Raw genomic sequence first — 70,489 nt, 5'->3', positions numbered from 1 at the left:
AGTCTTCAATCATTTATTATTATATAATGAGATTGTGAAAAGATGACGACAAAAGAGATGATAAATAGTATTACTTATATATTAATGGGCTTTAAATCTCTAGACTTAATGTTCCGTAGAGGACCATTTTTATGGATACTAAGTATACTTCTTGTGATTATAGATGGGATGTCAATGCGATCGATCAGCTCCCATATTATATGCAGATCTCTTTCCTTACACTCAATAATTTCGTTAACGAAATGGCTTTTGACATCCTCAAGGAACAAGAACTGAATGTCATTCAGTACCTTCGAAAAGCGGTATGACCTCAAATTCTTTTTTATATATAAGTACATATTATAAATATTGAAACGGTACAAAATGAGGGGATGATCAGAACTCTAATAAACACCTAAAGTCAGTCAACATAGTAAGAAGTAATGCTATATACAGTACGCAAGTATCGTGCAGTCGCTTTGAAAAAGAGTGGAGTCTACAATTAAGATTGTGGGTCTCAAATTTATTTACTTTTTTCAAAGTGATTGTGCCTTACTTGCGCACTTATGACTTGCAACTATCATTTCTTCCTAGTAAATGACAGCCAAAAAATAAAGAAGGCCGGAACAACAAAATCTGCAAGCTCCAAATATAAAGAGTTTGGATTCAGATTTGAAGAGCATGGGTCGTAGAATCTTTCTTGAGGTCTATTGAGTTAGGTAAGTAACAAATTATCTGGACATTGATATGGGTTGGTGTTGGTATCAGTATAAGTAGTAGTCAGCTACAGTGAGGATAGTACAGGACAGAGGTGGTGGGGACAATTAATAGAAATGGCAAAAAAGCAAGAGAGAAAGGATTGTCGGTAAGGAAGATGGAGAGAGAAAAAAGAACTTCACCTAGGTATGCTATGGAGACGACGTTGAAAGGAGGAATAAGATAAGAGTAAGACGAAATGGAAGGGGAGAAACCTCCATGAAGTCGCTTTCTTCTAGAACTTCTTGAGTGAGGGAAGATGGATCACGGAGTATTGGTATGGGCTTAAAGAGGACGGAGAAGTTACAGAGAAGAGTTATTTTGTTTGTTTGTTAAGTATGTGAATGTATACTTCTTCTAGTTCATTAATGTTTTACTCTAAATGTTTCAGTGGATAGATCAATGTAGATCTTACTTGGTGGAGGCAAAGTGGTACTACATGGGATATACACCTTCACTTCAAGAATACTCTCAGAATGCATGGATTTCAATATCGGGACCGGTTATTCTTGCACATGCGTATTGTTTTACCACATTTCCAATGACAAAGGAATCCTTGGCATCTATGGAAGATAACATGACTAATATAATCTATTGGTCCTCAATGATTTTACGACTTGCAAATGATCTTGGCACATCCTCGGTATGTAAATTGCACATTCCTTGGGGTTTCATAAGAAATTATTTCAATTACATCACTCTAATCTGTTTAGAAAATAATATTCTCGTACACATGATGCTTTGAAACTCAGATTGAATTAAAGAGAGGTGATATTCCTAAATCAATTCAATGTTATATGAACGAAACTGGTGCCAGTGAAAAAGACGCTCGTGAGCACATAAGATATTTGATCAGCGAAGCATGGAAGAAGATGAACAAAGAACGAGCTACTAGTTCTTCGTTCTCACAAGCGTTTATGGAATATGCAATGAATTTGGCAAGGACGGCCCAGTGCATATACCAATACGGGGATGGGCATGGTACACAAGACCGCGAGACTAGGGATAATGTATTATCATTGCTTATTAATCCCATTCCTTTACGTAAATGAATTTAGTATGTTTGTATCAGCTAGCTCTAATACTATCTAAACTCCACAAAAATAAATCATGGTGGCTAATACCTCAGTTTGTGAGGAGCATTAATTAATGTATGCATCGCTAATATATAGTACTACCTGTACTTCAGTCATTGGGAAATGTTTTTTTCCATGGATTTACTCAAGCATTTGAATTAAAATAATTGTACTTCTGTGATACTAGTATGTGAGACTGATACTCTCTTACGAGAGTTTCGAAGTTAAGACAATGTCCATCGTAAAGAAATTTGTGTGCGGGGAGGCGTATAACAGATGTGTAGTTTGGCTTGTATTTGAAGTTTTTATCTGTATTGACTAGTCACAGGTGTAACTTCCTTTATGGATGAAATGAAGTCTATTTCCTATAAAAAAAAAAAAAGTATATGATTTATGGGATCTCATAATATTGCTTGAGAATTAGAAGTTTTGGCTCTTTATAAGGTTCCAATGGCGTTTCAATTGTAATATCATTGATCAGTTCTTTTGGAAAATAGGTCATATGATTTAGACTTTTCAGTAGGGCGTTACAACTTCCATATGATAGAATGATAATTCTTTCATGATCACCTCCAAAAATTAAAGAGCGGGCCAGGATTAAGATCATTAGAATTCTGGCTAGACAATATATATGCCATATATAGATGCATATATAGATTGGAGATAATATTTTAATTTATTATAACACTAATAGTCTTAATTTCTAGAACAGATCATTTATATAGCTAGACCATTAATCCTAGAATATATGCGCTTTAATGAATTTTTCAAGATTTATACACAATTTTTCAAACCGTACGCATGCATTCTTTCGAATGGAAGTCACTAAAAGGACTGATTACAATTATTTTAATTCAAATGCTTGATTATCGTATGTATTCTTAAAAACTGAGGCATTGCTCCTCACAAACTGAGGCATGATCATCATCCTCTTATAAAAAGCCTTTTTTCTTTTTAATGCTGCAAATGAAGGAAATCCCCATGTATTATATAATAAATTGCTCTAACGTACTACTTTAAGCTGAAAGAAAGATTGATTTAAATATGGTTAGTACTGCAGCTTCATAGCATGTACTTTGGCACGTGCTCAATAATTCACATATAGATTTGGAGAATATTAAAAGGAAAAAAAAAGTGAAGACTAAGGTCGGTAGGTTTTGATAATGAGTTGAGATAAAATTTGAAAGTTGAATAACACATTGTTAGAATATATATTTTTAATATTATTTTTGGTTTGGGATTTGAAAAAAGATAAAGCGGAATATTTCATCATATCTCTTGACGTAAAATAAAATATTTAAAAATATTGAGTTATTGATACTCAAATAATGATAATAAATTAAGGATTATAAAGAAGAAAGGTAGCAATAATAACACTAGTATTAAAGGACTAAGAGTGAAAAAGTGACTTTACAAAGGGGGATATTTATTTTCATAAACATATTTTTGAATTGGATTAAAGTTGCATGGTGCATGGCAGGTGAACCAACCCTATTTTCCTAATCCCCTACAACATTCCCTATTTGGACATTAGATCGATCTTCCCCTGATCAGCCTATATATATCCTGAAAATATAGAATTAAAGTATTATAGCTTGTCTAAAAAATTAGATCATTAGAGATGGAAAGACGCCTTAAAGATATAAATTTAATTATTTAAATTATACTATAATAATTTTCATCGTCAGAATACTTCTTAATAAGTGTGTTCAAAATTTAATTAAATTAGAGATGAAGTGTATAATAGAATTTAAACTTAATTATTTAAATAATATTCTAAAATCTTATAGCTAACAAAAATTAAAACACGCCCCAAGGTTTGGTTCCAACGTCCTTTGCCACGGGACGATTTGTCCTGCGAGGGTTCATGGAGGTTTCGCGACTCACTTTTTATGTATATATTTTGATACAATTAATTAATTTATATATACCCGGATTCCTAAAAAAAAGTAGATGGAATTTGTACCATATATAGTGGACGGAAAAGGCAATTTGATAACATAGAATATGTGCAATGATCATTAAAGAGGAAACTTGAGACTCGGGTTACTTCTATTTAATTAATTTAAAAGGAAAATGGCGGCCTAAACTATTGTCTAATTAATGGAATAAATTACTTTCCTACTACTAAAGCCACGGCCAATAAATGAGACTCAGGTTACTGCATGCTAGCTATAAAATACAAATGGCGCTTTTGACCATAAAAGAATTTCGCAAAATAAACTCATATATCATGTGGTGGCTTGTGGTCTATATACATATTATATATATATATATATATATATATATATATATATATATATATATATGTATGTCATATTAGTTTATAAATTCATTTTTGTAAAATTTCTTTATGACTATATCGCTTCTCTGAATAAATTAAGTTTATTTAATCCATCAATGTACGTGATTAATTATAAATAGCTTTCTAACATATGCAAATCTTATATTTATTCACAAAAGAATATATATATATATATATATATATATATATATAGCTCTCCAACATATATGTGCAGAATTTGAAATGATTAGTATGGGTTTGGAGCATCTCTTTCTTCGTCTCACGGTTCTTTGATACATATAAATAACTAAAATATAATTATAAGATTAATGCCTAAAAAATTAAAATTCCAAATGAGGTTGGAAGTTTTAGAAGGGAATATTCCACACCCCTTCCAAAATAAGGTTGGGATGGGAATGCTCAAATTTCTATAGACATCTATATATCTAGATTCTCTCCAATATATTTAAGCCTATCCAAACGATCGATCGAATTAATCTTTAATAATTCCTTATCTTTAAGGTTTAAAATTTCTTTACTGAGATTATATATTTCAAATATTGGGTATTGTGACTTAGAAAATTCTGACAGTCTGTGTCATGAATTAGTTTCCTGTTTGATAAATTCTGCTTTTGGTCATGATCATATGACCGAAAGCGTAACAGCACTGCATGCATGCATGCACCAGATGATGAATCCAATCCCTTTTGACAACTAGCTAGCTAGGACCATGCAACTTTTACCAATATTATAGAAACATGCAATTTCCCGTCGCAATAGGCTGCATTCCCATGCATTTAGCCATTTTCCCTTTCCCTTACCTGTTACTTAGGATATATAGAAGAATTTGAACAACTCCCTTGACTTGAAATATTCAAATTGCCTAAAATTGGGATTATATATATGCTGACGTTGCTTGTCACAAGTATTGCACCCGCACTTATAAGGCTTCAGGCCTAGATCATGGTACTATAATATCCCCTTTCTTAACCTCCAAGAAATATTGACCAATATTAGGTAAATCTGTTGTGGATGTAGTTCTTTCATCAGTTCGATCGGGCCAAAATGTTGATCATTTGTTGCTGCTTTTGTCTATTTTTAGGTGATGATATCGTGATATTAAAACTGCCTTTATCTAACATTGGAAGAATATCGTAAATATCTTTACATGTTATTGTATTTTGTTTGGTGGAAATAATTTGTGATGCTGTAATTTTTTAGAACTTTTAAATGAGAAATATAGTTTTCAAGCTACGAAAAAGTACTGCATGATCTACGAAATATAGCTCTACAGTAGAGGGGGGGGGGGGGGAAGAAAGAAAGAAAAAGATGACGCGGAAGGAAGGATACAGAAGGAACAGAATGAGAAGAAATGTAGATCAGAGAGAACATAATTAACGAAAGTGCAGATATATATTTAGCGAAAGTAAGAGAGGAAAAGAATAACTTCTACTTTTTCAAAACATATATATATATATATAATACTAACAAAAGATCATGTGAGACACTGATGTTTGGGGTAGTTGTGTGTTTGCGTGTGCATGATACCAACTCCTTTTAATTTGATATAAAACCCAGAATAGCTGAGGTTTCTCACAGTTTCATTGTCCAGTTGTTTGCTGATCTCTTTGTGCTTCAGAGTAGAAGGTTTAGTCTTTGTGTGTGTTAAGCAGTAAGCAGTGATGAACGACCCTAAGTACCCATATGCTTACCCTGCCCAAGGTATGCCGACTTCCTGATCATCAGTGTCCTACCTACTACTTCGTTCGTCTCTCTCTTTATTTTCTGCTAGTATTTTCGGATTAAAGCCTTCAATTTTTCTTGTCGAATCACGGGTTGAACTACTAACTAAAAACTAGAATTTAAAAAAGGATTAAACTTTCCTTTGTTTGAGTGGGAAAGGTCTAAAATATAAATTTCTGCGATTAGCATGATCAGGAATAGTACTCTTTAATGTCTTTGAAGATATATTCCTTTCGGCACATCATGCTGCTACATGCTTTTCTGCATGAGTTAATATATATGTTTGTCACTTCACTTAATTAGTCTCACATATTTGATTTTTGTTTTGAAGAATTCTGCATTAATATTGCATGGTAGTCTTAAATATTTTCCTGGCCTCTTAGAATATGATGAAATCAATGATTTTTTCTAAATCAATTTGCTTACATTTTTTGTCAACTTGGTCGGGCGTTAATCTTTACAGGTTATTATCAAGGACCCCCAGTGATGGCACCTCCGCAATATGCTGCTGCACCACCAAGGAGATCAGAACCAGGTTTCCTTGAGGGATGGTAAATTAATGTCTCACCATCACCATGCATGTGTCTGCAATATTAGACTTCCATATCTCTGATCTCTTACAAAATAATTTTTTTTTTTTAAAAAAAAAAAAGAAAGAGTGTGATTTCACATATAATCATCTCAATAGTTCCTGAAGGTGCTTTATTTTGTCTTAAATCTTAAAAAAAATGATTTTGTTTTGGGTGTTTTTTTGCAGTTTAGCGGCTCTCTGTTGCTGTTTCCTAATTGACGAGTGTTGCTGCGACCCATCCATAATTTTTATGTGCTGATCATCATCCTGCACGTAATTTCATGCACGTACGAATATTTCCCGCTTATAAATAGTATCATGCTCGAAGAAGTTGTTATTGGCCGTGATCAGTTAAATTCACGCGTGTGTACATGTACGTAGACTTTGTTTTAAATTTGCAGTTTCTATGTCTATTGATCTTTGTATGGTGTAGTTTCTCAGAGACTATATATAATATTCATCAATTTCTCTTTATAATTTGGTATGCTGGTTTGCAGTATTCCTTATATATATATACATATATATATAATATATATTTCGAGAAGTAGTAATATTGTTGTGAAAGAACAAGTGAAATCAAATACAAGCAAATTAATTACACGGCACAAACTTAACACGGTCTATCAACGTGCCTATGTCCACAGAGCTGCAGAGGATTTTATCACAAAATATACTTTGGGACGAAATTTTACTGTTCAGAACACTTAGGGCATACTAAACTATTCATTAGTCACATATTGAGATCTCTGACTAACACTCGCTCGAGCTACCTGTCGAGTAAGACTCGAGTGAACTCTCTACTTGAGTTTCGCTCGAGCCACCTATCGCGCTAACATCGAGCAAATTTTCTGCATGATGCTTTTCCTAATAGCAAATAATGTCAAGAATTTTTCCCAGGGACGTTGCCCCTGGACCCCCTATTGACTCAATGTGACACCCCAACCTTCACTTGAGATGGAACAGAGACTTAGAGCATTGGGACATGTAACACAAGGTTACATACTCACGTTAATGACAGTTAATATGCAATGCATCCTACAAATGCATCTAGCAATATGGAATAACCGCAGTGGAATAAAGTGAATAAAAACTTATGCCAGAATAAACTAAAATATCTCAATATCATTCATAACCTCATAAGTTCATATCATAAGGTAGCATAATCTTAGTATAAATAATTAAGATAACAAGTCTCTATAGCTAAATCAAATGTTTCATGCATTCTAATGCATGAAGGGTTAGAGTTTTAAACAACAAAATGAGATATAATCTTTTGTCGAGGTCCAGCTCCACCTCAATCAATTGGATCCACAGGTCTATCTGGTTCATCATCGTCGAGTCCTGACACAACTTCTATCATTTCGAGTAAATTGATAGTAAATCCACAAGGGGTAAAATTTACTTGAAGTCTTAGTAAGTTAAACAACCAACTTGCACAGAGATAAGATATGCATAATTAATGATAAACATGAGATGCATTTACATGAGATGCAGAAAAAAAAAAAATCCATAACTGTCTCCCACCTATATTCCTCAACTTTTTCAGAAAAACTTTGATGCAAATTTTCTTAAAGAGAACATTTTTCACTTCAAACATCAAAAATATATATTTCATCAAAACGTTTCATCATAATTGGCATGTAATCATAACATTAACATCACAACGTATAGTATCGTCATAGTACTCCATGTACACTATGAGTATCTTAGTACAACTCACGTTGAGACTACGTTGTGTAACGCCTCAATGGAAGGCCCAAGCCACATGACCTATACTCCAAAAGGACTAGTCAATGATACAATTGGAGCCACATTAGAACCTTATAAAGAGCAAGAACTGTTCATTCCCAAGTAATGTAGGATCTCATACACCACCCACCCTTATCCATATCATATGAGGTATCACAAGTTGTCTGCACACTAGCTTTCAATGCATTGGTAACATAACATAACTTCATCGTAACATCATAACATATACACTAACCAGCGTTAGATGTCATAACATTTGACTTCGCTTCGGTGTTCTTTAAAAATAACTCATTCAAAATATGTTGATTATTCTTCGTCAATCCAGAGGTTATCATTCCATTTTTACTCATTCCAGAGTAGACAAAAGAGTTCTACTAGGATAATTCTCCATCCTAGCCTTTGGGGTCATGACAAAAATTATTTTCCTGCTATGCTTGAAAAAATGTAGTTCATAACATGTGCATATGTATCAAGTTTTCATGTAAAAATGACATTTATATGCAATATGCTAAAATGGAGAAAATGTCACATGTCATATAGGCAAGTAGTCATGTACTCAATGTATCATATAACATGATGTTTCATGCTCAAAATGACAATTATAACATAAATGTGGCCATAAATTATATAAGTTAGAGGCCAACTTACAAATTGCCTAAGTTTGGAAAAATCGTAACGGCTGTAATAAAATTCGTACTAAGTTAGAATCTATACTATTAAGAAAGATGTTCATAATAAAATGGTTTCAAATATGGATATTTATAAAAATACCTCTAAATTTTCAAAAATTGTCACTAAGACCCTAACTTTTAATCTTGGGTGAACAAGTTCATCACAATACTTAATCACGGCCAGAAACCTTAATCTCTATTAAACTAGTCCTTAAGCATGTATGATATTTCTTAATCTTATCACCAATAAAAGTTTCAAAAACTAGAATTAAATCATGCATTTATCTCCTTATCCCAAAAAAATGCTCATATTTCAAGCCTAGGTAAAATAAATCAAACTTCACAAGTTAAGCATGATTTAACCAAATTGTGTATGCTTTGATGATCAACACAAGATAGAAATTAAAATCTATTGTGGCGTGCTTTCAACCTCAAATTTAAACCTTAAAAAATCATTCTAAGACATCAATAAATCATATAAAAAAAATTCTAAGACATGCCATAGGTAAAATTCTCACTTAAAAAATAATTTCAACACTTAATATACCCTTAATGACCCGATTTTGAATTAAGCATGGTAACATTTTCTAAATTCATCTAAAAAATTACTCCAACAGTTAAAATCACAAATTGGCATGTAAACTAAGATCTAGGGTAAAAAAAACTTACAAATTTCGTGGCAATCTACAGCTCCCAACACAAGAACTCAAGAACTCAAGGAACTTCCAAAAACATTCACTCGGTTTTTACTCTTTTGTACTTTGAGGGAAGAAGATCTCTTAAGAACTCAAGAGGAGCTTAGAGAAGAGGTGAGGAGGAAATGAGGGGTTGAGGGGCGCCAGTCATGGCTTGGAATGGTGGCTTGTGATTGATGCAGTGGGGCGGTGGTGATCATGATGGCCTTCCTTCAGCTTGTGTCATGCTTTGCAGGGTGAATAGTCTTCTAAACTGCCATGATGTCATCATGGCAAGTGTTGCAAGGTTGCTAGAGGGGTAGAGCTGCCATGGTGCAGCAAGGAAGAAGAGAGGAAAAAAAAAATCAAGGCATGATGTCTGGCCATGATGCTCTAGGTATAGACCTGAAAACTGGGCAAATTTTCATTTTTTTTGTTTGCATCTCTTTGGTTTATCTCCATGGTTGTTTTGTGCAAGAATCAAGTCACTTATTGAAGGCTTTTCTATGTGGTAGAAGGTGGAGGGTTAGCTGTCATGTGATGATGAAGGTGTAGCTCAAAGAAGATAGTGCAATGGAGGGTGGTTGCTGAGTGGGGTTGTGCACAAAAGCCATTTGGTTTTGACTCTTCATAGGGGATGACTTGGGTCAAATTTATCATGATGATGTGAGGGGATTATGGGGATTGGAGGAAAAAGGAAGTGGCCTGTGGTGGTGGTTCAGCCAAGAGCAAAAATGCAACGAAAAAGTAATGCCAATCGGCTATCATCCAACTAGCCTTTAGGTGCAATCGGTTTGGGGTTTTTGGTTTAGTTCTTGGAACCAATTTTGTCCAAAACTTAGTCTAGTTCTAAAGAGGAATTGGCGTGGCTATGGGACTGTTTTAGTGCAATGCACATGAAAGTACATAAGTGAGCCAATTGGGTGGATTTATGCAATGTCATGCTTTTGCTCTTAATGACATGTGTGGGATCAAGACTAAACTTCTAATTTAGTCAAAGAATGATTAAAAATAATAAAAAAAATAATAAAATTCAGATAAAAAAGACTAGAAAGATTAAGAAAGAAAATTAAGCTTAAAGCATGGTTTAAAAATCACTAATCATGTGGAGTTTTGATCAATGGTCTTAACCCAAGTTCAAACTTAATTTTTGGTCCAAAGAAAACTCTTAGGAGCTTGGGGCAAAATATGGGCTTAAGGAAAATCCATGATATGGTGTAAGTAGGCTCAAATTGGGTGAAAATATTGTAAGACAAGGTGCTGGGCCTTGTTAGGCTTAAAAAGGTCATGAATGGGAGTTCCATGGTTTATGGGCTTTGGGTGTTGGTTGATGGGAGGCCTTGGGTCCAGATTTTAAGAGGTCATGAGAGGCCTCAAGATCCACAAGAATGGGACTAAAAATGTTTGCTTTAACATAAATGGTTCATGGGTCAATGTTAACACTAAGTTAGGCCTAAAAGGCCTTAAGCCTTCCTCATACTTGGGCCAAACCTTTCTAAGGCTATCCTACCAAAACTTAAACTCTATAAGGCATGGTTCAAAACTTCTAAGTCTTGGCCTATAACATTCTAAAGTTTAAGGGCCTAAAGAGTAGTACTAATGGGCTTGCTCACTAAACCACCAAGGAGTTGAAGAAAAAATAAATAAATCCCAATAATATAATATGGTAGTATAAGTTCATACTAAGGGTTAATCCTAATGGGTAATTAGGCAGGGTGTTACACCCAAGCCTCCTTGAAAATCTGTCAAAAAATCATAACGCATCATTGTTAGGTCAGATCATCAAATCGGGCCGACACACCAACAAAATCCAGCTCCACAAACCCAACAAATATTGCAGTAGTCATCAGTTTCTTTTCTTATTTCCTTCATTTTATTTTACGTATAAAAAAAGAAAAAGAACAAAATTGGATTGAGATGCTGCTCAATTATCTAATTGATTTAAAAGAGGAACATTAATTTATTAATGGTGGGGTACTTCATGATATTGTTGGACATTCATACGAGCATATGTAATAAAGTTCTATTCCTATTCAGATTAAAACTTTCCATTTCGAGAGAGAATTGAGGAGACTCTCTACCCGAAATTATGAGATAACATATCAGCCTGAACATTTTTGGGATCGATCTTATAATTAGAATTTGATCAAAAAGTTACAAGAGTGGGATCCAATTCATCAAATAGTTGCAGTGTATCGAGCTTTGGCCTAAAAGGGAACTGAAAATTTGCGAGAATAGGACTATTGATATGAGAATAGACTCATCTTGACAAAAAAAATTATTTAGTAGAATATAACTGGTAACAAATAAATAATTTTCTTATAATGAAACTATGTGTTAGTCAAATGGAAACTGATTTTTCAGTTTTTAATTACATAACAGCCTTCATCCAACTATTTCACAAAGTCTCGATCGTATTAATTAAAACCAATCAATATATATATATATATATATATGATATTAATTAACATTTTATAAAAAAAAATAATGTAATTTCAAATTTTATAAAGCCTTTAACATGGAGTAGTGGTGGATCGATCGAGTTGGTACTACCTCAATTTTGATGACGTCTTTACACACTCATAAATATATATATATATATATATATAACATATAATATAAAATAATATTATAATAACAATATATAATAATATTGGTGGTGAAACTATATTGAGAGTTTATCAATAAAGCTCGGAGGTTAAAAAAAAAAGTTATCAATTGCAATGGAAAAAAAAAAAAAAAAACTTAGTAATACGAAACAATTCCAGAAATTGTAAGAAAATAGAAAATATGGCCTATGCGGAAGGTAGAAGAAGACCTGATCGATGAAAGGATAAGGGTGATTATGGCCTTTACTAAAAACGAAAAAGTGTGAAAAATAAAGTCTCAGTAGGCATAATCATGCGGCTTAACTCCCACCTGGTGTATTGTATTATACTTTTTTCATCCACATAGGTGAAAATCGCACCACATATTGATATATAAATGCATGAGTCCAATTCATTTGTGTCTCTACTCTCTTGATTTTTTTACCTCTGTCAAAAACAGCTAGCTAACGTCTATGATGCGAGGTTGTAAGAAGCCTTCAATGGATTCTAGTTTACGAGCAAGATTCAATGGATGCCAGAGAGTACTACTGGAATACAAGAGTATAAAAAATGAGAGATGAAACAGCAATTGTCAATTTCAAAGAGATATAACCGTATAAGAAGAGAGCTTGTGAGAGATTTTTTTCGTTGGAGTTTAGGTTCTGTCAAATGAGAAAATTGATTTATGTTCATAATTTGTAACGATTGATTTTTTCTAAGTGAAGTTACGATTGTGTTAATTGCGTATTAAGATGATTTTAAATGATTTAAATTAATCTGTAAATAATAGTATTTTATAGATTTCATTGAGATATTTTTTAAGTGACGGTTAGTTTTTCTAAACAAAGTTACGACTTTATACTTTTTTTTATTTTGCAATGTTAATGCATTTTTTAGGCTTATTTTTTTATTGAAATTTGAGATAATTTACCTTTTTGGTGAACCATTGTCTGTTATAATTGGGTCTATTTTTACTAATCTCTTTTTTTTATATGTTATATTTTTTGGTTAGATTTTTTAATATTTCTTGGGGACCTTATTTAACTATGGGGTCTCTAAGCAGCCCTATCTTATCTAGTGGAAGAGTCGGCTTGGACTACACAATACAGTATAATCTGACAAATTACATCAAGTAACGTTAATTTGTAAAATTATTTTTACGTAAATTTTTTATAGTTAAGGTATTTCTCCTTAGATAACAAAAACTGTCGTGTTTGTCCCTGAGGTCGCCAACATACAACGAGAATTTCACTTTCACACTTTAAATTTATCTATCTTTTGGAATGGTGTAAAGAATCGTCATGCGTGCTGATCATGATTGTAATGTGCCAAAGCACAGTTGTGACTGATGCGATGACAGCTTTTTTTTTTCCTAATGAATACGTGAATTTCACAATTGTCATGTGAAAAATTAGCCTTTAAATAAATCATGTAATGTCATGGCATTTAATTATGACAAGATAAACGTTATTTATCATCATTTTAACTATATTATTTTATCATCTTACGATATGTCATTCAATGATTAAAAATTTTATTATTATTTTTAACTCATCTTTCAATCATTTGATGTCACGTTAAGAAATTGAAGGATTATATATGATTAAAATAAAAATAAATAACATTTTTCGTGCTCCACTTTCATTACTACTGTAAGCAAAATAAATCTCTCTCTCTCTCTCTCTCTCGATTTGGTTCATTCACAGCATGGTAGATTTTAATTTTTGGGTCTCCTCAATTTCTTTTGTTGTCCATTTGGAATCCGATTCTAAGTTTTTAAGCTTTTCTTGACCATGTAGGGGCAGGGAAATGTTGTTTGGCTTGGCATATACTAGAAAAAGAAATGTGTTTGGAGGATCAAACCAAGGATTTAATGATTATCATGAAGATCAAGCTATTTATTCACCAGATACATTATTCATAAGACAATCTCATAATATTGCTAGCTCCTACCTGTACTTGGTGCAACAGACACTGCATAACAAGTTATAGGCAGATAGGAACTTTATTTAGATTGAACTTGTTGCTGATCTTCCCCTGATACATGATATAAACATCAAACGGCTACTGCCTTGCTAGAGTAGAAGGTTGCTTCCTTTGAATGTTCTTCAGCGCAGGAGTGATCAGATTTAGTGCCACACCCACCACAGCTACCACCACTCTTCAATATGTTTTCAAAGCTACCGCCACACCCACCACAGCCTCCGCTCGTCACCATGTTCCCACACCCGCCGCTCTTAACCATGTTTCTACATCCACTACCACCACAGCCACCACTCTTTAAGGCATTTCCACAGCTACTACCACACTTTCCACCAGACAAATTGCCATTTTCGAATATTTTCAAGACATTTCCACAGCTACTACCACACTTTCCACCGCAACCTCCACCAGACAAATTGACATTCTCAGATATTGCAGCATTGATATCCACATTGACTTCTTCACCTAGACTTTCCATCTCCAAGTTTTTTAAATTCACAGCGAATCCATCATATCCCCCCTTCTTAAAAACATCAGCAAGTATAAATGCAGCTGTAATTCCAGGCACCACCATCCATTCTTCCTTTACCTATTCAATTTAGTAAGTGAAAATCAATAAATAAAAGGCAGCACATCAGACACATTACAACAAACTTGGCACTTGTCACCATCTTACATTGAAAATTCCAGATTTCAAGTCGAGCAGTGCCACTTCCTTGCCATATGGGTCTTCCATAGAGAATTCAACTGCCGTCATAAAGTCCTTCTCACTTCTATGCTTCTCACAATGATTGGGCTCATACCCCAGCTTTCTTCCAGGGAAAAATTTTACCTGTAGCAACAGAGGAAAGAAAAGAAAAACAGATAAAATAAACAAGTCCCTTCGGATAATCATCTTAAACTCAGAAAAGCACTTCAATACCTACCCTTCAGGCAATAGTATCAAACACATGGTAAGCGCTATGCATAATGCTAGAGAAACTCAGCAAAATGTGTATGATACAGCAGCACAAGCCTTTACATCTAGCTAAAAATAAAAGTTGATGGAAAATGCTGATATTCCTGCAACGTATCAGAGTATTGCCTACACCAAAAAGAACAATGCAGATATAGGATCTGCATGCAAACCCAGTGCAGGATCAAGAAAACAAATTGCCCATTTAATACATGACACTAACTTCTATTTAAATGCACAAAGGTTGTGTTTCTGGCCCTGTCCTGTTAGTCTCTTATAGTGAGCACTAGACCAGCATCAAAACTGCTCCATTTAGTAGTTTCGACGAAAAAAAAAAAAAAAAAATGTACAGATTGACAGCACTGTGACTCACTACCTGAAAGTTAATGCAATCTCATTCAAGGTGTTCTGGCAATATGAAAAGCCATTCTACCAAAAAGAAGTAAACTTGGTAAAAGTCCTAAAAGATCAAGAATGATAAGATTATGAGAAATCAGAACTAATGCATACCATTCTATTGCCAGAAAGCTCAAAGAGATGGCCATCATGGCCAGAATTTTTTCTAAAATGAAGGGACCAATGCGAATCCATCAAAAACCACCCAGTCCCAGCGAAGTCAGCAAGAGTGCGTGTTTCGCCAGAAGCCATGATACCAATTACCTCCTTACTAAGGATGCAATTTTCTTTTTCCTTGTCCTTCCTCGAGTCCCTGAAGTAGAATACAAACCAGCAAGATCATAATATTCAGAATATTTTATGGCATCTAAAACTATCGGTGAATCATAGATGAGAAGCATTCTCTGTTGAAAATATATACTAATTATAACTGAGAATTCTACAGAAAAAATATATACTAGTGTGTCAATTCCCTCAACTTCAAAGGGTCACAAAATAGCAATAGCAAGTTACAATGATGTAAATGTAATATATAATTAGTCGAGAATATGTAGAACTCTGTTTCGAGTAAATTAATCCAGATTACTCGTTTCCTTTCAGATAGAATGCCTCCATCTTTATGGGTTTCAAAATGTCTGTGCATGTGTGCTGGCTTAAGGGTTATTGATAGGAAGCCAAAGAATAATAAAATCACCCATTCAAGCTTGCCCGTGCAAATTACAATGTCGCTTGACTAACGCATGCACAACCATGAACTCAATGGCATGAAATATTGTCATAGGACAAGGACCACATCATTCATACTCTGGGAATACCTAATAATTTTTCTTTCATATATCATAAGCATACAGTCTTGCAAACATTCGTGTGTGCTTCACATAAATGATGAGCTATCAGACCACATATGAAGATATGGAAGGTAGTGATAACCCATTTTCAACGAGTAATTGTGGACGGAAATGTACCTCATTTGGAGGCTGAGCAGCTCTTCACCAGTTTCATCAATGATATGCACCATGCTCTTGGCATGTCGAACCTTTCCGGGAAGGGGGAAGAAACAAGAACTTTTTGGAAACAGTTGAGAACAAATCATGCGAAGCATATGTGGTGCTGGAGATGGAACAGTGAAAGAGACAGCAACTCGAAGGCCAATTGGTTTTGAGATCACACTGCTAGAACTTGGCACCAACTCCAACCATTTTTCAACTGAAAGTTCAGAGACGGGGGCCAGAAAGTCTTGCAGAAAGAGTGAAGTAGAACCCAATACTTTTGGAGCCCTTTTTAGCGGTAAGTTGGAAGTTGAATGGGACTTGAGTTCGAAGAGTAGTTCTCCTGTCGGTTCACATTGAAAAGAAGCGACCTGTTTCTCTCCGGACTCAGACAAAATACTCAGGTTCCGATTCGCTTTAAAGATTGTGTCAGGTTGTTTCTTACTAAATGAGACGAAGAGACTTCCTTTGTGCCCTTCTGGTAAGTTTTTAACTCCAACAAACTCCAAAAGCACCTGAAAAAGGATTTAGGAATAAAAAACGAAAAACATGGGAAAAATGAGAACTGTTTCCACGATAGTGGCTCAGATTGCATATGCACCTGCTTAATACACGGATGCCATAGCAGTTAAGTATGCATAATGAATCAATAGTATTGAAAATATAGACAAGCTGCAAAGTACTGTGAACGGAGTTATTTTTAAAAATACAATGATAAGTAACATGCTAAGGTCCAATGGTCAAAGCACAAGGTGGAGTTATGAGTTCATGGCCCTGAGATGGCTTCAGTTATGAGTTCTGTCCAGTAACATGCTAAGGTCCAAGAGAGAGAAGAAACAGAGAGTCAAGGACATGAAAGAGGTGATGGGAGACTACCTCCACAACCTCCAGCTGTGGGAGCTGAATTATTTTCTGAAACTCGTCTGATGCAACAACCTCCTTGCCAGTCATGTCGGATAAGCAAGTAGTGGTTGTGAGAGGAGATGGGGCACTGCCCCTATACATTGCCCCAGCTCTCCAATACCTTCTACCAAATGTCTCTTCCCACTGCTTGGTAGTTCCAGAAAACCCAACATCCAGCTTCTTCCCTTTAGTTCTGTCCGAGTCCATATCATCATGCTCCAGAACCTTTCCAAGCACTTCACTGAGATCTTTACAATAATCAACAGGGTGCAACTGGTGAGTGTGCCAGATGAGGTCAATATCGTATGTAGGAACACAAAAACGTCGTATGAACTTCTCCTTATTTCTTTTAATTAGATGCAAAAAGCCTTTATATCTAGCCACAGATCCTTCAAGAAAGTGATCATTGTTCATATGGGGTCTGGATACCTGCCATGAAAGAGATGATTAAAAACTTTGAAAAACCTCAGAAACATCGTGTAATGCATGTGGGAGTTCCTGCATGCATCGTTGAAGCAGTGGTTAACAATGTGCAAAATATTAATTTGAGTTTTAATAACAACCAAAGATGGCCCAAAAGCAAAATATATCAGTTGACCATTCAACTTGCATTGTGAGGGGTATCAGAAATGAGTGTTCCTTCTAATACCAACATTATGAAACTATTTAATTGAGAGGTCTCTCAAAAGTAAGGCATCAAATTGGCCTGTCATAAACTGATAATGCTTATACACTTGACATGTTAAATCCAAGAATCAGCCACCAGAAATGGAAGATATTTCTCATTTTTTAAGTAATTCGGCCAAATATATTGACTACACTTCCAAAAGTACAGTATAATGTTATTTATAACCATTACCTGGTAAAAGAAAGGACTCTGTCTTTTAGCTGCTGAAACCAGATCATATTGAGTGTATTTTTCAATGCCAGGAAGTGTCTCAGAGATATGTTCTGAGAATCCTCTAGTTAGGTTGAAGTTGTAGGGCTCTTCTGGATACAGTGTATTCCATATTTCTTCAGTTTGCCTCTGACAAGTGCCTTGAACAGAAGACAAAACATTAGAGCTGTCTAGGATTCTTCCATAAAGTTTCTCACAGTCAGATTTGTATTGTACCTGAATAACAAAACCATAAGAACAAAAGGAAAGAAAAGAAAAAGATCTTAGAAACCCAACTTGATTGAGCAAAGAGAAATTGAATATAAATAGGAAATTAATTTTTTTTTTTTTTTCCTTAGTTCAGAAGCCTACTGGATTAAGCCTGTGACAATGCCAAACCCATTCACAATCGAGAGGAACAACCAAAGGGCCCTCAGAAATCTGGGACTCGGAATGTTTGGCAAGCAAGGGAAGCCAACAAGCATTATACCTGCAACATAATCATAATTCAAAACTTCTATTTCTAAATGCATGTGCTAAAAAGTTTAGGGAGTCGGTACTGAGCATAGATTGCATGAATCATAAGAAAATATCATGCAAAAACCATGGGATAGGAGGAATTCATAATCCTTTACATACTAAAGCTCACAAACTAGATCTCCTTTTGTCCTGAGAAAATAGTAACAGCAGAATCTGAGATTCATGCATACTTACACATGATGATATGGTATGGAAACAAGCAACAATATGCAAAAAAAGAAAAAAATGATTGTCAGATGCTTTACCTGTAGATGGCCCTCTCAAGGGCAGGGCCATCATAGAGGTAACGATTCCTATCAACAATGGCAAGGAACTGAAGGTGCCGTTTGGCTGCTGCTACAAGGTCCACACTTATCTCAATGTTTTGCGCTTCATTCCACTCGAATTCTTGCTCCAACTCCATCCTCTCAATTCTAACCTAATAAATACCACCTTTCAGCAACCACATGATGTCATAAAACTTACAATTCACAATAAGATTCAAGTACATAACTCAAAATTAGCTCCCATGATTTGATTTAGAAGTTCATATTCATAATATATATTTCTCTCGTGCATGTATGTATGTATGTATGTATATATATACTTATGTATAATTTTGGAAATATTTATTAAGTAGAAGATTGTTGATGAAATACACAATAATATAATAAAAATTACAATAAAATTAACATTCAAATGAAACCAGTTTGGACTGGGGCATGGAAATCTCGATCGGAGATTCAAGCCATCTGCCATGTACAAAATTTCAAATTAAGTAAAGGCGAGCAACAGTAAGAAATAAATATTATTAAAAAAATACTAACATAGACCATTGACTAATCAGAGAAATGAAAACAAAAAGAAAAAGGTTCCGAATTCATATACTTGCATATTGCATGCAAACTACGTGGAACTCAATTGGACTTGGAAAATTTTCGAAATGAAATCCAATTTATATGTGAAACTGACATATCAGAAACAAAAGAATCAATAGAACAGCTAGGAGCTTTTAACTTCCGACAAAAAAAAAAAAAAAACTCTCTTTACTAACTTGTTGGTAGCTGAGAAAACGGAAGAAAAATGAAAGAAAATCACAAACTTCCTATGAAGACGAAAACTACGAATAAATAAAGCCAACTAGACTTATTATCTCAGCTCAGGAGAGGTTTTTGTTTCCCTTTCAACAGGATTGAAAACAAAGAAATCCCAGCTTGAACCTTATACTCGTATCTTTGGTCACATTTTCTCGGCAGTCAAACGGAGCTAAAATCTCTAACCCCCACCAATTGAATTCACAACAACAACACAAAATACTCAAAAGTAATTGAGAAAAAATGACAATTCGAATCGAACAAAAGAAACAATCTTAAACTCAGTCACGACCACCTCTGCTTTGCTTCGAGCACTTTGTTTCTTGCTCTCTTAATCATAGTTAAAGCTTCCGGTAGTGGTCGGGTATTTATAGTGATCCGGGGTCCCAGTAAAAGCCTTTAAATGACCCAATTACCCTCAGAAAAGCAAATAAATTACCTGTAACGACAAAGGCTTCCATACTTATTTTGGGCCTTTGGCACTTGGCCACCGACTTTTAAATATATATTTTAATAAACAGAAATGTTAAAGGTCTCGAAAGTATGTCCTGAAACTTATTTTTTTATTATTTAGTAATTAAAAAAGTATTTTTTAATAATATTATGAATTTTTTTTTTATAAATATTTATGATGATTAAAAAAATACATAAAAAATAAAAAATAAAAAGATGAAATCCGCATTTCGGGACAAATCTTCGGTAGGTGTAGTATTACTCTTTAATAAAAGAGCCATTATTTTACCCTCAGTTTATAATTAATTAATATAATAGTTTAATTTTTATTAAAAATAACCTTCATCTATTTAAAATAGTATCGTTACATTAATCAGCAACTGTGTAAAATAGATTTTCATGTATCAAAAAGGAACGTCTAACAAATATTATAAGTATATAGAGTGTTTTTAAGGAGCAAAATCAAATCGTGGATTGTATTCTTTAAATATCTAAATATATCTTATATGAAAAATGCTAATTGTATTTAAAAAAATTTATAACAAACTTATTTTTCTACGTATTAATTATTAATATGCTGAAAATTATAAAATTTAAAATTCAAGAGAAAACTTACAAAATGAGTAATGCTACTTATCATTCTAACTTTCATCATTCTTTCATTATCATATAACGTGGCATTAAGTAATTGAAAATTATTTATTAAATTTTACTTGTGAACCTATTATCTAATATCACATCATGGGATCATGGAGTCGACAAAAAAAAAAACGTTGTTCATACGATGGGAAATTTAAAGGCTAGTCCAGAAACAGAGTATAGCTGAAGCATCTCTCAAACCTTTTTCTGATCCAAAATCTGGAAACAGAGGGATGAAGAAGAAGAAGAAGAAGAAGAAGAACGTGAGAGGAGAGCAAAGATGGATATAAAGCCTGACTCAACACGACAAACGCCACTTCGGCCTTTGGCCTTTAGCTTCTGCACCAAACACAACCGTTACAACAACGTTATATATCAGTATTCTTTAACCGCAAGAGCACAACCCTCGTGCCAAATCCATGAATAAAAGAAAATTAAAATCAAAATTAAAATCAATATGCATTAACGAGTTGCTTTCAGATAAATAAGCTTATTGCCTCGGCATTAAGAACATATCCATATAAAAAGTTTTGTCCACGTTTTAGCTTTTTCAAAGAAAGATATTAGAGCACTCTCAATGGATCTCGTATTTCATCCTTCATTTTACATTCTGCTACAGTAACATGTTAGATGTGGAAGGAACTATTCGTCCTTGTAAACATTTTAAATTAGTTTCTCTCTTTTGCTGTTTGATTTTTCTCATTTCTTCAAAAGTCATTTATTTTTATTTCAGATCCTCTCTCTCATTCCCACATTTTCTTTTTTGTTGGGTGGCAAAGACAAAATTTAAAGCTGAATTAATCTCTTCTTTTCATTATATAATATCTTCTTTTAATTTTTTGAATTAATTTATATTTTGGTTTAGTTTATAGATTTAGATTAATTTAAAATAGAACATAATTATATGACATTGTATATGGAGAGATATTGTAAATATCAAAATATTTGAAGATATTATTGACAGTTAGAGAAAATATTTGAAAATGAATAAAAAAAATATTAAAAAGTATAATATTTAAATGATATGAAGAAAAAATAGATAAGTTGATGTATAGTATATTGTAAAAATCAATATGTAAAATAGAAAAAATGAATTTTGGTGATGTATTTTAAATGATAAGATGAAGAATCTATTGAGAGTGCTCTTAGATCTGCACACAAATTTTGTATAAATTTTACACTGCATGATTTAATGTAATACATTAGATCGATTATTGAATAAAAAAAAAACTTTACAATATAATTAATTATATTAAACCACATCAATATATAAAATTTTGGAAAATACTAGTTGAATCTATGAAAGTCACCGATTGAATTTTTTCTTTTTTTTTTAATTTTTTCTTTTTTTAGTTAATGATTAAGAAGGTAAATATTAATGAATTAGTATTTTTTTTCTATTTTTTAAAAATATATAAATATATATAAAAAATGATTAAAGAAAAAAAATTTAAAACAAAAAAGTACATTTACACTTATCGGTTGAATTATCGATTCCTGTAGCAGTACCTTGTATTAATTTCCCCTTGTGCTGTCAATCAACCAAATTTCACCATTGATTCTCTCTATTCCAAAGTTCTCAAATCCATACATGTCAGGCTCAAATCAAGCTACTACTTCAATTTTGGATATTGATTTCGAACTTGAATTACATTTTCACTGTGGTTTACATCGAAATATTCTTTTATTATTATTATTATTATTATTAGTAGTACAAGGATTATGCTTTTTTTCTTTCTTGTTGTTAGTAACATACAAGAGTATAAAGTATTAGATGGATCGTCTTTAGTAATAGCCATCGTTATAAGAATAATTATACTCATCATTCTTACACTATACATCATACATAATTTTTTACTTTATTAATTTTTTTTAATTAGCAAGTATGTGATATATGGATATTGAGTAAAAGAACTCAATTAGTTTAGTAGGAATAAAAAAATTAAAAAAAAACATGTATAGTGTGTGGTATAGGATGATTTGTAACAAAATCCAAGCCGAAAGATCTTTCCTCATTCGAAAAATTCCAGGACAATTACTTTGAGCAAAATCAATACTTAATTCTTTCTATATATCAGTGGCATTTTCCATGAACAAAGTCATTGAAGATATTTGAATTTACAAGCTAAGAAGTTACCATGTCGTTGCATCATATTCAAAGAAATAAGGATCATCTTCAACAGATTTGGGCAAGCTTCCATTCATGAAGGTTGTTTTAATTTTGGCGTTAATACTTAATAGCCATCAACATGGATCTCTCTCATGTATGAAAATTGTCTCTCGTGAAATTTTTCAGAGATATAAACCTTTTGGACTAGAATCGAAAGGAACCTATCTGATACCATGATAAAATCTGATTTCCTACATTAGCAATATGCAGGAAATCAAGAAATAAAGAAAGCAATGATGGTGGTAAGCGATACACGGAGAGAAGTAAGAAGAGATAAAGAAAAAGGAAATATGTATTCTATATATTTCTGTGTACAAGTACATGTATTTATAATCAGTGATATGTTTTTACACGTGTATTAGGAGTATAAAATTTTCGGTCCGGACCGGACCAGAATGGGGCAATCGATCTAGTTCCAAGATGAATTTTTTTCACCTCAGACTAGACCGATTTGAGAGTTGACAATTATATATATATATTATTTCTTATTTCTTATAATAGTTATATAAGTAAATTATATAATTTTCATCTAACACAATATAAAATGTCAGATATTTAATTATTAATATACTATCAATTAACTAATATATTGTATGAATCATGATAAATCATAAATCCATAATATTATATGCAAATATACATACTCTAGTATCTACACCTAATTAAAATAATTAAGTAAATTTTTTGTAAGATACCTAAGTTATTTTAATGAATTAGTTACATAATTCACATTAAAGAACTCACTTAATTTAAATTTTACTCATTTAGGTAATTTTTTTTATTAATTTATCTTCTAAATAAAGAAAAGAGAGAAAAAAAATGTTCCTAACTCATATGAATTGAATTTGGACCGATAGCTAACGTTCATGTCTAGTCTATAAGGATAACTGGTCCGATCTGTTTCAGATATAAGGATGAGAAACCTTATATCTCATCCAAGATTCAAATTAGCAAATAGCCATTTCACAAAAAATTACGAAGCTACTATTTTTTTGTGAATAGAATTAGCAAACGTCTAGAATCTTAGAACAAACCGTTGTGAAACCACAAATTCCAATCATTCTGACAGGAAGGAAATAGAATTCAGAACAAAGCTTACCATATATTAGTCAAACATCAAATGCTAGAGCTTTCTAGCAACCTCTAATAATAACTTTATGCCACAAAACATGATTGTCGCCAATGTTTCATCAAGGAGCTCATGGAAGATTCAATCACCCTTGAATTGGATCAAACCTCGTGAAATAATCATTAATGTAATAGAAGCAGGTCCTGCTAACAGATTGACTACAGATCTCAAGACAAAAAAGGGGCATGGAATAAGCGACTTTTGACTTCAAGCTACACTAATCAGGAAAAAACACGAACAATTTGATATTTTTCATTCTCAAGATAATAACAATGTACCTTTGAGGAGCAGCAAAAATGAAATCAAAATTTATTCGACATTCGTCGGGGCCAATTTAAGATTGCTTTCCCAATCTTCTCAGTCAATTATAAAATAAAGTCTACTCTAAATTAGGCACACGATCACCGAAAGTTTTTAGAAATGTGTATCTAGTATCATTTAATCTGGCAAAAGAAACCATCTATTTCCTGACCTCCTCATATTCTGCTTCTGGGGCTGCTGCTCACCGCCCTCAAACCCTCCCGAGGATGATCCACCGGAGCCTTTAGACATGTGTTCTCCAATCTTTGTAACAGATTTATTTGCAACATCAATCTTCGCCTTAATCTCATCAATGTCATCATTAACCATAGCTTTCCTCAGATCTGCCACGGCAGACTCTATTTCTGTCACAACCTCAGCAGGAATCTTGTCCCGATACTCACCCAAGCTTTTTTCGATGCTGTATATGGTTGTGTCAGCACTATTTTTAATGTCAACCAAAGCTTTTTTCTCCTGATCTCTTTGAGCATGAAGCTCAGCCTCCTTGACCATCTTTTCAATCTCATCCTCTGAGAGGCCTCCAGAAGATCGGATTGTAATGTTCTGTTCTTTACCTGTTGACTTATCCTTAGCAGAAACGGTAACAATTCCATTTGCATCAATGTCAAAGGTCACCTCAATTTGTGGCATGCCTCTAGGTGCAGGCGGAATACCAACAAGTTCAAACTCCCCCAAAAGCTTGTTGTCAGTTGCCATTTCACGCTCACCTTGAAGAACTTTAATGCCTACCTGAGTTTGGTTCTCAGCAGCAGTAGAGAAGACCTGAAACCCAATTGCACAAAAATAATCTCCTTTTAAACCAAATGTTATCTAAGTGCATCACAACATTTATGCATACTACCAGGTTGATACCAATTATAATGGGGCGAGTAACCACTCAATGCAAATAATAACCTAGAAAATAAAATAGGCGATAAGATGACCTCTTTTTCTAACTATTCAGTCTCCTAGAACAGGCGTGCAGCATGCCCAGTCAAGGGTTGTGTAATCTTTGAATTTTGTATACAACAAATAATCTACGTGTTATAATATAAATTAGATAAATAAATTCACCTCTTCCAATCAGCTTAAACTTTTGGAAGTATTGATGATTTAACATGTTATTATAATAGATGTCCTAAGTTGAAACATTGACTCCATTTCAACCCTTCATTTTAGTTAAATGTTTTACTTGTTAGACTTGCTTAAAGGTAGATCTGACCCACATGTGATGAGTGTTAGAATCAAAATTAATTCTTTAAACTCACCTCCTCCCATCAGCTCAAGCTTTAGGGACAGATGGTGATTTAATACCACAACATCTTAAATAATGGCCTACGATAATGCTTATATAGCATGTGGTCCTCTCACGAGGCAATGGTATAAAAATGGGATGGAAGATGAACTTGTAGTAAAAAAAAAACTCAGGTGTGTATAGACTTACCAACTGAAAAAATTTTAGAATTTGAATTTAGTTGATAGACTGACCTGTGACTTCTTAGTAGGAATGGTTGTGTTTCTGTTGATCAGTCTGGTGAAGATGCCTCCAAGAGTTTCAATACCAAGTGATAAAGGAGTCACATCTAACAAAAGCAACTCCTTAACATCTCCACGAAGGATACCACCTTGAATTGCGGCTCCCATGGCAACTGCCTCGTCAGGATTAACTCCTTTGCTTGGGCTCTTCCCAAAGATTTCTGCAACTATCTGTTGTACCTTGGGGACCCGGGTCATACCTCCAACAAGCAGAACTTCGTCCACTTCTTTGACTGATATCCCAGCATCCTTTAAACAATTCTTGCATGGATTTACAGTCCTCGAAATCAATTGATCCACCAAACCCTCAAACTTTGATCTGGTGAGGGTTATATTTAAATGTTTAGCACCAGAAGCATCAGCGGTTATAAATGGAAGGTTGATATCAGTCTGACTTGTAGATGAGAGTTCTATCTTAGCCTTTTCAGCTGCTTCCCGAAGCCTCTGCAGGGCAAGCCTGTCCTTCGAGAGATCAATTGCATCAGTTCTCTTAAACTCACTCACTAAGAATTCCAGGAGTGTATTGTCAAAGTCTTCCCCTCCCAAAAAGGTATCCCCATTTGTGGCTTTGACCTGTTAAAAATACAGTTAGCCAACTACTTTATTACAAAGAAACCTAACAAACACAGAAAGAAATGCATACCTCAAAAACACCATTTGAGATTTCCAGGATAGAAACATCAAAAGTTCCACCTCCAAGATCGAAAACAGCTACAAGACCTTCTTTGTTGTTTAAACCATAAGACAGGGCAGCAGCAGTTGGTTCATTAATGATTCTCTGAACATCTAGACCAGCAATCTTTCCAGCATCCTTTGTTGCTTGTCGTTGTGCATCATTAAAATAAGCAGGAACAGTGACCACAGCTTTAGACACTGTTTTACCAAGGTACGCCTCTGCAGTTTCTTTCATCTTGGTAAGAACAAATGCCCCAATCTGACTTGGAGAATACTTTTGTCCATTGGCTTCAACCCATGCATCACCATTGGGAGCTTTGACAATCTTATAAGGCACCATCTTCATTTCTTTTTGTGTATGACTGTCATCAAAACGTCTCCCAATCAGACGTTTGGTACCAAAAAATGTGTTTGATGGGTTGGTCACAGCCTGACGTTTGGCTGGGGTTCCCACAACCAACTCCCCCTTTTGGTCGAAGGCAACCACTGATGGAGTGGTTCGAGCACCTTCAGCATTCTCAATAACTTTGGGAGTCTGCGGAGAACATCAACAAAACCTTTTTTAAGATTCCCAATGAAAACTTTAAGAACAAAATTGCCAATAAAACAAAGTTAAAAGGAAGAAAATTAGCATTTTAAACATGACCAAAAAAGTTACAAATAGGAATGGACAAACCTTTCCCTCCATCACTGAAACACACGAATTTGTAGTACCCAAATCAATACCGATAACATCATTGCCAATGGGTCTAGAGCTGTATCAAAACAAAAACAAATTCAGCAAACAAAATTAAAACACCTAAAAACCTCAACCGAAAATACTGGCAAAAGAACATATGTACCTAAAAGGTCTTGTCAATGATGCCCATTTGTTAACAAAAGGAGAAGCAGCAAATGGTCTCTTTGCACTGCCACCAATCAACTGCAAGAGTAGCGAGGAACGGCTTTTCAATATACAGTTATGTTTTTCTGATCAAAACAGTTACATAATTAAAGGTACATGCAGTTACATAATTAAAGGTATATGAGACAGACCAAAAAATGGCAAGAGTAGCAAGGAACGGGTAAACAAGAATATAAAACAAAACTACCATTCCATCAATGACTGGATGGTTTTGACTGGTGGCCCTTTACCCGATTACTTACTAAGAGTTTGATTAACAACCTTGTTTTCATGACATTGATATCATCTGACTAAGGCAACAATCAAAGAGAACTACACCAGAAACAATAATTTACTGCATAATTTTTCCCTCCTCGGGTCCGTTACAATACAATTAGGAACGGTAGACTTGGAAAGTACAAAACTTTTAGATATTTAAGCAAAACATCACGCCCATACTAGGCTTTCCCCTCAAGTATTTCTAGTCACAGGTTGTCTTAATAAAAAAAGTCAAACGGAATGGCAAACCAATATGAGTCTATTTCAAAAAGGTCATCCTCAGATTGAGCAATAATGGAATCGACAAATTCTCAGATTGAACTCTACTACGAGCATAAATAAACAAATCCATCAAGCTTATTACTAGACATTGGTTTTCCCAACATACCACCAAAGTAATGAAAGCTAAAATAGAGTTCCACCCAAAACCCAAAAGTACACATACAACACGTCCATCACAGCTTCATTTCAATTTATTGAACTAAGCTACACACAATCATTTATATTCGAAAACAACGGAACGGAAAGATAACTTACGGATCCGCAGGCAGCTAAAGAAGAAGTGTGAAGCTTTTGATGCCTTAGCGTCCGAAGAAGCAGAGAAGTAGCCATTACCGATTTCAACCTTAGCTAGATTGAGGGTATAAGACTAGGGTTCTGGAGCAAGAAAAATAAGAGAGACGCAGAATTTGTACAAGGTGCTTGCTTTAACGAAAGGTATTTAAAGAACAAAAATAGGGTTTTGGATTGGAGGGTTTAACTGAGTCGTAGCTTCTGGACGTAATGACTATTTTAGCCCTAATGGTTTGCAGGAATTAGATGCTTGTTTTACCTTTGTGCAAGCTTTGTTCGTTTAGGGGGTATGAGGGTAGAGTTGCGAAAGTGCAGACACTGGTAACAATTCGTGGGCTGCAAGGCAGTGCTATTTGTCCAATGGCTGACTTCCACGTTTGGACTATATCGACCTCAGATCATCATACTTGACACTTCGTTCCATGACCGGCAATTTTTTCATTTTCCTTTTTTAAATTCTTAAATTATTTTAATTGAAAAGTTAAACGAATAAATTTAAAAATCAAAGAAATAAAAAAATATCTATAATTTTAATTAATAAGTATCAACTATAATTTAAAAAAAAAAAAAAAAAGTATCAACTATAATTATCGGGTGTTCAATCCGAAAGGACGTGTAAGAAGGCTTTTATACGTGTCCTCACAATATTTTATTTGTGAATAGCTTTGTTTTTCGTCATTTCACCCATTTTGATAAAGCTTGGATATAGAGATAATTTTATCTGATTCTATTTTATCATTATAATTTTTTAAAAATTTTATATAAAATATAATAAATAATTTAATTTTTTCAAATCTCAAAACAATAATAATATTAAAATATAATATTCTAATAATATTTTATTTAACTCATCTAAAACCATCTCATCTCATTATCCAAACAAACCATTTATCTCACTTTTTTTTTTAATTCAAGATAAACTAATTAACTTATTCTACTCATCATTCAAACCACACATTTAGTAAGGAAAAAAATTAAAAATTAAAAAATCATATGTAATATGTGGTATAGGAATAATTAGTAGAATTTTTCATCTTCTATATATTGTCATTGTTTACAGTTTCTTTTAAAAAAAAATCATATTTTTTAAAGGAAAAATTATACTAATCATCTATACATCACACACCACTTATGATTTTTTTTTTATTTTTTTTATTTTTTTCTCATAGCAAGCATGTATTGTATTGATGATGAGTCGAAGAACTCCATTAGTTTAGCAAAAATAAAAGTATAAATAAATAAATAAATAAAATAAGTTTGGTGTGTGGTGTGTGAGATGATGAGTAACAAAACTTATTTTTTAAACTTTAGATATTGTAATTAAAATGGTATTCTAATCAAATATACATCAACATTCCCCTCAAACTCTAGTTGGTGGAGTTAAGTTGAGTTTGAAAACAAAATCATGAAGGCAATCAGGTGGATGAGATTTCGTGAAAATGTAAGAAAGAGAGTCTTCAGAGGAGATGGAGCAAAGAAGCAAGTCAGAAGATGTGTCTAATGAAATGACAATCAATCTCAATTTGTTTGATACACTTATTTTAAACATCATTATGAGCAATTTGTATGGCACTTCGATTGTCATAATAAATGGGAGAACAAGTTGTCTGAGGAGCATCCATATATGTCAAAGCTCAGATGTACTGTCAACAAGAACACAATACTCAGATTTTGTACTAGAGGGAGCAACAACAGACATCAGAAAAGTCCATAGTAAAAAGCAATAATCAGTGGTAGATCAATTATCAAGGGATCTCTAGCCTAGTCAGCATCATAGTAAGGCCGAAACTCAAAACAAAAGGATGAGTGTGAGGAAAAATGAAGTCTATGAAACAAAATTCCCTTGATGTGACGCAAGATACAAAGAATGACAATATAGTGAGTATACCAAGCAGCACTCATAAACTGGCTAACTAAATGTAGTGTCGTGTAACGACGATAAAATAAATAAAACTATCGACCAACTATCTATAGAGAGCGGCATCGGAAGGAGGCTCACCCACAGTGGTAAGAAGCTTGACATTGGTCCCAAGAGGATTGTTTCCAGTCTTGATGTCAGTCAAACCAGCCTGGAAAAGCAAATCTAAAGCATATTTAGATTGAGAAAAGTAACAAACCATATGTACCAAAAGTAACCTCAAGTTCAAGAAAGTAGTTGGGTCTATCCAAATCCTTCATCTCGAAATTTTGACTCAAAAATGTTTTAGGACTTCGTATCTCATAAATGTCATTCCCGGTGATAATCATGTCATCAACATATAGAAGGATGATCATAATAATACTCGCATCAGTGGTCCATAGAAACAATGTAAAGTCATAAGATCTGGGAACAAAACCTTGTTAAGTGATGACAAAACCTAAAAACCACGCACGATGAGCTTGCTTGAAACCATAAAAGTTATAAGAACATTAGTATTGGACTCATCAAATGAATTCAATCTTCAAAATTTGATGAATTTATGTTTAAAATCATTGCATTGGATTCACCAAACATTAAAATCTGAAATTTTGAGCTACAGTGCATTCCAATTCATTTTCAAATTTGATGACTCACTATTTATACTTTATAACCATTATTTTATTTACATAAATTATTGTTTTCTAATTTTGAGCCGCAATATATTTAAGTTAGAAAATAATAATTTAAGTATCAAATTAAATTATTAATTAACATATAGTTAGTATAATTGTAAAATATGAAAGAAATAAATTAAAAATATTATTATTAAAAAAATAATATTATATTATTATTTTGATAAATCTAATGGTTAATCCAATGAGGTGTTATCGATAGGGAGATTTTGAATTTATGAAAAATATGTACTTTTCATCAAGTTTTGAAGATAAAAATGATGAATCCAATACCAATACTTTAAAGAGCATGATGAGGCAGTAGGCTCCATGAGAAGGATGCTCATAGTCAAGTGGAGGTTGCAACTTGCATATATACTTTTTCAATAAGATTATCATTCAAAAAAATATTCTTGACGTCCATTTGAAATAATTACTCTCAGTTAACTTCAAATACAGGCAAAGATCTAACAAAAGTAAATTGTGCAACATGTGCAAAAGCTTTATTATAATCAATATTATATTCTTGTGTGAAACCCTTGGCAACAAGACGAACCTTATATCACTCCACCAATTTATCCGCACGAGTCTTAATTTTGTATACCCACTTGCATTCAACTATAGATTTTTTAGGACGCAAATCCACCAGGTTCGGTTTTGGTGAATGCCGCTACTTTCATATTAAGGTTGACTAATATATAATCTAAATTTGACTTGACATTCTAACCCAACACATGATATTTAAAGTAGAAAATTCTTATTACGACTAGGGTGTAAGAATATCGATCCGGACCGGACTAGAACGATAGTCTTATTGGTAGGTCTCAGGATGTGATTTTTTTTTTTTTATCGGACTGGGCCGAAATCGACTGACAGCATATATATATTTAAAATATTAAATACATATATATAATTTATTATTTTATATAATAGTTGTATAAATTAATTATTTAAATTTCATCGACTGGTTCATCATTGATTATATATACAATAAAAGTATTTATTTTCATTAATCATATATAAAATATTAAAGAGATCCCTTAATTTTAATTTTACTAATTTAATCAACTTTTTGTATTAATTTTTTTGTCAAGAAAAGAAGGAAAAAAAATATTCATGAACCGAATCGAACAAAATAGATTGATAGCTAGCGGTTCAATCTAAGCAAAAATGATAGACCAGAATTTTTTATGCATGACCTCTTCCAAACTGGACCGATTACATTATAGTTACAACTCACGATGCAAGACTAGCGGATAATTGGGGGCTAGACTTTGACCCATTCATATGATTTGGGTTAACGTTCTCTTTATATATAACCTGAACTTCAGTTGACGCAACTCAAACGCGTTATGAATTGCGAGCCCTACTTTTATCCTTGAATTATCAAGTATCTCTATACAAGGACATGATATACATATATATATATATATATATATATATATATATATATATATATATTTACACGTCCAAAGAAAAGGGTTAGATATAAAAATAGAAAAAAGGGTTAAATGTTATATTGAGGGATCTGACATATTTAATTAAATGGGTCGGATTAGTTAACTCATATATAATCTGAAATTGACTAATATGATCCTAAACCACCATGTGACATTTAGAGTAGAAAATTTTTGTCACACCCAATTAATTCTACACCAAAATTAATGAATGGGGTAGTTTGGATTGAGAGATCGATGAGATGAGTTAAAATGATTTGTGAATAATAGTGAAATTTGTGAGTTAAAATTTGTAAATAGTAATGAAATGAATTAACTCATCTTTAAATCCAAATCGGCTCTAAAAGAGTCGACCAAGATAAGCTTAACTTAACCATATGCTTGAGTTGACACAACTTGAACCGATAGAGGTTGAACTCAACCCAAACTGTCAACGCGCTATTTTTTATCCTTAAATTATCAATAAGCTGTTATAATTTTGTTCACCAAACTACAAAATTAATGTATTGTACATTCAAATTACTCTAAATTAGCAAATAGTACCATTCATTCATATCTGACCGTTAAGCTAACAAGCAGACAACTTGACACAATAATCTTAAATTCTTAATTGTACTTTAGATCTTAGCCGATGCTATTATTTGGTATTTAGCCATGGTTAAATAGTGTATTAAAGTATAAAATACATATGCCAGGTTTGGAAAGAAAACTGTATTAAAACAAAATAAAAAATTAAAAGCCAGGCAGCTCTAATATAGCTAGAACGCATGCAGCTAATGTCAACCAGATGATGAAGGAAACAAGAAAACGTTTTCTTTCTTATTTTCTATTGAAGTCTCAAACGGATTCTCCGATGATCAAAACAGCCTCGAGTAGAACTTTGGAACTTCCACCTGAGACCGTCTAACCAGCTGTGTAGATCCCATTCTCACATTTTCTCGTCCTTTTTAATTCCCCTTCAGCCCCAAACACCCAACTTGGAAGACTCCGAAAGAAAAAAGAAGAAGCTAGCAGCAAACTCCCTCTAATATAGGTCTCTCTCTTAGCTTGCCCCCTCTCTATCACATAGTTCAAGAGGAGATTAATCGATCAAAAAATGGCTCCTGCCGGTGATGACGATCATCGTCGTGAGACGGTGATCGACATAGGAAAGCCAGTTAGTTTCACGGGTGGGCTTGAATTTTCGAGCCTTACATATACAGTGACAAAGAAAATGAATCTTGAAGGAGGGAAGTCGACGAGGCAAGTTGAAGTAGACCTGCTGAACAGGATTACTGGGTATGCTCCAAAGGGTTGCATCACCGCAGTGATGGGTCCGAGTGGCGCAGGGAAATCTACCCTCTTGGATGGATTGGCTGGGAGAATAGCTTCTGGGAGTCTTAAGGGCAGGGTGTCCTTGGATGGCATGGAAACGAGCCCCGGGCTGATTAAAAGGACCTCTGCATATATTATGCAGGATGATAAACTGTTCCCAATGCTTACTGTGTATGAGACTTTGATGTATGCGGCTGATTTTCGGCTTGGTCCAATCTCAACTGCCGATAAGCAGCAGCGTGTGGAGAAGCTCATCGAGCAGCTTGGATTATCAGTAAGTAATCAATACTCTTAATTTCTTCAACCTAATTTAGATATGTTGCATGTTATATATATGTCCCACATATTTCTGATCTCAACCTTGAAATGACCATTTTTAAGTTTCAAGCTCGCTCAAGGATATATGTTTCTCTAGGATTCACTTATGATCTCTTTCTTCTCCTTCCTTCTAATTGTTAGTTGTTTGTCTAGCATTGGGACTAATTAGAAAGAGAAATGATAAAAATAACAATTGGTTGACAACTCCTATATAGCTATTGAATAAATTAATATTTTTCAAAAATTTTATTTTGACTGAGGCCTTTAGAATTTAAATGAGAAATTTTTTAATTACAAAAAGACCACACAAAAATAAACTTACAAAGGATATATTGGATTGTAAAACTACTTTTATATATTGCAAATTAGTAGATATAACCGTATCATATATATGAAGTCATGTCAGTTTATAAATTTATTTTTATAAAATTTCTTTATAAACTTATTTTAAATAAACTCAGTTTCTTTAAAATTTTATAATTTGTTTATAAAATTTTTATAAAAATAGTATTTTATTAAGAAGTTGTCGATACATTTTAGTTGAGTTATTATTCTATCATTGAGAAATCATAAAGTGACATCGGTTATTTGCTGGTTATAATTGTAAAAAAATAATAATAATCATTTTATAATCATTGATGACATCGGTTAACATGATATCATGTTTTTTTAAGTAGATTATTCACACTTAAAATATGATTATGACAAAGCATCATTTCTATTCTTTTTAAAGACAACGGGCTTTCTGATCTCGAATTTTTATGACTGGACATGCATATGTTGTAGTCATGTCAGAACACCTATATAGGTGATGAGGGGAAGAGAGGAGTGTCCGGTGGAGAGCGTCGGAGAGTGTCAATAGGGGTGGACATCATTCATGGACCATCATTACTATTCCTAGACGAGCCAACTTCAGGTCTAGACTCAACCAGTGCTCATAGCGTCATAGAAAAGGTGCACCATATTGCACGCTCAGGCAGTACTGTGATCCTCACAATCCACCAGCCCTCATCCAGGATCCAGCTCCTCCTCGACCACCTCATAATCCTTGCTCGTGGCCAGCTCATGTATCAAGGATCCCCTAAAGATGTTGCCCATCATTTAGCACAAATAGGAAGGAAAGTCCCCAAGGGAGAGAACTCCGTCGAGTACTTGATCGATGTGATTCAGCAGTATGATCAATCTGAACTCGGAGTTGAGGCGCTTGCTAAATTTGCGCTTACCGGTCTGAAGCCCCCGCCATTGGTAGGTGAGGAGATATCAGTTTCAAGTGTAGCACCAACGTCGACTCCGGCACAACGCAGCAGTCATGATCAGGCTTCAGAAGTGATCAGTGATCAGATGGGAATTATTAAGGCTGGAAAGCGGCAAACAAATAATGTTGGTCAAGCTGACTATTCTTATGATCACAGCTTGAGAAGCTCGTATAATAGTAATTCAAAGTCATGGAGTGCTAGCGACCTTGGAGTTCTTCAAGTACTGAGGCTTACTCCTTCCCGGACTAATCAGAAAGTGCCCATCTCCATGAGGTAATTCAGATCAGCACTGTTACAGCACCTTTTTTTCCTTCATATTTTAGTGTTTAAATTTTAAAAAATGACAATTTCAGTCTTGACATAACAAAGAATTAACTCAAAAACTCAACTCAGAATCAAATTAACGCATGCATTAGCATGGACAATCACTTTTGTAAGACTTTCCGAGTATATAAAGTAATTCTCTTATGCAATATATAAGATTTACTCTGACTTACATGTGCTTGATATCTATGTGTGTTTAATATGGTGGGAAGCAGCTTATCCCCCAGATATTATGATCAATATTCGAGTGAAATCATAGCCGGGACACCTCAAAGCAGCGACTACACTGTCAATGAAAGCGACTATCTCACTCCCGAAGATCATGCTCCAATGGCAAACAACCATCTGGGCCCAAAGTTTGCTAATTCATTCTTCTCGGAGACTATGATACTCATGCACCGCAACTTCAAAAACATCTATCGTACACCTGAGCTTTTCCTCTCAAGACTAATGGTCCTCACCGTCATGGGTATCATGATGGCCACCATGTTCAAGAACCCTAAACCAGACTTGCAAGGAATCACAAACCGCATCAGCTTCTTCATCTTCACCGTCTGCCTCTTCTTCTTTTCTTCCAACGATGCTGTCCCGGCCTTCATTCAAGAGCGTTTCATTTTCATCCGAGAGACTTCCCACAATGCATATAGAGCCTCGTCTTATACCATTGCAGGTCTCATTACTTACCTTCCTTTCCTTGCTCTTCAGGCAGCAGTCTATGCTGCTATTGTGTGGTTTGCTTTGGAACTTCGGGGACCTTTCATATATTTCTTGATCGTTCTCTACGTCGCCCTTCTCTCAACAAACTCGTTTGTGGTATTTGTGAGCTCGGTGGTGCCCAACTATATCTTGGGTTATGCTGCAGTCATTGCTTTCACTGCCCTTTTCTTCTTGTTCTGTGGGTACTTCTTGAATAGCCATGACATTCCTTTTTACTGGAAGTGGATGAACAAGATTTCCACAATGACATATCCATATGAAGGGCTTTTGATGAACCAGTATCAGACGGATGTTTCTTTTGGAACCAACTCTAATGGAGAGATTGTGTCTGGTCATAACATTCTGGACAAGCTTAATATTCTAGGCGGTGAACAAGATAAATGGGCGAAAGTGCTCATAATGTTGGGTTGGGCTGTTCTATATAGGGTTTTGTTTTACTTGGTTCTACGTTTTGGGTCGAAGAGCCAGAGGACGTAGGAAAGCAAGGACGAGATAAGAAAGAGGCTGCCAAAGTGTGATCTTGAAATTGCTTAATTTGCAGACAGTTTTTCTTAACAACAGATGAGCTGTTGATCTGTATAGCATGCTCATGCTAATTAAGATATAAGCTTCAATGGACATGTCAAAAATATTTTCCTTGGCAACAATTGATATGCATGTCTTTATGCTATAAGCAATTGAAATTTACTGTTTCAAAAGTGTAAGTGGGTTTTGGAAGGGAGAATGATGCAATTGAATTAAACAGTCTCAAGAAGTTCATTGTCTTACGCAGGACTGCCATAAATAAAAGACTGATGCTAAGGTTTTTAGCCTCTATGATCATTTGTTGTAAGCATCGAGGCTAGCTTTGCTGTGGGAGCTAATGTCATAAAAAAAATGATGCATCTTTTTAAGTTTCTTACACACCAGGATTATGTACATACACTAATTAAATTTGTGTGCATGTATAGGTGTAAGTGGTTCTGTTTTCATGTCATGAATGATTTCCTCTACAGTCTACACCACCTTTAAAAAAAAAAGAAAGAAAAATCATAAGCCACGTATGGCTACTATTACAACCTTAGCAATGGAAGTATTTGGAAGCTTGGAGAGAGGCAAAATCTTATTAGTTGAATGAAACTTGATACGAAGTGCTCTGCTTTTAATACTAAGAAACAGTCTAACAGAGACTTTGAACTAACTGATCTAACAAGTTCACATGTACAGAAAATACAAAAATACAAAATGCAATACAATTGTAATGGTCCCCCTCAAGATGGAGTGTAGATATTAGATACACCCATCTTGGACAACAAATCAGTAAGAAGGACAAAAAGAAAGAGGTTTGGTTAGCAATTTGATGTTCTGAAGCAACATGTAATGTCAAAATGACCCCAGCTTGTATCTTGTCAAGTATGAGATGACAATCAAATTCTATGTGCATTTTAAACTCATTAAGGCCTCGTTTGTTTTCGCAGATGAGATGAGATGAGTTGAGATTAAAGTTAAAAGTTGAATAAAATATTATTAGAATATATTTTTTTAATATATTTTTGTTTTGGGATTTGAAAAAGTTGAATTGTTTATTTTATTTTGTGTGGAAATTTGGAAAAATTGTAATGATTAGATGAGATGAGATGAGATGAATTGAGAGGAGTGTTGCCTAGTTATCACAAAACAAAAGGGCTGGCTTGTTTATGATAAATGTGCAAGTCATTAAGTAGAATCCATTGTAATTTACAAAAATGTAGACAGGTTCTAATTAAATGAAGAATAAATTGTGAGATTCTACAAGTCAAGATTACTAGGTTGGGTAAATGATGTCTGGATGTTAACAGAATAAAAGAGAGTATCGATGTTTCTTCCTTTTCTAACGTCGATACTCCCTTTTCTAATACACTCAATACTGGTTGTATTATATTCCCATTACAAGTACGAGTAAATAATAATTTGCAAAAATCAGATGGGCTGTGCTAATCAACACTCATCAACTTGGAAAGCCAAATTATTCATGCAATACCAAGCCAGCAAACATTTGTTGATCTGACTCAACCCAGTTAAATCTATATGAGCACTACTGTCTGAATTATAGATGGATACTGCCGGAGCTCGACCTAACACCTGATCAAATCAACAAGACCCGCCATATACTATGGAACAAAATACTACCCTGGTGCTTACACGTTGCTGAATCTATGTTGAATAGTTTAAAAGAAAATGCAACCCTTTTTCGCTCTTTAATCAAATGGTCCTGTTCTTGTAGTTAGTTTCCTTGGAAGGTAATAATTCCCCTTCCCAAAAAACATGGGTTGAACTAAAATCCTCCCTACTTGGACGGAAAAAGGTACTACATGACTCACTCAACTGTGAAAGCAGGAGCTGGAATTGGTAGCTTTGTTTTTATGAGACATTTTCTAACACGTGATTTAATAAAGAAACCATATATATGGTTATACACATATGGATATATAAGATAAAGAAGAAACTCTATAAAACATATGAGTAATCAGATTCAGTAACTAAGGGTTGTCCCCATCCACAAATATATATTGAGCTGGTAGTTGGGGTTAGACGTCATATGCTATGAACAGTGAATACCCTCTAAGAAGTTAAAAATTATGAAAACTCGAAATTAAAACTTAGATCAGACATGACCATCAACAGGAATGCTTATGTCTAGAAAGAGTTTCGTCCCTTAACCATATGGAATTGCTGACAAAATGATGTAGCCACAGCATGGTCAGCAGTTGTTCATGATGAAAATTACTGGTATATGATATTTTATTAGAAGAAACAGATTAATCAACAATCTGCCAATGTGAAACTTGTTGCTTTGTAACAAAAGGCATTTCAAAACCAAGTACAATAAACTCTTAAAACTGAATCAAGATGGACCAAAAAGAATTTATGTATTATTAGCCACAACTTTTCATACAAGAAAACGCCTATACTTATAAAACCAAATGGAAAAACAACAAAGTCGGACACAATGACCATATGATGAATAAACTTTAGATGGCGAGGTGGTATTAATTACAGACAAAAGGAGAGATGGGGCTCATGATATAGGAGTTATAAGGACTAGAAGACACAAAAGAGCACAGCTTGGATAAAGTGGCGTATGAACCATAGACAAATCTTAATCATTCAAGAAACCAACAGAAGAAACTGATTTAGCTAAGCTCAATTATGGACGATATACTATTGGGTATTATTGCTATTATTATTGACAAGTCACATAGAATCCAGAACTCATTCTTCATGGCGCTATTCTTACATTAAGAGGATCGGTCAATTGGAGTAGAATTCATTGGTACAATGCTTGAGTTATCATAATATACTCCTATTTTACTATCAAGAAACATCTATATGACCTTGAATTTACTATAAACAAACATCTGCACCATTCAAAGATTCTAAAGGTGGCTTGAAGATCCTAAAGATAGCATTCTGTATTTAAAGCGTATTTATGTACTCAAAGTGGCTACAGCCCAAGAATATAATTTCTAACTACCTCACACATTGATCATGATATATAAGCATGAAAAAACTCGAGAACATTAGTCACAAAGAGTGTTACAACACAAGATAAGGCTAGTCTTACAGAGAAGCCGTATTGCAGCAGCAGCTGCAACAACAACATGATCCGATAAACATTATGTAGCGAAGAGAGAGGGATTGGATGATGCAGTATCCACTTGGACTTCAAGCAGTTCAAGACGACGCTCCAGCGTGTGAAGCTTCTCATTCAATGATGCCAACTTGCTCTTCGTTGTAGCCTCTGAAAGAGTACAAGAAGCATAATATGAAATAACACCACACCAACCCCGCAAAACCTGATACTATAACAGGATAGAGCAAAAATCACAAAATGGTTGTGGGCATTCATGTAATAGGGTAATTATGGTGTAAAAATTAATGCAATCCACAATGGAGGGCCGTGCTATTCGAATCAATCCCATATCAGCAAATCCGGTACTGCAGAAGAAGGAAAGGAAGGGAATAGAATTGGTTACCAAATTGGACAAGGAAATCAAAGAGGCGTCGAACATTGAGGGAAATGTGAGAGATGAACTCTCGGTTCTCCCAATCTGCTTGCACTGCTATCCCGACGTTCACCGCGTTTATGATCCCTCCTGCCCTGGCCATCCTTCCTTCACTTCTTTTTTCCTCTCTTTCAGAGACGCACAAAGAGATCGAGCAGAGGAAGTATCAATCCCTTTTCGAGTTCCCAAAAAAGCAAATCTATAGTAGAACCAGATGATCAGCTGGGTCGGCAGGTAAAGTTAGTTGGTTAGTTTGACTTGCTTTTCCTTGATTTTCTTTGAAGCCAAGCAGTCATAATACTGTGGAATTCCTTCTCTTATTATTTTTTCTTTTATAGGTAATTCCTTTTCTTATTTTAGTTAAAATATTTATTGCCTTAATAATGACATTCATTTTTTTTACTATTAATTAATATAATAACACGGCTTTGTTAAATGAGTTTAAAATTTTTAATTTTGCATAACGATCCTTCATTTAAAATAGAATTGTAAGAAAATCCTTACACTCTTTGTTTATTCTGATCCACCCATAAAATTTCTTTTTCATTCAAACTATTTTGATGATCCTATCGTTTCAGATCTACAACTTCCATAATTTTTCAAGTCTGTCATCAATACTTCTCCCCCTCCTTTTCCATTTCTTTCATTTTACCCTATCCTTCTATTGAGCAAAGGATGCTCCATTCAAGGAAAAGAAAATCCAGTCCAATTTAGAACTAGTTTGGATTCAGATATGAATTGAAATAGATTGAAATGGTTGTGAATAATAGAATAAAAGTTAAATTGTTTATTATATTTTATGTAGAAATTTGAAAAAATTGTTTTGAGATTTAAAAAATTGAATTCTTTATTATATTTTGTGTGAAAAATTGAAAAAACTGTAATGATGAGATAAGATAAATTAAGATGAGTTAAAGTGAATTTGAAATACAAACGAGGCCTAAACTACACTACACCGGACATCATTTTACATTTCTCGGGTAATACAAAAAACAGACTCCATTAGGACCATGATATTTAACCAAGAAACAAGAAAATAACGTCCATGATATTGATATTTAACTAAGAAACATGAATTGGCAATTCATTTCAGCTTTACAATCAATATCATCCCAGTTGAGAGGCAATGCCTCCAGAATTTAATGCTGGGAATTTCCTTTGGGGTGGTGTGGTGTAGAAAGATCAAACAAAATCAAGCCTTCATGTTGTTTCTGACAACAATGTCAAGCAGAGGCCAAGACCGGCGATAGTCCGTTGTGCCTGAGCAGTGCCTCCGGTGATGGTTCGCGTCCACGGAATTCTACAAATACCTGGATGCAACAAAGTTTTTATGTTATGGTGCATCATATAAGACTCTAGAAATGTCAAATTCAGCAGTCATTATGCTGCAACTAATTACGACAAGCCATCTGATGAACCAAAAAACAAATAAGGTTATTTTTCTAACCTCTAGCGGTGCTTTGCCACCTCCAAGCGCAAGGATAGTCTCTCGGAACTTGTTTCCTGTTTCTTTCACAGCCTGTTGCAAGATATATAATCACTGTTGATGTTATGTGATCCATGTAAAGTGACATAATTGTGCATTCCAAAATGTAATGAACTATGTAACCAAGTCATTAATAGCGCCAAGTATTATAGCAGTCTGGATCCTATAGGGCAGTATTGTAGTCTTTGGGATAATGTACTTCATTTTGGTTCTGTTATAAACATCAAGTTGTAACATGTTCATTGGAAGGGAACTTGGCCGAGTTAGGTGCAGTAGATTTTTCCCATTAGTTTTTCTTGGCTTCTCAATTCTCTAACCATGTTGTGGGGGATTACAGGATGGATTTACTCGGCATACGCAATCTAGACATTTGCAATAGGTTTTGCATTCATCAGTTTGTGTATTGTCATTTGTAATTTCCATTCTCCTTGATTGATGTTTTCGGTTTTTTCTGATATTCGGTTGTATTCTCATAGTTTCTGCATAACCATATCCCTCTGCCAAAAGTGAGGACTTTAGTAAATTTCGGGTTACCATCCTCTTTCTAAAATAAAGCCGTCAATGAGATGCGTCAACTACAGGGATCAATTAGGCGCAATACAGATATGTATTAGAACTGCAGTTGATATACATAGATGAAACCGTGGTATATAATAAATCAAAGTACGTTGCAAAACTATGGAAACCTATCCTTCCAGACAGCTTTCCAACATACCTTGCTGTCCTCCAGTCCAGCATCCTCAAATGAAGAGAAGGCATCTGCTGACAATACCTCAGCCCACTGCCAAATTCATAAATATGTTTTCAGAATAAATTCAAAAGGAGGAAAAAGGTAAAATAGGCAATAAGTAACAAACATGCTCGCAGGCCACAGTTCAATGAGGGCCACAGTAAGAGAAAAATAACTGTGAATATTACAGGGAATTGATAATACCTTGTAACTGTAGTATCCAGCTGCATATCCTCCTAATATTCAGAAAAATATATATAAAGAAAAATATCAAAATGTTAGATTGCAGCTAGAGAAGTAAAAATGATGCCAAGAAAGTCAATGTAAATCAGACGGAGAAAAAACCTGCAAATATATGGGTGAAACCGCAAAGGAACCTGTCTTCTGCTAGCGGAGGGATCACTTGAGTTCGTTCAGAGACCCTCTGATCAACATCGTATATGGATTCTGTCCCACCAGGAACATACTTTGTATGCAGCTCCAAATCCAAGCTTGCAAACCTTATCTGCAAAAATATAATAAAATTGCAAAGAAATCACAACACCGGTGATCTACGCAAACAAGTAGAAAATTAATTTATTTCCCTTGGAACCATTACCTAAGTCCTCAAAACATAATCACAGAAAGAGAAACATGGATTTATATTAAAACTTCGATGAGTATGGAATATTACAATCAAGACGACATATCAGGAGAAACAGTAACCTATGTTTTGATCAAAGTAAAAACTTCAGAAAAGAAAGTTTGGGTGCAGTGGGGTGGGTTTTGGGGGAGAAACATAACAGTAATCACAAGAAACGGGCGTTAACATGACAAGCACTAAGCCCCAAAAAGGAAGTATGGGCTAGGGAGCCTAGTTTTTCCCCTTTTCTAGTCCTTTCTACAAACCCCTTATTTCAACTTCCACCACGATTTCTATTTCGCCTACCTTTCATAGATAGTTCATCTCTCTTTATTTCAGCCAATTATACTTCAACCAACATATAAAATATCTACAGACAGATGAATATGCCCAAGCCTGACCAGTCATTAGACTTGAGTTTAAAGAATAACACCGACCAAAAGCACTGACCTGACGAAGACTTAGTGAGCCAGCACGAAAAGTCCTAGCCGCAAGGAGCTTTAAATATACTTCTTCAGGAAGACTCTCCCCAGTTTCATAATGCTTTGCAATGCTCATCAAAGTATCCCTACAGGCCCATCAGAAAAAATAAATACTACATAAATATATTAAGACAACTAATTTTCATAAGAATAAATGACGATGCAACTATAAAGAATTAAAGTGCTAATGACCTGCATATTGTCAGAGGATATTACTATTACAGCAAAAAATGCTCTACATTTGGGCCCTTAAACTAAGATTGTTACCGGAACAGGAATAAAAGGAGAGGTCATGAACATTTTAATGCCCAAGCTGAGGGATCTATGAAGACATATTTACCTGTGGTAACACCAGTTTTCCATGAACTGAGAAGGTAACTCAACAGCATCCCACTCTATCCCCCGGATACCAGAAACTAGACCCTCATCTTGTTTGGTCAGCATATGCTGAAGCGCATGACCAAATTCATGGAAGACAGTCTCAACCTGCAAATTAGTCATCACATAATCTCAAAACAATTTTTTTATGGGTGAGATAAAGATTTTATTATAATGAAAAGAGTTCTTCTAAACTCAAGCCCAGCTACAACCACACCACTTAAGTGGAACATGCACGTCAGATTAAAAATAAAACAACACCAGGTCTGCATAACAAACATGATTTCCCCTTAATTTTGAATCCTGATTCTAGCAATTGAACGAGCAAAACCCCTAATCTTAACTAAATGGAGTGAGTAAGATATGCCTCTTCCAATTCAGCCATTGCATATACAACAGAACTGAACCATGATCTTTAAGGGGGGCAGCTATTAAATAATGAAACTTTAGCCATCATATACAAAATGACATCACAAAAACCTCTAGGTAAAAAAAAACGTAAGACAAGGACAATGTTTATAACACCTACATTGAGATAGGCGAGAAATAAATAAGCTGTGAATCCAGTTAAGCATATAAACATTCATGCATTTAAAAATTCCAAACACACTCGGCCTGAGTCTATCAAACTAGGTCGAGTGTGTCAGTGCAATTCTATATCATCATAGTGGCTACAAATTATGGATAATAGAAAGCCAACCTATCGAAGTTTACCTCACGGAAAGTCATTAGGCTTGGTTTTTTCCCCACCGGAGGAGTTTGATTGCACACCATGTGGGCAACAGGCAACCTTGCAGAGGCACCATCACGTGCTAACACACTACTTCGACCAACAACCTCATCCATCCATGCACCTCCTCTTTTCTCAGATGGTCGAGCATACGGATCAAAATAGAAGTATGCAATAGGACTACCTGAAGAGTCTTTGACACGATAGAATCTAACATCATTGTTCCAAACCTAAAAATAGCAAATATATATCAATGAGATAAAATGAATGGTCCAAGTTACACAAAAGAAAGCACAAAATGGCGAAGACATATATATATATATATATATATATATATTTGGATAAGTAGGAAGAAAGAAAACATAATACCGGAGCTAGACCGTCAGCTGGCTCGATATCAATTCCAAACAATTTGTTTGCAAGGTTAAAAAGGCCATGCATAACCTTTGGTAAGGAGAAAAAAGGACGTAGTTCTTCCTGTTGAATATCAAAAGGGGAAACACATAAGTAGCAAGAAAGCAAGAATGTTCCAACATTCAAAGACTTATTATTTTTTTTTATTGGAACCGGGTGTCCAAGAACAAAGTCCCGACTAATCCCGGGGTGCACACGCACTCAGCAAGGAGTTTCCCACAAGTACACCTCAGTTAATTCAAGGAAAAGTTCCTCCAGTCCGATAGCCCCTAGAATTTGTTTGCACACAAGAGGATTTGAACCTTAGACCTGAAGCGAGCATACCACCAAGACCAAGGTCTTTACCACTTGAGCAAAACCCTAGGGGTTTCCAACATTTCAAAGACTTATGCAACAACACACACGATCCAACCTCATTGATGTCAAACTTTGACTCGCGAAGCCTTTCACTCCAAAAGTTTATGTCCCAATGGTTCAAATTGTCAGCTTCTACTGCACCCTGATTCTTGGAGAAATTTTTTATGTCATCCATATCTGCAAGAATCAAGCATGCAGTCTAGTCCTCAAGCACTTACAGTATAAAGGATATTTGTTGAGAAACATTCCCATTAAGGAAACTCGAGAACATATAAAATTAGGGTTAACAAACCTTCTCAGATAATAAAACAACAAGGGAAATAACATTTTTACCTATAAAAAGTGCATCAAGCAAAACTTCTATGTATGTATGTAAGTACATATGCTGACCTTATTAAAAAATGTATATAATCATATATAAACAAACACACATTCAAAAGTTAATACTGAGTGAAGTTTTAATGTGCCAATGTGGCCTATGAAGTATATTTTCAATGAAAAATTAAGTAACCGGACCATGTTTCCAAGACTGCAGAAAAGTTTTAACTAGACAATACCATAGCTGAATTAATTTATATTATTTGAAGCAGTAAAGTCGCTCAAGAACTTCTTAGCAAAAAAGTCTCTCAAGAACTAACCTAGAGCTTAAAATATAGATCATACATACAGCAACCCATTCACAACCATGAAGAAAGTATATACACTTTACTAACCTTGAACCGCAGCATTCCAGGAAGCAGTACGAAGTTTTTCCAGAAGCTCTTCTGCCTTTTCAACCGTAGCCATTTTAGTTGCCATGCTTACCTGATGAAATATATTTCAGCAAGATTATCACTTTTTTTTAACAAGTAATGCAGCAAGTCTATCATAAGAAAGTGATGTCAATTATATTAAAACATACCTCGGCATAATTATTGTAATTGAGAAGCTTAGCCTTTTCCAACCTAAGCTTCAAAATCTGTTCAATTATCACTGTATTATCCAAATCTCCGCTAGATGCACGAGCTACATAAGCACGGTATACTTCTTCACGCAAAGACCGATTTCGAGCATGTTGCATAACAGACATAAAACTAGGAGCATCCAATGTTATTATCCAAGGCCCATTCTCAGCAGTAGCATTTTCATAACCCTGGTGGCATACACAGATGCATCAGAAATTCTAGATAACACACAGAAAAACCAATCCAGCAGGATTTAGGAATGGATCATACATTAAATAAGCAAAATAAAATGGATTCCAACAAGGAATACCTTAGACACTGCCTTTTGTGCAGCCAATCCAAGAGCAGTTGCGGGCAATCCTTCGATTTCTTTCTTATCTGTAATTAATTTTTCGAACTTCTTTGTGGCATCCAAAACATTCTCCTCAAATTTTTGAGATAATCTTTTCAATTCCTGAAACGAATTTGAGGTAAAAAGCAAGTGATGCCCAAGCCAAGCGGCAAACTAAACTTTGAGGATGAGAATCATCACCACCAGCCTTATTTGGTCCATGTTATATAGTTAATAACTGGACATCTACTAAGCCAACTTCCAATGAAGGCGGAAGCCAAAGCAACAATCAAGAATTCTTCAGCACGCACATGACCCTTTTCCCACCCTCAGTTTGTAGACGATAACCATTACCTCATTTGTTATGAGAGAAATAGCAACTTTATGTGCAGTTTTGCAGAATAACATAAAACTCTATATTTTGCACTAAGAAAAAACTAACTACTGGATGAAACAGTGAAGTTCAAAACGGAAAAGTAACTTAAAAAAAAAAACCTGTTCGATTTTGTTAAATTGGTCCTTTTTATCATCTTCGAGAGAAACACCATTAAGAATCGCTTCCTTTATTTGGGCTGCATGGGAAAAGCAGGAAAGTAACTGTGAAGTATCAGAGAAATCAAGTTAAACCCAAAACATGTAGAAATGATAAAATTAAGTTAGTAATTACACTGCATGTGATCTAGTTTTAATACAGAACTGGGTTACCAAATAACCTCATTTAAAAAATTAAAGAAAGAAAAAACAAATCATAAAGTGAATCAAGTTTACAACAAGAAAGCTAGACAGAACCGGCACACATATATGTAGTCATGGTAAAACAAAAAACAAATAAATATAGTTAAAACAAAAACTATGCCTAGTTACTTTCCAGAATAAAATATATATATATATATATATTTTTCAATCAGTTGCATAAGCAAAAACCTAATCAGCAACCCAAACCAACAAGTCTTAAAGCCAAACATGGTAGAAAACAGATTTTTTCTTTTTTTTTTATAAGTAAGAATCTTTATTGATTGAATGAAACTAGGCAAAGCCTATGTCCACAGGAAGTAAAGTAGAAAATATATAATATATATATATTATATAAGTAAAGTATGGAGGCTATTTCCCACAAATTAAAACAGACATATTGCATCCTCAACAGAAAATATCCTGCACGTGATACTTTCTTTCTTTATTTATGGACCAGTGAAAGTGCTCTACCAAATAAGATGAGAACCAAATAGAGTAAAAAGAGATAAAAAGGCATATATCCTCTCCACTAAACATGTTATATAAGATATTTGAGATGCTCACCCTCCACAATACGTTTCCGAGCATCGTTCAGTGACTGCCAATCAGGAGATTCTTGGATAGTTTTAAACGCATCGTAAATTGGTTTACTTTGTCCCAATCTCAGCTGAAATTTAACTTTCTCGGGCTGCGAACCACAAGTAAACAATGTTAGCACTAACTAACAAGTATGGTAACATGGAAAAAGAAGGCACAAATTCATGGACAAGAAACAAATCCAATCAAGTTCAAAGAACTATTAATATCCCTCGATTGGGTGTATCTGCTGCCTTCTCATCTGTTCATCACCTTCCACAACATCTTAAGGGGATTTTTATTTTAGATAATTCTGGTCTCTCTCATTTCAGGCAGCCAAAATTGCATTCTATTGTATAGAATCATTGCAGTTTGTTTCTATTGCCTCAGTCTAAATTGTCTGAGGTTTATACTGTAATTTTTTTCTATTTCATTAATAAAGCTCGAGCATTCCAAGAAAAAGAAACTGCTATAAAGAAACCCTACAGCTAAAAATACGATATGGTGCTTATTTCTTAGAGTCAAGACTAAGATGATGTATGGCTGGAATCGTTGGATCCTTTCCCAATACCGGAACGAAACAAATTTCTGGCTTAGTCACTCACAAATTACAAAGGAGAAATTGAATCCTAAAACATCGATCTCTGCGTTTTAATTCTAGTTTTATGATTTTCTTTCTTAAGGAACAAAAAAGCCAGAGTTTTTACACCTAACATGACACAACAACTGCCAGCATATTCGTAAACGAACATATAGAAACCTGAACTTCTTCAATGGCAGAACGGAGCTCAGGAGAATCCTTTACATTCTTGAGATGATTAACAATCCCCCAGACCAGAGACAACCGGTCTACAATCTTCTCCAATGGCTCAACCAAGTTCGGCCATGAAGGCTCCACTCTGCGCTCCAATTCTACCAAATCCTCCTCCTGCAAAACCCAGTTATTAAAAAGAAACAAAATTAAATTAAATTCTCAGTAACCAAACCACGAAAAAGCTCAAAACTACCAGGGAAAACCCTGGAAGTGGTCTAAAACATAACGAAATAATCAAAACCACAAACAAATTTCAGTTGACACTAGAAATTCAGAAAGTTGAACAGAACGCAGAGAACCCAAAGCCCATAAGCATAACAAAGAGAAAACCAGCAAGACAAAAAAAACTTTTAAAAACCAAGAAATCAAAACATTTTTTTATAATAAAACCAAAACATAATAGGAAAAACAAGCAAATCAAAATAAAACAAAACATACAAGCTTCTTCAAGATGGCACGGATCCCGGGGCAGACGTGCTTGGCCTCGACGACATCGAACGGGGGGAATTCAAAGTCTTGTAAAAGAGGGTTGACTCCGATGGGTGGTGGGTCGACAGCAGCAGCGGCTGCCATCGATGGGGCAGAGAGAGAAGAGCAAGAGTAAGAGAGTGAAGGGCGGTAGAGGTGGACTTATGGAGGTTACGAGTGCAGAAGGAGAAAGAAGAGGACCAGAGTTGACAGGCACTGGATTTGTTCAGGGATTGTTTGGGAGACGAAAGGGAACGTGGAGTGCGCTTTAGGAGTGAGTGGATTGAGCTGGTGACGGAGATTCGTGTTGCCAACAACATTTTGGGCTCCTACTGCCTACTTTGGGTATCACAGACGCCCGCCTTGATTCTAATGACACAAGAATATTGTCATTAGAAAATGAGATTCTGAAAAAAAATTCAAATTTGAGCATATGATAGTATGCTCTGCATATTAAATGACCCAGCCCAGTCACTTTCATCTTAAAATAGAGTAAAATATTCATAGTAAGATTAGGAGTGCCCTTGCACTTGTAGCACCATTCACGATGACATTTTAAGATGAGAAATTTACAAAAAAAATCAAAATTTCAAAGAGACAAATGTACCTTTACTCAAGACTATCAACCTCGCTCTCTTTCTCACTTTTTAGTGCCTCTCTTATCTCTCGAGATAGAGTAGGGTTTAGTGCCTCTATTCTTAACAAAGGCATAAGTCTCACTTTTTGTGAGGTTGTGTGATGTCGGCAGGGATGGAAGAGGAAGATCTGACTACACGATGGAAACGACTTCACCTATCAAAGGAAGAGAACTCTGTTTTCCATATCAAACCAGAAGAACGCAAGGAAGGGAGCCTCCGTGGGAAACTCTGTATTATAGGAAGAGTTTTATTTGGAAAAATCGTTCATAATGAGGCTTTTGGGACGACAATGTCTCAGTTGTGGAGGCTAGGTGGATGGGTGCGATTCAAGGATTTAAACGACCAATGTTTTCGGATTGAGTTTCAGCAAGTGCAGGACAAGGAGAAAGTGTTAAGCATTAGGCCATGGTGTTTTGATAGAAATTTACTGACCTTACAAGAGGTTGATGAAAATGTGTCCATCAACGCAATGCAATTCCGATATGAACCCTTCTGGATTCAATGCCACAACCTCCCCTTGGCTGCAATGACGGAAGACATAGGGGAGCAGTTTGGATCCTCTCTTGGACATGTTATAAGGGTGGATGTTGAATCTGATGGATCCGCGAGAAGATGCCTCCGTATCAGGGTAGCTGTGGATCTCCATAAACCTCTCTTGAGGGGGGAAATGGTTGGAGTTTGAACAACAGTAGCACTGGATCTCCTTTAAGTATGAGTGGATGCAAAATTTCTATTTCCAATGTGGGATCTTGTTCCATAAGGGAAGGAACTGTTCGAGAACACGGTTTGACCAACAAAAGGAAGATCTTGAACCATTTCAGTATGGCTCTTGGCTCAGAGCACAACCCATGAACACTAATATTTTTTATGGCTGAAAGTATGGTAGATCTACTGGAAATAATCATAACCTGAGAGGACAACAAACTGAAGGCAAGGGGGAAAAAGGGATGAAACTGCCATAGGGAAGAAAATGGGGTAATATGAGCTGAAGACTGAATTAAAAGAGATGCCCATGAGGGAGGAACTGGCTATGGGAAAAAAAGAGAGTATATAGATGTGCAAATAAAGGAAGACCCCCCAATCCAGGAGACTCTAGCTATGCAGGACCCCCCATTTATGATTAAAGTTGAACATAGTAAAATAAGAAATTGAAAGATTTCGTTGAAATTGTAAGATTAAAGGGTGAGGGGCTTACTGATATCACTACCACTAAGGTTTCAGAGGGGAAAAAAAGGAGAGGTACTAATGAGACAAAGGGAGGGTGACCCTAATCCAAAGAAAAATAAGAGTAGTCGGTTGAGAATCAAAATGTCTTGGCAGTGGCTGGTTTCCAGCACTGCCAAACTCAATGAGTCTCCTAATATAGAATTGTCGAGGGCTTGGGAACGCTCGAACAATTCCAATCCTTATGAACTTGACTAAGGAAAAGTGTCCTCATTTAGTTTTCCTCTTGGAAACTAAGTGCAACAGTACCTAGATGGATGAGGTAAGAAGAAAGTTGAAATTTGAGAGTTGCTTTGCCGTGGAGAGTGTGGGTTTAAATGGAGCAATAGCTTTACTCTGGAAAGAAGGTTGGAGTGTCAAAGTTATTAACTATACCAAATGGCATATTAGTGCAACTATCCATGAAGGAGGAGATAAACTTATTTGGCAATTCACTGGGTTTTATGGCCACCCAAATACAATGAAAAGGAATAGCAGTTGGCAGCTTCTAAAGATGCTCAAACCTTCCTCTCCAATAGCTTGGTTATGTGCAGGTGACTTTAATGAAATCTTGCACCAAAAGGAAAAAATAGGGGGTGCTAGTAGATCTTATAAGGAAATTGAAGAATTTAGGCAGGCCCTTGAGGTGTGTGATCTCCATGACATTCATTCCCAAGGGCAGGAATTCACTTGGTCGATAAATAGAAGTGGAAACGATTTCATAAAGAAAAGAATTGATAGAGCAATGGCTAATAAAGAGTGGAATGACAATTTCAATTCAGCTTCTTGTAATGCTATGGCAGTAGTAAAATCTGACCACTCCCCTCTTCATGTTAACATGCACCATTTCTAGTATAAGAGTGAAAGGAAATTCAGGATCTTCAGGTATGAAGTTGCCTGGGAATTAAAGGAGGAGTGTTTTGGCATTGTGAAGAAGGCATGGAGTAAGGTGACAGAGGGAGATACAAAGGCTTCTACTCTAAGAACCAAGCTTGAGCATTGTCAAAGGGGGCTAGTACAATGGAAACAAAAATATGCTCAGCATGAGACGAAGGAAATCGATCGGGCTTTAGCTACTATAAGCCACCTGCAAAATACTAGTGATGGTTCACACATGACTCACATGCAAAATTTACAAAAGAAAGGTTGAGGTGTCGTTAGCTGAAGCAGAAATGAAGTGGAGGTAGCGAGCAAAGCAACATTGGCTTAAAAATGGAGACAAAAATACTCAGTTCTTTTCATATGCATGCAAGCCAAAGGAGGAGAGTTAATACCATCAAATCCATAATAGACACAAACGGAAGGGTAGTTTCTGTGCAGGTTGATATTGGAGCAATTTTTATAGGTTCTTTCTCTTCACTCTTCACTACATCATCACCCATTAATATTGAGGCTTGTTTAAATGCTTTAAGTCCAAAAATTTCTGTTGAGATGTCCACAAGCCTCATGAAGCAGTTCACTGCTGAGGAAGTAAAAATTGCTATCTTCCAAATGAACCCCCTTGGTTCACCTGGTCCTGATGGCTTTCCAGCCCAGTTCTACCAAAAACATTGGGATGTGGTGGGCGGGGAGGTATGTAGCTTTGTTTTACACATTCTCAATCATGGAGAGTAACTAAAAGAGGTCAATGACACGTTCATATCACTTATCCCTAAGGTCAAGAATCCCAAAAAAGTAACTAAATACAGACCCATTAGCCTTTGTAATGTCATTTATAAGATAGTATCCAAAACACTGGCTAATAGGCTAAAAGGTGTCCTCCCTGATATTGTGTCCATGAACCAAAGCACCTTTGTACCTGGGAGACTTATTTCAGACAACATGTTAGTGGCATATGAGGTCCTCCACTCTATGAATACAAGGATGAAGGGTAGGAAAGGTTACATGGCTCTTAAACTGGATATGAGCAAGGCCTATGATAGAGTAGAATGACAGTTTGTAGAGGCTTTGATGAAGAAGTTTGGCTTCCCTCAACATTGGGTAACACTTGTTCAGACTTGTCTAAACTCAATGACTTATTCCATTCTTGTTAATGGTGAGCCTCAACAGAAATTCTCCCCGTCAATGGGCATTCGACAGGGGGATCCCCTGTCCCCATACTTATTCATACTTTGTGCTGAAGCCTTCACGGCTTTGCTAAAAACAGCTAAGGTATGTAGCGAAATCACTAGTGCTCCTGTTGGAAGAGGGCCTACACGTGTAAGTCACCTGTTTTTTACAGATGACAGCCTCATTTTTTGCCAATCAAAGGTTGAGGAGCTGACTAGATTGCTAAGGATACTGGACTTGTATGAACAGGCTTCAGGACAGGCTCTAAATAAAGAAAAGTCTACTATTTTTTTCAATAAAAATACTCAGCAGGGTTTCTAAAGACAGATTCTGCAATTAGCAGGAATAAAATCTACTAGGGCTTTTGACAAGTACTTAGGGCTACCTGTTATGGTGGGGAGAGCAAACGTTTCAGCTTTTCACTCCCTCATAGATAGGACTTGGGCTCGAGTGGTTAACTGGAAAACGAAGCACTTATCGACAGCTGGTAAGGAAATCCTTCTCATGTCTGTGCTCCAAACCATTCCAACTTACTCCATAGGGATTTTTCTCTTACCCATCTCTATTACCAGTAAACTAAACCAGCTTCTCAAGAAATTTTGGTGGGATTATAATGAGGATTTTTCAAAAATACAATAGACCCCTTGGGAACAACTTAGCTCTGCCAAGGATCTAGGGAGCTTAGGCTTCAGGGACTTTAGATGCTTTAATATAGCTTTGCTTTCCAAGCAAATGTGGAGGATTCTACAGGATCCCTCTTCACTCATTGCTAAAGTCTTCAAACAAAAATATTTTTCACAGGTGAGTCTATTGGAGGCCAAGCTAGAATCTGGGCCATCATATGCCTGGAGAAGCCTTGGGCTGCCCCTACTTAAAAAAGGCATAGCATCAACATATGGAAGGATAGTTGGGTCCCTTCCCTTCCAAATTTCCAAATCTCCTCAACTAGAGCTTCCGACTGTTGGTGTGAAACTGTTAGTGACCTCATTGACACTAATCTAAAAATATGGAAGGAGGATCTCTTACAAGAACTATTCTCTAGTCAGGAAATTGAGGCTATTAGAGCCATCCCCGTCAGTATAGGAGGCAGAGCATACAAGTTAGTTTGGCAACCAAATACTACTAGTCAGTACATAGTGAAAAGTGGTTACCATACCCAGAGAAATTTGGAGACTGAGATAGAGGGAGAAACGTCAAGAAAGCAAAGGGACAAAACTATGTGGAAGATTTTGTGGAAACTGAAAGTAGCCCCTGCAATTAAGCTATTTTTGTGGAGAGCATGTAGTGAAGCTCTTCCAACACTTGCAAACCTAAAGAGGAGGAAAATTGTGGAAGATAGTACTTGCCCAATTTGTAGAACTGACCCCGAGACCTCAGACCATGTTCTTTGGGATGTACAGCCACTAGGGATGTATGGAATCAAGGTTGCATTAGAGTTTAGAAATGTCATACCAAATTGATATTTTCTTTAATGTGTGGATTACACTAGTGGAGCAGCTTGATCCTAATGAGCTCGGAGAAGCGGCAGTCACACTAAGGGGAATATGGACCAAGAGGAATGAAGTAGTGCATGGTAAAAGCTTCACTCATCCTACTGTTCTCTCACAAAAAGCAAAAGCTAACATGGCTCTTTTCCAAGAAACAAACTACACCTCTCAGACTCCCCCAATGCAATCTTCACAAAGGGTACTTAAATGGCTTAAACCAGTAGAGGGTTTTCTTAAAGTAAATTGGGATGCAGCTTTAAATGTGGGTATAGGCAAAATTGGGGTGGGTGTGATTATTAGAGATCATAATGGTAAGGTCATAGGGACACTCAGAGCTTCCTGATAGCTAAAAGGCAGCCCTTTTGATGCTAAAGCACATGGCCTTCTATTAGCAGCAATTTTTTGTAAAGAAATGGGGCTCAAGCTGGTCCTCCTGGAAGGTGACTCAAAACAAGTGGTTGATTTGTTGCAGAATCAGGTTTCTAATTGGAGCATGGGAGGTTTGCTGATTGAAGATGCCCGAATAGTGATGAATTCCTGCAGCCAATGGTCAGCCACTCACGCATACAAGGAGGCCAACAAGGCAGCTCACTTACTAGCAAAGTCTGCTTTAAATTTATCGGAGGATGTATATGATATTGAAGAATATCCATTCAGCATTCAATCCATTGTAAGCATTGAGATGTTGTAAGCTCTTTTATCAATGGAATTAGTCTTTCTATTTCAAAAAAAAAAAAAAAAGTGTATCAACCTCTCTAATTTGTCCTGATACAAGCAATCTTTCCTACATCACATGGGCAGAGGTAAAAACAGTTTAGCAAGGCCTAACGTCAAAATAGTTAGAATCAAACAATCAAATTTCATCTCATCTCATTTAATTATTATAAATTTTTTAAATTTTCACACAAAATAAAATAAACAATTTAATTTTTTTAAATCTTAAAATAAAAATAATATTAAAAAAATATATTATGATAATATTTTATTCAACTTTCAATTTTCTCTCAACTCATCTCGTGCGAAAACAATGAGACAGTAAAATGGTAAAATGAGATAAGGTGTTATACGTGAGGCCACTTAGATTGGTATCCCATGTGTATGACACTGAAGTCTACATGTAGATTGGATTGACCATCATATTCTTCAAATTTTGACTAATATGATGCTTTTTTACTTTTAGCTAATCATTCAAAACTTGAAGTCTACATTGGATTAGTTATTACACTCTCTATAATAATAAAATATTATTATTTTTTATTATTTATATTTTTTAATTAATTTTTATTTTATTTTCATAATCTTCAATAACCTCCAACAATTATATTTATTTTTATTTTCATAATTCAACAATCTATAATATAATAATCTCATATGTATATAGATGGTAAAATCTCTTATGAATAAAAATCTCATATCTATAATATAATAATCTTAAAAAATACTTTTAGACTTGTTATAGTTCTTTTTATATTTGAAAAGAAGAATAAATTTACTGTAACTTATATTTTGGATGAAAACAATTTAACTAATTCAATGTGGAGCAAATATGGATGATATTTGCTAAATTTAAAGATAAAAAGGTATTTGGCTAATCCAATGTCAATGCTCTAAGGTGTTGTACATGAGGCCACTTTGATTGGTATCCCACGTGTACGACACTGATAAGATAACTATCAAGTGGATAGCATTGATGAGTATTCATGTTTGTGAGGACGGAGAATATGTTTTTATCCTAGAGTTATGCTACACCAAAGGGATCCCACAAAGGATCCATAAACTGACGTACTAGAGTGCTCGCTAGTTAAGTTTTTTTTTTTCCTCTTAACCCCCACCCCATTCCCCACCCCTTTAGTCCCGTTTGAAAGAAGAGAGAGAGAGAGAGAGAGAGATCCTGTACCTGCCGATGAGGGGCGATGATGACGACGTTGATGACGAGGCGATGAAGATGACTGGGCTGCGATGAGGGGCGAGGAAGGTGAGGGATGCAACAGCGACATCGGCGAGGGGCGAGGAAGGTGCGTGGCGACGTTGGTGAGGGGCTAGGGCGGCAACGTCAATGAAGAATTGCTCGAGAGTTTGGGAAAGGCAGCAAGGAAGGAGAAGGGGAGAGATACGAACAAAAAAAAAACAGATGTGGCACACTGGTAGTTTATGAAATTCGTTGGATCTGTTAATTTTTTTAAAATAAAGTACACAAAACTTATATAATCTATGATTACATATGTCATTATCCCTAATTATAACATTATTTTATAAATGATTCTAGATATAATTTTAAGGTAATGAAAATTTTACGCACTCATTTTAAAAAAAAGTTGAACCCATCATTAAAACTCAAAATTTTGAAAACTTTAAAAATCTCACATCTCATCATTATAATTTTCTCAAATTTTCATATAAAACAAAATAAACAATTCAACTTTTTCAAATCTCAAAACAAAAATAATATTAAAAAATATATTCTAACAATATTTTATTCAATTTTTTAACTTTAATCTCAACTCATCTCATCTCATCTCATTTATAAAAACAAAGGAGGCCTAAAAGATAGACTTTTTATATGGTCACATGCTTGCATACTTTCTTCAAAGTAAGTGCGTGTGATTTAGACCCCTAGAACCGTGAAATCATTTTCCCTGTTCGATTGCGTTGGCTTCTTTTATCCAATTACGTTGGCTTCCTTCGAAGATTGGAACATTAACAATCCACAGTTGAGAATCCAGCACCTCCTCATATAACATGCAGAATAACATTGATAGATCATGGATCCTTTTAAAAAAAATAGAAGAAAGCTGTAACTTTGGTTGAAGGCCGATTATCTCCAATGAATCTGGTAAGGTTCAAGAATTGATGGAGACTATGCTTATGAGTTCGAGAGTAATGTATGACTCGCTGCCATGGGTAAACCAATGGATGATACAATCAGGTACATGGGCTCCAATGATGCTTAGTAGACTACCTCCATCTAATTACTTCATTACATTCGTTAACTGCAGGGTGGTAAAGAAAGAATTTACAGGTTTGTTTCGATGATTAGGCCATTTTTCATGTTTGGTGATGGGCTCTGTGCTTCCAGACAAAAATAGAAGAGGACCCAGGTGCATCTAAATTCTAACAAACATAGATGACAATGCTGATGGTGTAGAATTTCTTCTCTGTATCTCATTCAAAGAATCAAAATGACGGACAAGTAGGACTCTTGCTTCTGTCTGCAACATCCATCAGTGAACAGTTACCAATACAAGGAAGAACGAAAGATCAACAATGATGACTAAATAATAGAATGATGAGGTAATATATTGCTATAAGCTGAGAACGCTTCAAGTTCTACACTATCTGCATCCCTAGGCTTTGAGTGATCATGAAAATACACTCCAGCTTGATTAAATAATGCGAGCAAATGCAGTAACTCCTCATTAGATAGCTTTGAAGGCCTCTTATCTTCAAAACTACCTGAATTTAGAACTCCAAGGACCTTCTCTCTGAACATACTCATCCGCGTATCCAAGCAAAAAGATGAATATTCTGTTTCATCAGTGTCCCCTTCATCATCAGTAGCACGAGCAGCATTGTTGCTGTGATCATAATTGTGGTCGCTGGCAGCACTTTCACTACTTGAGCAAGTCTTTGTGGACAGTTTCAACAAATCCAACAACTTCCTCTTCTTCTTAAATGTAGCACCTAGTGTCTTGTTTTTCTTGCCAAAACAGGTTCTCGTGAAAGCCCACCACTCATCCAGATTTACATCAGGAATTTCAGCTTTGGGACGTATAATAACCACGGATGAGTCAACCTTTGGACATGGAACAAAGTCCCTTTTGCTCACGTCCATGGAGAACTCCACATCAGCAACCAGCTTCACATTTACCGCCAAGCGGTTGAACTCTGAGTCACCAGGATTCGCCAACAGTCTCCGTGCAAACTCTTTCTGGAGGAGAAGAGTGGCGCTCCTAAATGGGTTCGCCCCGTAAACTAATTTAGCCACAAGAGGAGAAGATATTCCATACGGAATGTTGGCTACCACAAGATCAAATTGAGGAAACTCGGTCTTCAATGCGTCATTACATATAACCTGCAAAACCCATTTGCAAGAAAAGCTTACTTTTAGTAGTTGACTGCAAGCGCTCAAAACTTTCAGCTAGGCATTTCGTCGAGCAGCTAGAAAACGAGTTAACCTACACTGAGACGATCTTGAAGACCCCGCTCGGCTACGCGTTTGTGGAGAACCTCCACCATTCGTTTATCAATTTCAACAGCGACGACATATTTGGCAGCTTCTAGAAGCCTCAGGGTGAGATTTCCGGTACCGGGTCCGATCTCTAGGACTGTATCGGTGGGCTTTATGTGGGATTTTCGGACAATGGAGTCGAGGACTCTTGGGTTGGTGAGGATGTGTTGGCCCCTGCTCTTGTACAGATGTAAATGAGCCTCTCGATTCTCCCGTCTTCTGAGAATCTTATCCTCATCGTCGCTCTTGGGATGGCTACGACGACTGGACCTCGCATGAAATTGACGGAGCGGAAGCGAACGTTGTCCGGTGACGAACTTGGAAAGAGACTTGGGGAGACGAAGCATGTGTGATTCTTCGATGAATATAGTTTCTTTTACAGTTTAGATTTGAATTTCAGTTGCTTTCATCTGTGAAACCTACATGTATCCCTTTCGTATTTAAGTTTCCAAAGACGAAAGGGTCGACTTAACAAGTTTCAGCGAACTATTGGATAAGATTTTCTATAATTGTCTAGTCCAAATAATTTTTATAACGAGAGACGTATTTATATCACAATATTTAATTTTTGGGTAATATTAGATACAGTTGTGGAGTGTATAAGTACTGCGCAATCTTTTTAAAAATGAGTGGGATTGAGAGAAAAAAATTTGAATAAAAATATTATAGAGTAATACTAGATACAAGCTCCAAATAGATAAGCCCTATACAAGCCTTTTATAAAACAATAGATTCCACTAATAAATAATAGTTTTTTTTTATATTTTTTTAAAGTGGAGTCTACTTTTTTATAAAAGCTTGTATGAGACTTGTCTATTTAGAGCTTGTACAACTCATTTCTCATAAGAGAATACTTGAAAATAGTTTACTTACCAAACATAAGTGAGATTTGTCCTTTTGAAGCCACTATCATAAAAATAGGGGTGTAATTGGTCCTGTCTAGTCCGGAGAGGTCAGGGATCAAAAATTTCGATCCATCATTTTTGTCAGACCGGACCGTTAGCTATCGGTCCGATCGATCTATTCGGTCTGATTCGGTCCATAAATACTTTTTTCTTCCTTGTTCTTTTTTTTTACTGAAAAATTAATACAAAAAATTAATTAAATTAGTAAAATTTAAATTAAGTGATTTCTTTAATATTTTATATATGGTTAATTAATATTAAATAATTTCATTGTATATATGATCAATGGTGATCCATCGGATGAAAATTACATAATTAACTTATACAATTACTATATAAAATAATATATTATACACATAAAAATATTTAAATATATATATATACACATTCGGTTTGTCTCTATCCGGTCCAGTCCAAAAAATCACATTTTGAGACAGACTAATAAGACTATCAATCCGGTCTAGTCCAATTTGTTTTCCACCAATAGTCTTACGGCCTAATCGCAAAGGCAAACTATCTTTTTCTGTTGGAGAGGGGACGACAAACGGGTTTGTAAATTTTATTTGTAATGCATTTCAAACTTTATTGCTTAAAATACATCTAATTTGTTGTCCTTGGAATTCTCAACATTGAAAGCTAATTTGATTTTCCTTTGCCGTGCATGTTCCAAAAGAAGATGTGATTAGAAATAAACCAAAGTCGTACCAAAACAAAACAAGATCTTATCTGCCAAATGCTATAAATGTAATGATGGAAACTCTTTGAAGATGCACAAAGGATTTAAGAGAAATAATAGTTGCAATTATGAGTGTGCAAGTATCGTGTAATTATTTAAAAAAAAATGAATAAATACAGAATTTATATGAAAAGAAATTAATTTTTTAATAGTAAATCTCACTATTTTTTAAAACAACTGCATGACACTTAGGCATTTCACAACTGTATATAACATTACTCAAAATTTAAACAAAAGTCCTTCTACCCGTAAGGTTGAAAAATGCGCATCTCCTATGAATCACATCAAACTTACAATTTAATAGTTTTCCAATTATAAAGAAACCCAGAGACAAAGTTTCTAATAGTCTCCTCTCTGGCGATTCTCCAGAGGTGGTGAAACTAGTCCAATAAAGTGAGGTGAGATTTGAGGGGACTACTCGGCGAGGGTCCACATGGATGAAATAGAGGAGTTATGTGGCAATCTGGTCTAACGGAAGAAGATGGATTAATAGTTGACTGCTATTCTGATAGTGATGAGGAAATTCAACGTAAGGGGGAAAGGAGTTTGATAGGGAGGATTTGTGCAGATCAGATGGTAGGGAAGGAAATTGTTACAAATACAATAGGAAAAATCTGGCGGATCAGCAAAAGGGCTAGTTTTCATGAAATTGGCAAGAACACTTTCATGATCTCTTTCGCAACCCATGCGGATAGGCAGCGCATGCTTGAAGGAAAGCCGTGGCTTTTCGATAATTTTCTTTTTATCTTGAAGCCTTATGAGGGAGATCTTCAACCCGGGAAGATGACGTTCAACAAGGAATCCTTCTGGGTGCAGATTTTTAATCTGCCATTGGGCCATATGACTAAAGATTGGGGTGAGCGTATTGGTCAATCTGTGGGGAACGTTCTTGACGTTGATATTGATGAGGATGGTATCGGCTGGGGGAAGTTTCTGAGAGTGCGGGTTGAAGTCAATCTGTTGAAACCTATTGCTCGTGGTCAAATTACATCGTACAGGAGAAGAAGGTCTGGTTGAATTTTAAATATGAGAAACTTCCACAGTTCTGTTTTCGTTGTGGGTGGATTATTCATGGTGTTGAGGGGTGCACCGTGGCTGCTAATTCTACTTCCACATATGAACCACAGTTTGGTACTTGGCTTCGGGCAGATGATATTTACAAGCGCAAATTATCTTTCTCCAACACTGACGCAAGTCCTAAGGGGAAGATGGGAGGTCTGCAGGGATTGAAGAATGTGAATCGAGTAAGTGTGGCTGAAGGTTCACAGGATAGAAATGATCGTGGGTCGCGGTGGAAGGATTCTGACGAGGGCAATTCTGGTAATTCTGCAGTGATTCCTATCAAGTTGGGTACTGGACTAAACGGAGTGTATGGGGGACAGGCTATCACGGATTTCCCAACTGGCCCGACTGTGGAGGAAGCCGTTACGTGCTCTCAACAGACCCTGCTGAAGGAGAGAAGGGGTGCGGCAATTATAGGGGAAGTTCCTTCAAAACGGCAGATTCATGTGGACTCCATGTCTGATGAGCGGGAAAGGTCGTTGGAGGAAGTTCCTCAGATGGTGGGCTCGAATACCGTGGGCTGTACAAGACCTTTGGTTCATGAGGCCTTGGCCCATCAAGAGCCACATGACAATAGTGGGTATAAGGGCAGCCTTTGTTCTCATCAAATCACGCAGGGGCATTCTCTGCTTTATGCCCCTGCTAATTCATACAGATCGATCTTCGAAGTGTACAAAGAGCAACTCACGGTGGAAACGAAGAGCTAGGGGTCCATCCACTGTGGTCTCTGACAACGAATTTCACTCTGAAGGAAAACGGCCTACTGAAACGATTACAACTCCGAGTACTGGGGAGACTGGGTCTAAGAGAGGTAAGTTTGCTTCTTTATTTGTTGATGACGAGTTTAACTTTGATATGGCGCAAGCTGGGGCCCAGCCTCGCCGAGCACCATGAAAATATTCAGTTGGAATTGTCGGGGGCTTGGGAACTCCTGAACAATTCAAAGCTTTAGTTTATAGCTAAAGGCAAAACTCCCACTGTGGTTTTCCTTATGGAAACCAAGTTGACTTATGTTAAGGCTCTAAGGTTTTCGAGGAGAGTGCACTATGAAAATTGTATTGTGGTGGATGCGGTTGGGAGGAGTGGTGGATTAATGGTTATGTGGAAACATGATATACATTTGGAATTGGTTAACTTCTCTCAGAGGCATATTAATTTCATTGTACGACCAACTGACACTAAACTTTGTTGGTTGTTAACTTGTTTTTATGGGCACCCGGAGACTAGTAAGCGTAGGGAAGTTTGGCAGTTACTAAACTCTTTTAATCCGCGAAATATGGGGTGGTGCATCATAGGTGACTTTAATGAGATTTTGGCACACAATGAGAAAGTAGGAGGTAGGGTCCATTCCGATTCTCAGATTAATTTGTTTCGAGAAGTTCTTCAGGGAGGGCGATTATCTGACTTGGGGTGGAGTGGATGTAAATTTACTTGGAGTAATAGGCATGTTGATTCCTCTTTTACAAAGGAGAGGTTAAATCGAGCGTTGGCTAATAATTTGTGGAGGGAGGAGTTTTCCAGGATTAAAGTTGAAACGTTAAGTGCTTTATGTTTAGATCATCGGCCAATTGTGTTAGAATTTTCTTACGACAGTGTTTTAACAACAAGATTTCGACCTTCCTTTAAGTACGAAGCTAATTGGTCCAAAGAGGCGAGGTGTAAGGAGGTCATTCGAGCCGCTTGGCAGAAATTCGGTGGTTTGCATTCAAGTCGTGGGTTGGTACAGCAGAAATTAGAATCATGTCGTAGAGATTTACAGGCATGGAGTAGAAATATCAACAAGAATAGAGAAGCTGCGATCAAACAAAAAGTTGAAGGAATTTGGCAGTTGGAATTGGCTGAAAGTGTAGAAAATATACAAGCCATTAAAAGATTACAAAAGGAGTTAGGAGAGTTACTGGATATAGAGTTAGGAGAGTTACTGGATATAGAAAACCTGAGATGGAAACAACGTGCGAAGGCTCATTGGTTGGCTAAAGGTGATAGAAACACTACCATACTTGCGTCAATCAAAGAAGGAAGAAAAATATGATTAAGGTGGTGGAGGATGGGTCAGGTTAGCTATTGGAGACGAAAGAGGATATTGCAGCTGGTTTTTGGACCCATTTTAGTCAGATTTTTCGATCTTCTCAGCCTTCATTAGACTCAATTCAAACATGTTTAGGAGGGGTGGAAGAAAGGGTGACTCCTACATTGAAGGAACAACTGGACAGAGTTTTTGTTGAAGAAGAAGTTGTTGCTGCTTTAAGGCAAATGTCCCCGTTTAAGTCACCAGGGGCTGATGGATACAGTGCAGGGTTTTTCGAAGATCATTGGGATGTGGTTGGGGCTGAGGTGACCAAAGAGGTTTTGCATTTTTTAAATAGTGGCAGCATGCCATCGGGGTTAAATCATACTCTTATTACTTTGGTTCCAAAGGTAAACTCTCCTAAATCAGTTAATGAATAATGCCCAATTAGTTTATGCAATGTATGGTATAAACTAATTTCTAAGGTTTTAGCCAATCGATTGAAATCCATTTTGACGTAGATGGTCTCTTGGAACCAAAGTGTCTTTATTCCTGGACTTTTAATCACTGATAATGTCATGATAGCTTATGAGCTTCTTCACTCAATGCATGCTAGGAAGAAAGGCAAGGAAGGGTGCATGGCCATTAAATTAGATATGTCTAAAGCTTATGATAGGGTGGAGTGGGATTTCTTGGAAGCAATTCTAACTCATTTGGGGTTTCGTGCTCATTGGATCAAGTTGCTTATGACTTGTGTTAAGTCAGTCACTTATTCTGTTGTGATTAATGGAGAACCTGGAGATGTATTTGTACCCTCAAGGGGGCTGCGACAAGGTGATCCTTTGTCCCCATACTTGTTATTACTATGTGGCGAGGGCCTTAGTAATTTGCTCCAGCAAGATGAACTGAAGGGCATGATTAAAAGGGTGGTTGCAACTAATGGAGGCATAAGGATAAACCATTTCCTTTTTGCTGACGACTGTGTTATTTTTTGCAGGTCTATGGAAGTAGAATGGTTCAATTTACTCCAAAATTTACACATGTACGAAGTGGCTTCTGGGCAAGTGCTAAATAGACAAAAAAAAATTTAGTTCTTTTCAGCTCTAATACAAGGGCTTCTGTGAATGAATGTATTCTCCAACACGCTGAAGGAGTTATTTGTGATAATTACAATAAATATTTAGGTTTATCTACTGTTGTGGGCAAATCAAAATATGATACTTTTAAAGGGCTCAAAGACAAGGTTTGGAAGAGGGTCACGAGTTGGAAGTCAAAACTTCTATCAACTGCAGGAAAGGTAATCTTTATAAAGAGTGTTCTTCAAGCAATCCCGGCATACACAATGAGTATATTCAGACATCCAAAAGGTTTGCTCAAGGAATTGAACAGTTGTTTGCAAAGTTATGGTGGAATCATAGCCAAGATAATAAAGGAATACATTGGACAGGCTGGTCAAAACTTGGTGCTGTCAAGAGTGTGGGAGGTTTGGGCTTTCGAGATCTTAATTGTTTTAATAGAGCGCTACTAGCAAAACAGGTATGGAGGTTCATTCAGGATCCTTCCTCCTTGGCTGCTCGGGTATTTAAACAAAAATACTTTCCATCTTGTCATGTATTGAAGGCAAAAGTGGGATATTGTCCCTTACACATATGGAGAAGTTTATGCTCAGTTTTGGACTTGGTTAAAAGGGGGTATGTTTGGCGAGTTAGAAATGGAAAGCAAATTAAGATTTGGAAAGATAAATAGATCCCCATCCCATCTACTTTCCAAATTCAAACCCCAATTTGTCATTTGAATGCTAAAGCTACTGTGGATGAACTTATAGATGAAGACACAAAGACATGGAAACGAGATATGGTATATTCAATTTTTAGAAGGGAAGAGGCAGATTGTATTTGTAGATTACCCATTAGCTATCGAGGTATGGAGGACAAGGTTATATGGGGTTTAACAACAAAGGGTTTATTCACAGTAAAATTCGCCTACTTTACTAATTTTGAAATGAAGAATCAGAGTATCGGTCAGGCTTTTACATCTTTGCATGATTCTAAGATATGGAAGAAGGTGTGGACTTTGGACTGTACAGGGAAGGTAAAGCAGTTACTGTGGAAGGCTTTAAACAATATTTTACCCACAAAAGAATCTCTGTTCAAAAGAATGATAGTGGAAAATTCATTATGCCCGATTTGTCAACTGGCTGAGGAATCTGTGTTACATGTTATGTGGCCATGTCCTGCGTCTATAGATGTTTAGGGGGAGTTGATTAGTCCTTTACAGAAGTGGAAACAGAGTTATGCTAATTTTAAATCCTTATGGGGTGATCTGGTTTCAAAATTGGATGATGGTATTATGAATATAGTGGCTTGTATTTTTCATGGCATTTGGAAGAGGAGGAATGAGTTTGTGTTTAGAAATATGTTTAGAAGCCCTTCTATTCTATTTCAGTTGGCCATTCAGGATGTTGTAGTGCCTGCCATTCAAAGTTCACAGGTCCCGAATGAAGACTTGCGGAAGTGTCAGCAGTGAATAATACTGCACAAGGTTGGATCCCACAAATATTGGTTACTTTAAAGTTAATGTTGATGCTGCTTATGTCCGAGAAATTGAGAGAATGGGTATTGGGGTTGTTGTGAGAGATCATTGTGATGAAGTACATGCAGTTCTCGCTGCCTCCAGAAGTGGTATCCCATCTGCTGTTATAGCAGAATGTTGGGCTCTACTTAGAGCTGTGACCTTGTGCCACGAAATCGGTTTGAGGTGTGTCCAATTTGAGGGTGATGTAAAATTGGTTGTCGATGCTGTTAATAGGATCTCTGTTGATTGTTCTTGGTATGGTCAACTCATTGAGGATATAAAAGGTGCTTTGATGGATTTTCAGTACTGGTCTGTTATGCATGTGAACAGACATAGAAATCGAATAGCGGATGCTGCTGCAAAGTTAGGACTAAAGTTAAATTCTGAACAAGTGTGGTTAGAGGAGGAACCTACTGAGGTTACTCCGTTTGTTATTCTTGATAAATCATCTTGTATTCTTTGATTTATGAATGGAAGTTTCATTTAAAAAAAAAATGCGCATCTCCTTATGTGTTGATGTGGCGGTGACACATATCACTGCCACGTCACTTTCTTTTATTTTTAAAAAAATCTAGACATAAGTGTAGAAGCCCAAGCATCTACACCCATTTCTCTCATTTCTCTTCACGTTCAACATTTCAGCTAGGGCAAACAATTGGTTGGCAGCCGTATTACATTAAACAAGTCATTCAGTAGCAATTGAGTGTTAAAAGAGTAATGTTACATATAATATGAAGTGTGCAAGTGTTGTACAGTCACTTTACAAAAAAGTAAGATTCACTATTAAAAAATTAATTTTCTTTTTATATAGGTCTCGTATTTATTCACTTTTTCAAAATGATTGCGCAATACTTATATACTCACGATTGCAACTATCATTTCTCTTTAACTTGTGTTATTTTTTTTGAATGACAAAAATGATGCTTGAAAATCATTCCGCTAGAGTTAGATGACTCGGTTTTTCCTTGGAGGCTTATATTGTTTAATGCTTTTACGGATGAATAAACTTCGATTTGATTCTTCGAGTATAGATTTGAGTTTTTGAAGATGAACGTTTGAATTTGAAGAATATATGCCTCTGTTCTAAAAGAGAGCCCCAATTTGGTGCCTTAGCTTTTAGGATGGAAATAGCCTTAGTAAAAAGCCACCGACAAGTTGAAGACTATATGGGGGATAGGTAAAACGAGAACATCAACTTGGTACAAAACAACCAAGATTAAATTATTTAAACTTAAGACAAAGTTTTTGTAGTTGAGAAAGATGATTAGAGTTGGTTGCAAAACCAAATAAAAAGCCCATAATTCTTAAAAACTTTAAATTAGAAAATTATCATGTGTCCTTTCATCATTTTTTTTAATATTTTGTTGCTTTTATTTTTTTTTTTTCAGTTGACATTTGCCTTGAAAGATGAGGTTAGAGCATATTATACAAAATATGCTAAAAATTAGGAGTTTAATGTATCCAAAAAAAGTTCTAGCTAGACTGGAGATGATGGAAAATTGAGGTACTTCACACTTGTGTGTGTATGTCAAGGCACATCTAAATCAACAACTTATCTTCCTAGGCGAAGACTTATCGAGATTCGGATGTATCGAAATTCGGATGTAAGGAAAAAACCAATGCAACTCTTTATTTCAGCGAGATTTTTTAGATGCAATTGGAAGATGGATCCTGCCGAAAAAAAATGGATGTGGGAGATGGTGCTCGTATAAAGGTGTGTAAAAGTTCTAAATTTTTCGGTATTCAAGCTGGTGATTATGAGAATCTAACATTTAGAAGAAAAAAATTGTCAAAATTATTTTGATAAGGCGAGACAGCTGCGGCTTGGTGAAGGTGGTGTCAAAACTCTATGAAAGTCTTTTGTCCGAATACAACAGAAAAAATGATCATTTTTATTATATTATGAATTTGGATGATGAGGGTTGTTTAAAGAATGTCTTTTGAGAAAATGCCCAAAGTAGGGTTGCTTATAAATATCTTAGGAATGTGATAACATTCGACACAACTTACTTAACTAATAGGTATAAGATGTCATTTGCTCGAGGTGAGTTACCATGACTAATCAATTCTTTTTTGTTGCGGTTTAATATCAAGTGAAAATGAGGACACTTTTGTGTGGTTAATGTAATTTTGATTGAATTGCATGGAAGGTCAAGCTCATTTGGCAATAATAATAGATCAAGATAAGATAATGCAAATTGCCATTGATACAGTATTTCCGACATCATGGCACAAATTTTTTCTATGGCTCATTCTGAAGAAGTTGTCAGAAAAATTTGGACCATATTCACAGTATGAAGCTATCAAGAGTAGGATACAAAATTGTGTTTATGATTGTTTGACTATGAAGGACTTTGAAGACAGTTGGGAAAAATTACTAGACGCTTAGACTTTGCATGATTATTTTTGGCTGTAATGGCTGTATGATGAGAGGCATATTTAGGTAACTGCATATGTTAGAAACACATTTTAGGCTAGGATGTCAACTACATAAAAAAGTGAGAGTATGAATGCTTCTTTCAAAGATTATGCTAACTTGATAACTTTTTTAAAATAGTTTGTTGAGTAATATGATAATGCACTTAGGTGAAAAGTTGAGAACGAAACTGCAACCAATTTTAGTTCCTTTCACACACAAGTTCCTTTTGTACATGATGTGGATGTTACTATCTGTAACATTCTGACACTATTTGATCCATAACAAAAAAAAAAAAAAAAAAAAAAAACAAACACAATAGGGCATTGTACGAGCTGATGGAAATTCTAAACATGCATAGCCTTTAATTTTTTTTGTCAAGCTCAACTATCTTCGAAAAAGCTTGTTGGAAATTCATATTTGTGAATAGAAACTCATATTTTTGGGCTAACTGAACAACATTCTAGGTTGACCATAGTTAGAATAAGTAAGGGTGTAATCAGTTCACTTCAGTTTGATTTTGGAAAAATTCTGAATCTGAATCGGTTTAAGTCGATTTAGGAATGTTGACAATCAATACTGATCGGATTATCTAGAAAACTGAAATTTTTAGTTCTTCAGTTTCGGTTTGATTCGGTTAAGTTTTAGAAGTGTGATTTGGTTTTGGACTTTTTTGTTAAGCTAGTTGATTTTTTAGACATAAACAAAAAAATTATACAAAAAATGTGTAAAAATTTACAGAATGTATTTATCTTTGATATATATATATATATATATATCAAAAGTGTACTTTTATACTTGTACCATATTATATATGTAAATATATAACTTAATATATAAGGATAAATAATAACATATTAATAACTTATTATTAATATTCATGTTTAAGAGTAAGTTTATATCAAAGAATCATAAATGATAATATTAAAATTTTATATTATATAAATTTTATAACATGTATAATTTATATATCATATAATGTATAATATAATAAATTAAAAAATATATATATTTTTTGGTTCAGTTCAATCCAAATTGATTTTCAAAACATGAAAATCGATTTCGGTTCCGAAAACAGTTGAATTGGTCGGTTCGGTCAATTTTCCGATTTTTTCTTATGCCCCTAAGAATAAGCAAAGTTCAGCAAACAACCATCTAGCATCCCACAATTGAAGCAGCCAACACCTTAAATACGGTGCATTTCATAAGAAAACTCCATATTTGATAATGGGCATTTTGGCAACAAAAAGAAACAGCTGACCATAAAAAACAGAGTGCATTTTTTGGAAAAATTTAACATATTAAACTATCATATCCACAAAAAGATTATCTTACAGTTATTTTGCTATAGATGATTCCAAGATTTCGATCTAGGGATTATATCTATCTTTCTCTCGATCTATTTAAGGTTTTCTCGAAATCCAAATTTTCGAAATCATATAGATCGATCGTACCACCATTTTTGCATACAAAAAAAATGTATTTAGATACCAAAAAAAAAAAAAAAAGTTTGTAATTTGTAAGGGTAGAGAAGAAAAAGCTTTCAAGTTGTATTTTGTTGCTTGCATGGGCCCTTCTCTTCCTGGAAAATAATATTTTTAGGCAAGGAAAATACATACATCCACCCTTTTGTTAAGAAAAAGCATTACCAAGAGAAGAAAAAATCCTTTTGTGACAAGTGGAATGGCTA

The 70,489-nt window shown here is 35.4% G+C and overlaps 8 protein-coding genes, 3 long non-coding RNA genes and 1 pseudogene across 13 annotated transcripts in view; 7 read left to right on the top strand and 5 right to left on the bottom strand.

Annotated features, from left to right (window-relative positions):
• LOC121263863 (myrcene synthase, chloroplastic-like) overlaps positions 1-1,978 on the top strand; it is a 3,967-nt gene extending 1,989 nt beyond the window's left edge. Inside the window, exons 5-7 of the mRNA XM_041166944.1 lie at positions 164-302; positions 1,127-1,378; positions 1,488-1,978. Coding sequence (XP_041022878.1) covers positions 164-302; positions 1,127-1,378; positions 1,488-1,787 — 691 coding nt within the window. The 3' untranslated portion in view covers positions 1,788-1,978. The remainder of the gene's footprint in view (positions 1-163; positions 303-1,126; positions 1,379-1,487) is intronic.
• A 3,670-nt stretch (positions 1,979-5,648) lies between these two features.
• Positions 5,649-6,883, top strand: LOC121263615. The gene is made up of 3 exons (XR_005940303.1): positions 5,649-5,817; positions 6,302-6,389; positions 6,596-6,883. It is a non-coding gene; the product is annotated as an uncharacterized LOC121263615 (long non-coding RNA).
• A 7,063-nt stretch (positions 6,884-13,946) lies between these two features.
• Positions 13,947-20,152, bottom strand: LOC121263614 (glycine-rich domain-containing protein 1-like). 3 transcript variants are annotated; one of them, XM_041166596.1, is made up of 10 exons: positions 20,103-20,152; positions 18,980-19,147; positions 18,567-18,684; positions 18,177-18,431; positions 17,291-17,746; positions 16,391-16,929; positions 15,540-15,738; positions 14,751-14,906; positions 14,102-14,663; positions 13,947-14,010 (listed from the first exon to the last, which is right to left on the bottom strand). In XM_041166596.1, the coding sequence occupies exons 1-9, from the start codon at positions 20,144-20,146 to the stop codon at positions 14,148-14,150; spliced, it is 2,451 nt and encodes an 816-aa protein (XP_041022530.1). In that variant the 5' UTR covers positions 20,147-20,152; the 3' UTR covers positions 13,947-14,010; positions 14,102-14,147. The 3 variants fall into 3 exon arrangements, 2 of the variants coding, with proteins under 2 accessions (XP_041022530.1, XP_041022531.1); XM_041166597.1 differs by lacking the exon at positions 13,947-14,010 and having other exon boundaries at positions 14,267-14,399; positions 14,459-14,663; XR_005940302.1 differs by lacking the exons at positions 13,947-14,010; positions 14,102-14,663 and having other exon boundaries at positions 14,842-15,230; positions 15,420-15,738.
• Positions 20,153-24,416: 4,264 nt separating this feature from the next.
• Positions 24,417-28,583, bottom strand: LOC121262591 (annotated as a pseudogene).
• Positions 28,584-33,568: 4,985 nt separating this feature from the next.
• LOC121262147 (ABC transporter G family member STR2-like) lies at positions 33,569-37,138 on the top strand. The gene is made up of 3 exons (XM_041164558.1): positions 33,569-34,060; positions 34,891-35,633; positions 35,900-37,138. The coding sequence occupies exons 1-3, from the start codon at positions 33,569-33,571 to the stop codon at positions 36,876-36,878; spliced, it is 2,214 nt and encodes a 737-aa protein (XP_041020492.1). The 3' UTR covers positions 36,879-37,138.
• Positions 37,139-39,875: 2,737 nt separating this feature from the next.
• On the bottom strand, positions 39,876-40,667 carry LOC121262603 (protein BRICK 1-like). The gene is made up of 2 exons (XM_041165139.1): positions 40,397-40,667; positions 39,876-40,161 (listed from the first exon to the last, which is right to left on the bottom strand). The coding sequence occupies exons 1-2, from the start codon at positions 40,527-40,529 to the stop codon at positions 40,037-40,039; spliced, it is 258 nt and encodes an 85-aa protein (XP_041021073.1). The 5' UTR covers positions 40,530-40,667; the 3' UTR covers positions 39,876-40,036.
• A 331-nt stretch (positions 40,668-40,998) lies between these two features.
• Positions 40,999-41,613, top strand: LOC121262604. Its single transcript, XR_005940142.1, has 2 exons — positions 40,999-41,145; positions 41,453-41,613. It is a non-coding gene; the product is annotated as an uncharacterized LOC121262604 (long non-coding RNA).
• On the bottom strand, positions 41,452-49,858 carry LOC121262602 (organellar oligopeptidase A, chloroplastic/mitochondrial-like). Its single transcript, XM_041165138.1, has 17 exons — positions 49,464-49,858; positions 48,972-49,139; positions 48,200-48,323; positions 47,396-47,472; positions 46,880-47,023; positions 46,527-46,757; positions 46,339-46,429; positions 45,681-45,802; positions 45,224-45,331; positions 44,839-45,084; positions 44,087-44,232; positions 43,715-43,832; positions 42,988-43,147; positions 42,847-42,878; positions 42,628-42,693; positions 41,874-41,945; positions 41,452-41,736 (listed from the first exon to the last, which is right to left on the bottom strand). The coding sequence occupies exons 1-17, from the start codon at positions 49,596-49,598 to the stop codon at positions 41,650-41,652; spliced, it is 2,127 nt and encodes a 708-aa protein (XP_041021072.1). The 5' UTR covers positions 49,599-49,858; the 3' UTR covers positions 41,452-41,649.
• A 385-nt stretch (positions 49,859-50,243) lies between these two features.
• LOC121262146 lies at positions 50,244-50,813 on the top strand. The gene has a single exon (XM_041164557.1). It carries the CDS (start codon positions 50,244-50,246, stop codon positions 50,811-50,813), a length of 570 nt encoding a protein of 189 aa, XP_041020491.1.
• A 6,796-nt stretch (positions 50,814-57,609) lies between these two features.
• Positions 57,610-58,942, top strand: LOC121263858. The gene is made up of 2 exons (XR_005940364.1): positions 57,610-57,796; positions 57,908-58,942. It is a non-coding gene; the product is annotated as an uncharacterized LOC121263858 (long non-coding RNA).
• Positions 58,008-59,607, bottom strand: LOC121263857 (ribosomal RNA small subunit methyltransferase, mitochondrial). The gene is made up of 2 exons (XM_041166937.1): positions 59,050-59,607; positions 58,008-58,942 (listed from the first exon to the last, which is right to left on the bottom strand). Exons 1-2 carry the CDS (start codon positions 59,443-59,445, stop codon positions 58,142-58,144), a joined length of 1,197 nt encoding a protein of 398 aa, XP_041022871.1. The 5' UTR covers positions 59,446-59,607; the 3' UTR covers positions 58,008-58,141.
• A 6,813-nt stretch (positions 59,608-66,420) lies between these two features.
• On the top strand, positions 66,421-66,846 carry LOC121262145. The gene has a single exon (XM_041164556.1). It carries the CDS (start codon positions 66,421-66,423, stop codon positions 66,844-66,846), a length of 426 nt encoding a protein of 141 aa, XP_041020490.1.
• The last annotated feature ends 3,643 nt before the right edge of the window (positions 66,847-70,489 follow it).

This window comes from Juglans microcarpa x Juglans regia, chromosome 4S (genome assembly GCF_004785595.1).
Source record: "Juglans microcarpa x Juglans regia isolate MS1-56 chromosome 4S, Jm3101_v1.0, whole genome shotgun sequence".
Taxonomy (NCBI): domain Eukaryota; kingdom Viridiplantae; phylum Streptophyta; class Magnoliopsida; order Fagales; family Juglandaceae; genus Juglans; species Juglans microcarpa x Juglans regia.
The sequence above is the reverse complement of the archived record's forward strand: the minus strand, read 5'-3'. Positions and strand labels throughout refer to the sequence as shown.

What these genes read in the sequence shown, in the direction of transcription:
- LOC121263614 (XM_041166596.1), bottom strand. Translation starts at nt 20,146, where the DNA reads ATGATTAAGAGAGCAAGAAACAAAGTGCTCGAAGCAAAGCAGAG. An exon ending in ATTGTCACAGGCTTAATCCA is followed by an intron (nt 18,432 to 18,566) that starts GTAGGCTTCTGA and finishes TTTGTTATTCAG; the next exon opens with GTACAATACAAATCTGACTG. An exon ending in CTGCTCAGCCTCCAAATGAG is followed by an intron (nt 15,739 to 16,390) that starts GTACATTTCCGT and finishes ATTCTACTTCAG; the next exon opens with GGACTCGAGGAAGGACAAGG.
- LOC121262147 (XM_041164558.1), top strand. Translation starts at nt 33,569, where the DNA reads ATGGCTCCTGCCGGTGATGACGATCATCGTCGTGAGACGGTGATCGAC. An exon ending in TCGAGCAGCTTGGATTATCA is followed by an intron (nt 34,061 to 34,890) that starts GTAAGTAATCAA and finishes CATATGTTGTAG; the next exon opens with TCATGTCAGAACACCTATAT. An exon ending in AAAGTGCCCATCTCCATGAG is followed by an intron (nt 35,634 to 35,899) that starts GTAATTCAGATC and finishes GGTGGGAAGCAG; the next exon opens with CTTATCCCCCAGATATTATG.
- LOC121262603 (XM_041165139.1), bottom strand. Translation starts at nt 40,529, where the DNA reads ATGGCCAGGGCAGGAGGGATCATAAACGCGGTGAACGTCGGGATAGCA. An exon ending in TGATTTCCTTGTCCAATTTG is followed by an intron (nt 40,162 to 40,396) that starts GTAACCAATTCT and finishes GTACTCTTTCAG; the next exon opens with AGGCTACAACGAAGAGCAAG.
- LOC121262602 (XM_041165138.1), bottom strand. Translation starts at nt 49,598, where the DNA reads ATGGCAGCCGCTGCTGCTGTCGACCCACCACCCATCGGAGTCAACCCT. An exon ending in CTGGATACTACAGTTACAAG is followed by an intron (nt 42,694 to 42,846) that starts GTATTATCAATT and finishes TGAATTTGGCAG; the next exon opens with TGGGCTGAGGTATTGTCAGC. An exon ending in CTGGACTGGAGGACAGCAAG is followed by an intron (nt 41,946 to 42,627) that starts GTATGTTGGAAA and finishes ATCTTGCAACAG; the next exon opens with GCTGTGAAAGAAACAGGAAA.
- LOC121262146 (XM_041164557.1), top strand. Translation starts at nt 50,244, where the DNA reads ATGGAAGAGGAAGATCTGACTACACGATGGAAACGACTTCACCTATCA.
- LOC121263857 (XM_041166937.1), bottom strand. Translation starts at nt 59,445, where the DNA reads ATGCTTCGTCTCCCCAAGTCTCTTTCCAAGTTCGTCACCGGACAACGT. An exon ending in GTCTTCAAGATCGTCTCAGT is followed by an intron (nt 58,943 to 59,049) that starts GTAGGTTAACTC and finishes TGGGTTTTGCAG; the next exon opens with GTTATATGTAATGACGCATT.
- LOC121262145 (XM_041164556.1), top strand. Translation starts at nt 66,421, where the DNA reads ATGGGTATTGGGGTTGTTGTGAGAGATCATTGTGATGAAGTACATGCA.